Source organism: Engystomops pustulosus, chromosome 9 (genome assembly GCF_040894005.1).
Source record: "Engystomops pustulosus chromosome 9, aEngPut4.maternal, whole genome shotgun sequence".
Taxonomy (NCBI): Eukaryota; Metazoa; Chordata; class Amphibia; order Anura; family Leptodactylidae; genus Engystomops; species Engystomops pustulosus.
Window position 1 is genome coordinate 75,828,256 of NC_092419.1, and position 72,089 is coordinate 75,900,344.

Sequence of the window (72,089 nt, forward strand, 5' to 3'; positions counted from 1 at the left end):
GAACTAACTTGTATCTTTTTGAGGATCATTCATACACACCACACTGGTTTATTTTGATATTATCACACATGCGTGAAAAACGCACCATACAAGTCTATGGAGATGCATCAAAAACGCATTGCACTCTGAGACACTTGCAAGTGCAATGCGTTTTTCACGCATCAATTGCCACAGAAAAGATAGAGCTCAGTCCTGAGTCTATTTCACGCGCATTTTCTATGCGTGAAAAACGCATTGAAATTGCACTGAAATTGCATTGAAAACGCGCGTGAAAAACTGAGACACTGAACAAACTGAGTGAAAACTGATTGCACTCTGATGCAAAATGTGCGTTTTTCACTGACCAAACCCTGATCGCACCCTGATCAGACTCTGATGTGATCTGCAACGCAAGTGTGGAAGGGGCCTTTCCGAAACACCCGCTGCCCTGGAGGAGAGAGAGTAAGAGAAGACTGTCCTTTAGTCAACTAAGAGAAGGGTCTTCCTGTCCCCAAATATGTCAAGCGTCATCCTCCAGGAGGGCAGTCATGGGGGATACAGTGAAGCAGACCGCAATCTTGGGCAGCCTCATAAGCTCTTTTCACAGATGTCACTAATGTGCTTTTAGATTGAGGTAGAGTTAACAAAAACATACTACAATCTAATTTAAAGAGGTTTTATTGAAAACTGTAAATAAATCATTAACATATCAATAAAACATTTCCCAGATATTCTAGTTAAGGCTTGTTGTCAAATGTGCATGCATGAATATAGTTCATTTCCAGAGACTCCTTGAGACTTTTCATCTGACACATAAAAGGGGTTGTTACTGTAAATTACGGTAGTAACTAAACCCTGAACAATTTCATTAAAAGGTTTCCTTTCTAGCAATTTTACGCTTGTGCATCAATGACTACAGAATAAGTATTCAAGTAATACAACATCAGATTAGAAAAGAGCAAGGTTCATCTGGAATATCAAACACCAAGGTATACTGAAAGATTAATCTCTGCTGAGCGTGTAACATTGACAGCTCACCCATATTGTGCACCTTAAATGGATTCTTCAGATGTTGCAGGAAATCTAGAGTGTCAATAGTGTGTAAAAGTAACAGGCACTATGCCTAACCTAGAGGCCATGTACATCTTCTAGGGCAATAATAAAATTAGGATGTAAAATCGGTTTTAATTAAAAATCTAAAATTTTGGATGGTACATTGACACATTCACTGTCGGCTCATTTGTTCTTTTTTGCAGAGAAATTGTTCTGAAAAGCAGTTGGACATTTCAGAGTTTCTTACATTAAATTAATAGTTATAAAGACTTGCTTGAAGATGTGTTCTGATTGGGCCACAAAATTATATTAAATCAGCGTTTAACCAATTATAACACAAGATTTAAAAAAGGAGATATAAGGATGCTTCTCCGATTCTCTGGATGAAGGCACTGGAGCGATCCAACACAAACATTAGCAAACTGCAACTTCCAAAGAACCTTTAGACTAAAAGCCTCTCCAGCAACTTGGGCTTAAGAAAACAAAAATCTACAAATGAACGAAACAATGAAATGCAATAACAATTCTTCAAGGCAGTGTCACAGTACTGTGCATCTCATTAACTTGCTGTACATACATAATTATACACCTTATAGAGGTGGTAAGGGGTCACACACCAGTAAAACAAAGCACCAGGGTAGTAATTCTTTTATTTTCTACTTCCCCAGGTCTTCTTAATAACCCTTTAAGTCCTAACTGGGCATGCACATCAGGCACTCACTTAGGAGATTGTTTCTGGTTCTACATATGTAATATTCAAGTATATTTAAGACAATGACAATAAATCAGCTGACTGTAATGACCACAGCTCACTGTAATAATGACCTATCAGGTACAAAATACTGTGATCTTCTTTATACTGTTACATGGGTGCCGGATGTTATACCCAACTTCAGTGCAGCTGGTCTGATGAAAGACACAGCCCTGTACTGAATACGTAACCATTATCCATCCACAGGACCACATATTAAAAAAACATGTACAATCACATAAAGGATTTTATTTCAGATGACATATTTGGTAGGTACATTGCAACAGGCGACTCATAGTGGTGTCGTATGTAGCCATATATTTCCTCAAGGTGAAAATCAGAGTAACCTCCATACCAAAATACTTTTTCCTTCTGCATCTACACAATTTAAAGGAAATCCATCACTTGGTTGACAGCATTTTAAACCAAATCAATACCGTAAGATTGCTGTAGACATGCTGAAGCAGGATCTTATCTTGTGTAAGCATAAAACGCAGTGATTGAATCAAAAAGAGACTTCAAAAAATCATGCTAATGAGGCTCGGTTACCCAGAATGCATTAGATAAGCCTGTGACGTCACCGAGCTCTTGGGAACACTCACACACTCAGCATCAGTAGTGGCTTTGCTGACACAAAGCAGCCAGCCAGCCGCATGTACGAGGATTCCCAAAAGAGTTCGGTGACATTACAGGTTATCTAATGCATGCTTGAAACGTGCATAATAAGGTTTATAGGAGAGTGGTACCCGACCTGTGAGCTTCATTTGCATAATTGTAAAGGCATATTTTTGACAAAACCACTCTGTTTTATGCCTACACAAAAGGAGATCCGGTCTCAGCAAGTTTACAGCAATCTTAAGGTATGTCTTGCAAGATGTAGAGTGGTTTAAATAATCTGAGCTGCTAGATGGTGCAACCATCTGGTATATGTCATGTTAGGTCAATAGCAAACAAATTACTCTCCCCGGGGTTGGGCGAGGTGTTTGACGCTTGAAATGTGCGATAGAAACTTATGTTTTGTAAGTATATACAATAAAAATTCTTCCTTTACCCTGGAAGCCTGCACTATTTCTCCATACATTTCACAACATAGGACCTGCAGTATACCACAAGCACGGAGGTGACACGAGGACCGCAATTGGATCCAGTGGAAGGGAATGGAGAGAAAAGCAGTAAACCTGGGAGATCTTCCATTTTTAACCTGCGGACAGGTGGTGAGACCACTCATTGAGACTGAATAGCTATTTTTAAGGAGTCGAGCACAGACATATACTGACTGAAATTATTCTCCCCAACTGTACATTTCTTGGCATAATACAGGGCTCGCGTGACTATGTTTTTCAAGCTTTAATCCATGGCTTGTGCTTTTTAAGTTAATCTATTAAAACATGAACTGCTAAAAACAAAACAAAAAAAAAAAACCAAAAAACAAACACACATGTATATATATTTTTAAAAATAGCCCTCCTCTTATCAACCACAAAAGTAAAAGATCAATTTTGAAAAACATCACCAAAAAACAAGCTATCAAAAGTTAGTTTTATTATGATGGCAAAGTTAGGTAATCCCATAGTGTTGGGCTTGTGGGGTGAAGATGATAGGATTTTGTTACATTTTACACTCTCCAGTTGTGAGAGTTTGGGGAATTTTCTGTACTTCGGAGGGGTAGGGATAGTCAAAGTTTCACTGCATATGACTAAGGCACTGCATCAGGTCTTTGGTTTACTTTTACCACCAAAGGGAACAAACAATCTCATTGACATGTTCTTCTGCAGGTTGTGTCTTAGATGTACAATCCATTGTGCAGAATCCTCATCAGCGGGCGTTTCTAGAAGTAGCATGAACGGTTCCTATGTCTCTTACCAATGTCTTCACTCTGATGGAACTTAATCTATGACATCAGAAAGCTAAACAGAAAAAAAAAAGAAGAGATTGTATTAGAAGTGCCCACAACATACAAGTAGCTACAACACAGCCCCTTTCATGTAATAGGGTTCACATATGACAACGATTATCCTGAAGTGATGGCCGTATCAGTCATTTATTGTAATACAAGATAGACCACATAAAACAGAATCCTGCCCCCCTTTGTGTAGTCTGTACAGGATAATGAAAGAATAACACACTATTTCAGGATATGCGGAAAGCATTCTCTACCACCATGATGTGAAGCACTAGATCAAGATTCCAGACCACAGTAAATGTCCGTTTCAGTTGAGCAATGCATTCATGTCAAAAACTCTGCCTCCAGGAAGCCTCAAAGATAGTCACCTGGTGACAGTGGAGGCTTCAATTCTTCATAGGATTTCATAGTGTATGAAAAAAAAAAAAAAAAAAAAAAGTAGTCTCGCCACCTTCTGATGCCAATAACTTTTTCATACTTTGTGTTTATGAAGCTGCGCAAGACGACATTTTTTGTGAGATAAGCTTATGTTTTCATTGCTACCATTTACAGGTTGGTACGATATTTTGATCACTTTTTACATTTTCGAAAATGGCTTAAAAGTGGCTTTTTGGACATTTGGGCACCATTTTCCTTTATGGGGTTCACCGCAGGGAAGAACCATTTTAATATTTTGATCAGGCATTTTAGGACAAGAGCAAGTCAAAAAAAAAAAAAAAAAAAAGTGTGATTGGCACTCACCAGCTCTGTTAAAAATAATTCAGCTTTATTCATTCAAGATGAGACAATACAAAGTGCAAGGATAAGGTGCAAAAACGAATATCAATCTTGCGCGTTTCAGACACTAAGGTCCTTAATCATAGATATCCCTGAATGTTTGAGAGCAATCTAATATGCTGGGCAGACTGTAAGTGGAAATTTCTACACAGGTGCCGGGCAATTAGTGCATCCCAATACTATCGTATTCAGGGTTCCACAAGAGATACAATAGACATACATACAGAAAAACAAAAAAAAAATGTGAAAATACGCGAGTATGTACAAACGGGTTTATATAAAAACGTATCAATAGTTTAAAATCAAATAATTTCTAACATTAAGACCTTCAGGGTAAATTCTGTCTCTCATCCACTATCCTTCTCGGTTTAGCAGCTTTCTTCTTAGATTACATCCCCTTTTGTTAGGCTTAACCCTTTCAATGCTGCTGAAAGAAAAACTAGCAAGGTCTCCATGGTGTTGGATGGAAAAATGTCTGGCGGCATTGGAAGGGTTTCTGGCATCTGGTTTAGCCCCATTAAGATGTTCCCAGATTCTCTCTTTGAGACTGCGACTAGTACAACCTACATAATCCACATTGCATGCATTTACGGTAAATTACATTGCGAGTATGTTTACAACAGTTTATAAAATTCCAACATCACGGGGAGCGATGATAAAAAAAACAAGACTATTTTGACAGCTGACGACGGCGATCAAAAGGTTAACAACTAACGGTGGGCGTTTGCGGCAATATGCAGCAAACACGTGTGTATGTTGGGGCCTCTTCATAGATCCTTAACAGCTTCATGCCGTAATAGTACGGCATGGTGCAATAAAGTTGTAACTGTAGTACAAATAATTTCAGGGGAGGTAGATTACATCTTAGCATGTCCTGCTGGCATGCAACTTAAAATGTTACATTTCTTTGCCAAACCATGTAAAATGGCTTTTTGGTGGAGTGGTAAATTGTCCAGAGAACTGTCTGGTTGCAATAGGAAACAAAGACATTTGCGCTGTAAGAAAGCCTTTATGAATAAGGCCAGATAAGATTTATCCTGTACAAACCACAAAAGGTATATGGGGTCTCTTATATGGTCCACCATGTACATCTTTCTGGAAGAGTGATACAAGGGACGTGACTAGCCACCAATAGGCTCCGATGATCAAAGACAAGATTAACTCACCCCCACCTATTACATACAGCAGAATAGTTACAAGTACCGTGCTGGATATAAAGCAGCCCTGCCACTATCATCTACACAGAAATTGTAAAAAGATTTTTAATTGTGTTCCTCAACCAAACACAGAAAAAAGGTTAAAAATAAATCAAAGGTTAAAATGTAATGTAATTACTTACCTGTATGGGTATCCATGGTATTTGGATCGGAAGACAGAAAGCAGCCAGCTGAAGAACACTACCACCAGTCCCAAGCCTGCCACACACATTACTATCAAAGGAAGAAAAAAAATGTTGTAGCAAATATATTGCATAATACAGTTTACATTACTCACAGCAGCAAATACATAAAATATGACTGGGCATATTATCTAATTATCTAATGTTGTGACAATATGATTTGTTGAACATAATTACTCAGTGACATCCGCCAGTTACTAAAATGCCACCCTAGCTAAAGTGACATCATTGCACTTCCCGTTTAGATTTTTGCCAGCAATAACTTCAACTATGTGTAAAAGTTGTGTCAAGTGAATAGATCCTCACCAAACACTGGGTGCTGCTATAACCTCTGCTTTACTAGTATACGGCTAGTAAAGCACTAGTGTGAGGAGGCAGAATCTTATCCTTTACTTGCACAACAGTAAAAGCCAAGGCAGTCTTTGTATAAAAGTAATTTGTTCAAGAAAAAAAACAAAAAAAACATTCTAATCTCCCAGAATTATAAGCATTATTTATCCCCAGAGAGATGCAGACTGACGCATGCTTCCTTTGCCAACTCAACTATAAAACCATAGTTATAAGTAACTATAATGCAATGCTGAGTATTTGTATTTCCCTTTAATGCCTACTCTACCCTGATCCAACTTGGCAAGGAGGCCCTTCAGTTACCAAGGACAAATGCCAACATCTTGGCTACCAACATATGTCCTATCCAGAGGACCAGACCTAGAAACAAAGTATTAATGCTACTCTAAATCTGAGAATGTCGGCAGGATCTCAATTATGGCAATTTGACAATGTTACACTGTCTACTTTAATAAAATATACAGTTTAGGTGGGATTAGTAGGATTCTTTATGCATTAATTCTGTGTGGATTTGTGAATAAAAACAAACAAATGTTTCCCTTTCTACCAGGCAAGCAAAATGTCATTTCAGAAGGTTTACAAGTGTAACTGTAAAGTTATTTGACAAAAAAATAGTTTTATCACAGCTGCAGAGAGCCTCTGGCTTCTCCCTATCCTGAGATATCTATAAAACACTTTACTTTTCCTGTAGTGGGCTGGACTTCCTGGTTGTGACATCAGCTATGGGCAGTGATGCCAGAGCAGTGAGGGCATTCACATGAGCATGCATAAACCCAGCCAATCAGAGATCTAGCGCAGAGCAAGGGAGGGAAGGCAGAGCATTGCATCTCATCATCCTAGCAAGAAATGATCATACAGTAATCTACTATATCACAAAGATATATTAATACATGTCCGCCTACACTTTAAAACAGGGGTCCCCAAACTACGGGCCGTGGGCCACATGCGGCCTGTGGACCGTTTCTATCCACCCCCCTGTCGATTGGCGCGCTGGCCGCCCGGCCTTCAACAGTCGGGCAGGGGCCTCCGTCCAATCACTGTATTGTGCTCGATGTGGCCAGAAACGTCTGCTCAAGCACTATTACTGGAACAATGTGGCCAGTAGATAAAGCCGACATAATCACGCGGCCGTGCACCCCTTTCTGTCTGGCCGCGATGAAGATAGAAGATGCGCTGCGGGAGAGTGGAGGAGAGTACAAGGTTTTTTTAAAAAAACCGGCAGGAAAAAGAATGCGGCGGCCGGGAGCCCAATATATGACATAATTAATTATGGGGGGGCCTCTGCTCTAAAACATATAAACTTGTTACTGTGCAGAGCAGAGATCGCATTAACCCCTCCGCAAGCATCATAGATGCTTCAAAATACAGTATTACTCTTTGAAAAGCCCCCCATGCGTCTAAACACGCACTGACTTTTCCCTGTGACTGGGGACACTAAGGAGCTGCAGCAGCCGTTCTGCTATGTCCAGCGTCCTGACAGCTCGGCCCCCACACAGATACTATTCTTTACAGTGAAACTGCGAATGGTTCATTAAATCAGTTATGGAGGAGCTGTGGAGTTATTGTGGGGGAGCAGGTGACCTGTTCTGTGTATGAGCCCGAGGCTCCGAGCAGTGCAGCAGCGGCACACAGCCCCTCCCTGACCTGATGCTGTTTCTCTATAGCCGGGTCACAGTGGGCGGAGCTACCGGAAGCCACGCCCACTCTCCAATGCGGTGACTGTGTGATAGTTGTGGCAGATATGAAAGGCTGGAGCTGTACCAGAAGACAAGATGACAACATATCAACCAGGGACCTGGGGTCTGACACTGATGTAATCACATCAGTGTAACACCCGCAGCAGCCTGATGCCCAGGCAGGGTTATAGATGGAGGTGCATATATCATGGATACAATGTGCAAAAACAGCCTTACATTTTAGGTGATAGTGGCTTCCTACTTTCAGTCAGTTTCTGAGACCATATATTTTTGGTGGATATGGCCACTCCTGGCCAATCGCAGTCACAGCTAGTTGAAAGGAGCTTCAATTTGCTGCATTGTTTGGCTGTTTGGGTCCGGGACTCGTGGTAGAACCAGAAAGCGGACATTGTGACCGCTCATTCTAGTGGCCAGCGTTGTCCACAATCAGGTCTGCATGACCAGCATCACCACCTATGCATGGTCTGGAGGGGGGTGCTGTGGCGTCAGCCATAGTCCGGAAAAGGGGGTGGGGGGATTCAGCCATAGTCTGGTCTGTAGGTTGAAATATTTTAAGGAGACAAAAGAAAAGAGCTTATGCCCCATTATTTAATGCATGATGTGAAATTTATATCATTGTCTCAATTGGTTATTTAAGCACACAAAACACTGGCTGCAATCATGTTCATGCATAAATGAATGATTACTGATAAGGTCATACTCCTCCTCGCCTTAAAATACTCCTCAAAAATGGTGAGAGGGGTATTATTACTCCTCCGGAAAAATGTTAGTGCGACCTCTGGTGCAGAGAGATCTGTTCCATTCATTAGAACTGATGGCGAGCCTGAGCTCTGTCATTATGCATTCAAACTTTCATACATACACATTTATACTACTCCTGGTATGTAATTGGATGACCTGAAGCATGTCAATCACATGTCAGCTAATGAGTGTAAATTAGAGAATTGTTTATTTTAGCTTAGTGTAGAGTTTGCTTAGGCAAAAGTTGTACTTTAAGCATTTTAACCTACGCTGTAATGTACCCTAGCAAATGTTCTTCCTGGTAGATAAGCAATGGGACAAATAAAGCCTACTCATTTTTGTACTTACTCTTTCGTTTTCCTACATCCATTTCAGAAGTTGCAGCTTCATGTAGGAGGACCATTCCTAAGGTGACTCCGCCATCTTAAAAGTCAGATGTAAGGGATAGAACAACATACTCATATCTTAACAGTCTTATGCATTGTTTGGGGCTGTTTGGTATGCCTGCTCTAATTCTACTGGCATAGACATTCTGGATGCAGAACAAAAATATAGAAAACAAATGACATCTTAGCCCCCCCCTCTCCCCCCAACTCATATATACATGTAAGGAAATCAGGTTTCCATTATATTAAAGGAAACCTACCATTTAGAATGGCAGGGGTAAGCTGTAAGTACTCAGGGTGAGCTGGTGCCGGTACTTACTTTCGTTAGTGTTATAAACCGCGGTATCGCGGTTTTAACACTTTTTAAACTTTAGAGCAGGAGAGGCTTCGGAGCTGCGTGCGCACGATCGTGCGCGCGCCTACATAGGAAATAGCGGAAGCCCCTTCTGCTCTAAAGTTTAAAAAGTGTTAAAACCGCGATACTGCGGTTTATAACACTAACGAAAGTAAGTACCGGCACCAGCTCACCCTGAGCTGGTGCTCAGTACTTACACCGACCATTCTAAATGGTAGGTTTCCTTTAAGTACTTAAGCTCAGAAGTTTCTGTCTTTGGATAGGAGACCATTTTCCTTTACTGAAGGACAGTGTTGAGAAGAGGTTTGAATGGAACTGGCACTTGAGCACAAGCGCTGCCACTTTTGTTACTGTGCTTGGGTGATAAATCTCAATAATGGTCTAACCCCTTCAAAAATGACAATTTCATAACCAAAACAAAAAAAACCTGTAAAATCCAACAAAAGGATACTAAACAAAAGAACGATATGAGTTTCAGCCACAAATTGAGCTTGGCTGCTTCCATGTATATAGTTCTAAAGGAAAAAGGGAGAGAAAAATGAATCCTGTTATATATGAAGATAGAGGCAGGCATATATAAAGATAAGGAGCAGCAGTTGTCTATTAACAATATATTCAGTTCTGCTCAATAGATTTTTCTCAATATATAAACAGACAAAACACTGCACATGATGGACATAAATCATATATGTTATACAATAGCAATGTATTGTATGGGAAAAATACTTTGCAACTATGGAATGACAACTCTCTTAATGCTGCGGTTCTTGGTGTGAAAATCCACCTTTGCAATGTTATGCTCCATCCACCTTCTGCAGGAAAATTGTGGCATAAATTGCATCAGAAACCAGCCTTTTCTGATGCTCACAGAATATCTGCCATACAGATTTCCTTACGTTTTGAAAAATATCTAACTAAGAGTAGGCAGTGTCAGCGCGACCACAGCATTTAAAATGCCTTCCGCGAGTCTTTTCCCCACGACCGCGCCATCTTTGGGGGGCGCCGATAGTTTCCCTGGCAGCCCTGAGGTCCGATCATGACCCCAGGGCTGCCTCCTGGCAGTGCCTGTAAGATGGCTTCTATGACAGATAGATTTTTCCCAACATTAGGGTTTTATTTGGCAAAATTCGTAAAACGTTAAAAAAAAAAAAAAAAATTACGGTATGCCCATAATCAATAATAAAGACAATAAGATTATTAGGCTAGACGGTGAACACCCAAAAAAAAATAAAAAAATAAAAAATCAAGTACGGAATTGATGCTTTTCTACTCCTGTACTCAAAAAAAAAAAAAAAAAAAAAAAAAAAAAAGTTCATGAATTTTCATTAATAGGGGATACCAACCCTAAAATGGTAACACTGGAAACCGCATCTCAACCCGCAAAAAAATTCTGTCACATGGCTCCAATAACAAATAAGCTAACATTTTATAGCCTACAAAGGGAGCCAATGAAAAAAAACTAAAATCCTGGCAGCAGTAGGACGCTCCTTCCCTTCTGCGCCTCGCTGTGCGCACCCATGAAACAAGTAATGGCCACCTGTGGGGGGTCTCTGTACTCAGGAGAAATTGAATAAGAAATTTTAAGATGGGCTTCTCTTTATATCTTTTGGAATTGTGTAAATTTGAGGGCTAAATGAACATAGAACCAACACAATTTGACCATTCTAAATTTCACCTCCATTTTCATTTAATTACTATGAAGATCTCCAGGGGTTAACATTCTTCTTAAAAGCTGTTTCTAATAGTTTGAAGGATGCAGATTTTAAAATGGGTTGATTATATATATTTTTGTAATGCTAAATAGTTAAAATTTCATTGAAAACAGTATTTATCCCCAAAATAGTCAATTCTGAAAATACGGAAAATCGTGTGACCTAAAAAAAAAAAAAAAAAAAAAATCGCTGAATCGCTTTGATAAGTAACAGTGTTCAAAAGTTATAACCATAAAAAGCAGAACACAAAAAAATGGGGCTGGGCCTTAAGTTACAAAATGGCAGGGTCCTTAAGGAGTTAAAGAGCTGAAAACATACACAATGTCCCACAAACAGGACAAACAAAGATCATACCACTTGACCAGTGTGTGGGTTCTTGTGAGCATATGGTGGTCCACGGATATGATTCCACATCTGTCCAGATGTCATTGCCAATACAAAGCACTGCAACAGGACAGAAGAAAAATGAGACTGTCAGAAGTTGTATATATATTGTAATGCTTAAAGGGATATGTGGTTTAGTAAACCAGTTTTTAAGGTGATATTTGGGTGCAAGGGATTCAACAGTCTAACTGGACAGCATTAACATTCGCACCAAATGTTTGTGTAATAAGCACTCTAAAGCGTAGATGTTTCTAGTCTGCTTTAAGGGGTCCTATCCACAAGATAGGTAAAATAAGATAACATTTCCCAAAGGCTTTGGTTTATTAAAAAATAAATACAATTTTTTTTTTTTACCAAGGCAGCCAGTGACCATCCGGTCTTGTTGCACAGGAAATCAAGATTACTTCTTCTCAAATACACTAATCCTCCAATCACAGCCAAGAGCAAGCCAAGCATTAATGGGCCAGCGTAGTTTGGAGGCCTCATGATACGTATCTGTAAAGACATTGTAATAAACATGATCCACATATGTTTAATAACCCTTGCTTTATAAAGCACCTAATAAACAGTAGTAATTTCTCTAAATCCTTACATTGACATCTGTCCTATCTGCAATCCAACGGGCAAGTTGTTCTGCAGCAAAACCTCGCACTTGTAGCTCATATGTGTCTCCTCTCTTGGGCTTCCCCTTAGCAGGAAAGTGGATGAAGGTCGGTGCTGAATTCATATTAAGCTGGAAGGAAAGGAAATGGTGATAACCTGGTGCATGATGGTTATGTTAAATACATGATAGAACCAACAATGTTTTAATTGCATCCAGGAGCAGTTATGTCTGCAGTTTGGAAGTATAAGCTCATCCATGCACATTTATGGCATATGTTGAAAACACAAGTCTGATCAAAATAACCCCATTAATATATACATGTACACAGAATGATTGGCATTCCTGGGCGCACTACATCTATCAAGAGGAGTAACTTGATGCATACCCCATTATATTTCTCAACTAACCAAAAAAGGGGCAAGTTTAATACTTTACCATTTGGAAGACATCTGATCCTTCATCAAAATCCACCATAGCAAAGAAAATCCTATTGGTAAATGCATTTGAGTAACGCCACGAGTTTGCCAGGATCTGGTACTCCTCATCAGCTTGCCTAGATAGGAAATACAGTGTGACACTTTTACAGCTTTCTGTATATTGTAAAACATAATGTAAAAACTGTATCAGAGTAGAGTTTATATTCATTTTTAACAAGTATAGACGTAACCTGGGGACTGCCTGTATAGGGGTCATAAAGGGTTAATCCAGCCACATGTTTTCCCCTACCCACTGGATAGTGGATATCTTGCTGATCTCAGTGGTGGGATATAATGACAGTGCTAACAATATACTGTGAAGGTTTCCACAAATTTGCACATTACAATTCTGTTACTATTGATTTGATTGTGATCTAAACCTTGACAAACTAGAGCAATGGTGGCGACCCTGTGGCACGGGTGCCACTCGGAGCACTCCTTGTGGGCACCCAGGCCTTCACCCCAGCACAAAGTTTCCAGACAGAACTCAAAACCTCCTCCTGCCGTCCCTGGCCACCCAGGATGTCCTGTGATCAGTGCCGTTTTAAAGCTACATGCTGCCTGGGACTACAGGAGGAGCAAGGATGTACAGACAAGGCTGCATTATTGGAGCTCCTGCTCTGGGCCCCGCAGTTCTTCCTGTTTAGGGGACCCTGGAAGGAAGCTACAATGATGATCTGAATTTCTCCTCTTTCTTTCTATTGTATTGGTGTCCTCAGGACCCAGGTAGGACCCAGGTAGGAACACGTTACATTGCCATGTTGGCACTTTGCATTTAAATAACTGGGTTTGGTTGTAATTTGGACACTCGGTCTCTAAAAGGTTCGCCATCACTTTACTAGAGTCATGAAGAAGTTTCATTCTATGATGACTCAAAAGAGAAAGTATACTGCCCAGGGTAAAGAAGACATTTTCCAATTTTCTTACTTGCAGACAACGCATTGCCTATGTGACTGCAGTGCTGTGAACATGACAATAACAGAATAGTTTCTTGGTGGAGCCTTGATCAGCCGTCGAAACTTATCTCCATTCATGCGGATTACAGGTCTCTTGCTGGCCCAGTCCATTAGCTGACCCACCTTCTCCGATAATAACATCTGCATAGAGAGAACACACAGCAATGTTACTAGATGAGAAGTAGAATATCCAGGCTGGCTGCAAATGAATTAATGTTATAATAGCACTAAGTATTCATTGTAACTGAGGAATCCACACACCCAGTGATACATACGTGGTGAGAAGTGGTACGATAAGTGTCAGGAGGACTGTACATATTGGGGGGAGATTCATCAACCTGTCGACGCCAGGAAATCTCCACCGGAAATGCTGTTTGCCACATTTACTGAGGTTTTAGACCATTTCTGGAGAGTTTTCCAACAAGGGGAGCCACTATTGGGAAAGGGGTTGAGGTCTAAGACAGGCGCCAGAAAATTACTTTTAGACCAGTTATTATTTGGTCTAGTTTAAAGGACACCTACCACCAGATTTAGCGGTGGTAGAGGGTCACCAAAGTAATGCTCGTTACCTAAGGGGTTAAGGGCCAGCGTTTCTCCGATCCTTATGCAGGTCGGCTAAACCGAATAAAGTATCATAGTTTATATGGTTGAAAAAAAGATACATGTTCAACCAAGAAAGGAAAGGGATTGGATGAGGATTGGATTTAGGGGAAACAATTCTATATAGCATAACAATCCATGTTATTTAGGTGTAAAAAGGCATCTAGACCCTTCTTGAAGCTCTCCGCTGTCCCTGCTGTGACCAACGCCTGAGGCAGGCTATTCCACAGATTGATAGTTCTCATAGTAAAAAAGACCTGTCGCCTCTGGTGATTAAACCTTGTTTTCTCCAGATGGAGACAGTGCCCCCTCATCTTTTTGATTTGATTTAATCTGGAACATCTTTACACCATACTTTTTGTATGTACCATTCATATATTTATATAAATTAAATGAATCATGTCTCTGCGTAGTCATCTCTTTTCCAGACTAAATAAATGTACTGTATATATTCGTGTACAAGCCAAGTTTTTCAGCACATTTTTCCGTCCCCTCGGCTTATACAGGAGTCGTCACAACGAGTTAAAAAATACTTTAAAAATAATAAACTTATATACTCACCCTCCGGTGGCCCCGATCTACAGCGCTGTACAGAAGACGGACATGGAAGCCAGAAGAGGACCCGCGTGGACATCGGGGGAGCAGCGCTGCAGATCGGGGCCACCGGAGGGTGAATATATAAGTTTATTATTTTTTTTAATGCTGGGCTGGGCTGTATACTACTGGGGGCAGGCTGGGCAGCGCTGTATACTACTGGGGGCAGGCTGGGCAGCGCTGTATACTACTGGGGGCAGGCTGGGCAGCGCTGTATACTACTGGGGGCAGGCTGGGCAGCGCTGTATACTACTGGGGGTAGGCTGGGCAGCGCTGTATACTACTGGGAGCAGGCTGTATACTATAGGGGGCTGGCTAGCTATATACTGGGGGGCGGGGGTCTGTGACCAATCCATTTCCCACCCTCTGCTTATACTCGAGTCAATAGATTTTCCCAGTTTTTGGTGGTAAAATTAGGGGTCTCGGCTTATACTCGGGTCGGCTTATACTCGAGTATATATGGTAGTTTTAATCTTTCCTTATAACCGAGACCCTCCATACCCTTTATTTTTGTGGCTCTTCGTTGAACGCTCTCCAGCTCCAGGACATCCTTTTTATGGACCAGAGCCCAGAACGGCATATTCCAGGTGAGGCCGAACCAATGCTGTGTACAGTGGTACTATTACATCCCTATCCCGAGAGTCCATACCACTTTTGTTACATGACGAGATCCTACTGGCTTTAGAGGCAGCCGATTGACATTGCATGCGGTTATTTAATTTATGATCTACTAGTACCCCCAGGTCCTTCTCAACAAGGGACTCTCCCAGATTTACTCCCCCAAGGACATATTTTGCCTTTGGATTATTAGCCCCCAGGTGCATAACTTTACATTTATCCACATTGAACCTCATTTGCCAAGTTGATGACCAAACACTCAGTTTGTCCAAGTCACCCTGCAGCCTATGAACATGCTCCATAGAATGTATTACACTACACAGCTTGGTGTTATATGTAAAAATAGACAGTGCTATTAATTCCTACCTCTATATCAGTGGTGGCGAACCTATGGCATGGGTGCCAGAGGTGGCACTCAGAGCCCTTTCTGTGGGCACCCAGGCCTTCACCCCAACACAGAGTTTGCCAGATAGTACTTAAATTGTCATGTTGGCACTTTGCGACATACAAGTGGGTATTTGTTGTAGCTTGGGCACTCTGTCTCCAAAAGGTTTGCCATCACTGCTCTATATCATTTATAAATATATTAAATAATACTGGGCCAAGCACAGAACCCTGGGTTATAAAACTGTTGACCATTCCGCGTAGGAATCATTGACCACATCTCTCTGGATACGATCCTTCAGCCAGTTTTCAATCCAATTTCAAATAAAACCTGCCAAACCACAAGACATTATTTTACCCATCAGGCGTCTATGAGGGACAGTGTCAAATGCCTTTGTAAAATCCAAGAACACAATATCCACAGCAGCTTCTCTAGGTATCTGCTCACCTCTTCATAGAAGCAGATCAGGTTAGCCTGACAACTTCTAGTAAACCCATGCTAGCTGTCACTTATAATACTATTTGATGTCACATACTGCAGTATACAGTATTTTACTAACCCTTCCAATATTTTCCCCACAATGGCAGTTAAGCTTACAGGCCTGGAATTGCCTTTGTAATTGCCTAGCGAAGTTCTAGAGTACTTTATAAAACATGCAAATGAGCCAGAGGTGCTCAGGCCTCTGGTAGCCAAGCGCCTGCTGGCTCCGTCCAATGATAAAATATGCATGCCCCCATCATCATCACTATTATTATTACTGCCAGCTGCAAGTGTTGCAGATAGCCAGTGCATCACCCGGCTGATAGCAAATCTCGTGCGTGAGCACTACACTTTGCGCAGCCGGCCCGAGACCAGTGCAGCTGCGCAAGGTTTAGTGCTCACACGAGATTTGCAGACAACCGGGTCTTTTAGAAAGTTTAATGTATGAATTAACTAGACAAAAGGCTGGGATGGAATCCTTGTGAGATGCTCCAACATTTAGTGGTGACAAAATTAGTTACAGAGACCCAACAATCCTGGAACAAAGCCTTACTGAAGTGGGACCAGACATACCCTTAGAAGGAACCTATCACCAGGGGCTAGTTTTTAGTCTCCCCCCATGCCCCTGGAGCTAATGCTTAGAACATTCCCAAACTGTACACAACCACAAGCAAAGTGGAGTGCATGTGCAGTTTGATGTGGAGATTGGGCCGACGGCTTCACGAGCAGAAAGATGCTGACCACACAGGCGAGGGAATTGCCTGCCGTGGTCGAAGAATGGGAGACAGGGGCAGGCACAAAAGGAGTACTTAGTTGTGCCCTAAAGGGTAGAGAATTGAGGGGGATGAGGGAGATGGTCTAATGATATTTACACAATAAAGAGCATCTTTTACCGCTTACTTTACAATTTTACTCAGTTTTATTTCCATTTTAGCGGGGACTCTCAAAGAAGACATGTCAGGATTTTTCTAGTGCTGTGTGCTGCCAACGTGGTTAGATTATCAGGGTACTAGTATCTGACACAAAGAAAAAGAGACAGATCAGAGATGAGAGAGATGATGAGATCCATGAGATGCATATTACACATGATATTCTCAACTCTACTATTACAGGCATAACATCTCTGCTAGATCTCACCCATAACACATACTGTCAGATCTGCTGTGCCCCCCCCCCCTGGATAAAGATCTTATCTGTATGTAGCTTGTATGTATGTAGTGAGGCACATGAATCATAGTTTGCGCCTGCCACTTTTTCAGGTTACCTGAAGTTGGCCTACTTAAAGGGGTATTCCCATCTGGGCATTTACATTTAATAAAATTCATGTGCCATATGTAAACATTTCTTCAATTGGATGTTATTAAAAAAAATGTTCCTGTGTGAAGATAATTTCTCATAAATGTAGTTATTCTGTCCCTTAGAAACGAGATACTTTCCTCGGATACGACCACGTCATACTCTGGCAGCGGTGGCCAGACTTGCGCTATAGAGTCCTGCCGGACCACCAGGATTCAGCGATCATTACCACAGGACGGCTGTGCGACATGTAGTAACTCCCGGACATTATATATACAATAACCTTTTGTTTCTTTATGCACTCAATCTATCAGACGTGGCCGTATCCGAGGAAGTTATCTTGTTTCTAAGGGACAACATGGTTACATTTATGAGAAATTATCTTCACACAGGAACATTTTTTTTAATAACATCCAATTGAAGAAATGTTTATATATGGCAGATTAATGAAACTGAATGTAAGTGCCAAGATGAGAATACCCCTTTAATCAATGCAATGTATCTTAAGTTTGTCCCCTTTGTGATACATGTGAGGAGTTGCCTGTCTCACTTTTGCAACATTTTGTGGTGTGCGTCTTTTTAGTCCCAAATAGAAGTTTACCAAACAAAAGTCTGGGTCTAGCATACTCTTTTGAGACTTATTAGACGCAAGAACAGGACAATTCCAAGCCCAAAAGTCTCACAAGTTAAACATCTGGGCTACAAAGATAAATCCGACATAATACATTAAATCCTTGAGGCAGCTAAGTTTGGTACACTGCTTGATTCTGCACCTAAAAATTCTGAAACTGCAAAGAGTTGCACAAAAAAAAGAATAAGAAGCAATAGGAGTGATACCTGCTCCATGCATTGGTGAAGTGGACGGCAAGTGGTAATTAGCTGCAACAGCGTAAGCAAACAATGGTAATGAGGACATGGGTATCGCAGCTGGAGACTACTGCTGATCCACCAGGTAAGTAATAAATGCCACTTTTAATCACATTCTGATTTTTTCATTTCAATCAATCAATTTAAGGGGGGGGTCGCCCGATGACAGTGACAAGGATTATGGGCTAGTTGTGTGGTTTGACCAATCATAGCAAGAGAAGATACCAGGCCCTGTCTGAATGGAGTATTGGTGCAAGGCTGCTCCTATTGGTCTTATGGCAGTGCACTATCCCAAAGCGATGGATGGAGCCCCACGATCCCAACTATAGCGATGAATGGAGCCCCATGATAATGGTGAGCAGACAGACCCCTCTGATCTCTCCTGCAGAATGCACTGCTCAGACTAATGGCCGCAGCTTCTTCCAGGACACATTCTGCTGCCCGTACCAGGAGGCCGCTAATATCAAAGTGCCAGCCGGCTCTGTGCCACCCACCTCCTTCTTCTTCTGGCCGTCAGATAGCCCCCCGCACAGCGCCAGCAGCACCAGGCCGGCCAGCATTACTTTCACCGCCGCCGCCATCTCCCCGGCTAAACTTTCCTCCGACCAGGAAGAGCAGAAGGAGGCGTCACTAAGACCACAGACTATGGGGGAGGGATCTTCTAGTGGCGGCTCCTGATTGGAAGGGACCGTGAGGCGCAGCAAATCGCCGATCGGCAAGCTGTTACACTCTTATTTGTCAGCAGGAAAGTGGGAGGGGTCAGGCTGACAGTTTCATTCATGGGCAACGAAGCTCTCCGCATAGTCGCTTAGTCGGTAAAAGATGAGCTAAGAGACGCGGTTTTCATGCGTCTTTAAGAAATCTACAGGGGTTTCTAATTAGATTCTTATGGCTATAGGACTAAACAGCAAATTAAAGGAAGTTCATTAATAAAAATGAACTATAAATAACAGAAAAATAATATTTTCACACACAACATTCTGCAACCTGGGGCTACTCTCCCACCAACGTGTCCTGTTCTTGGGTTGCTTTTGAGGTTCTGTGTCATCTTTGTGTAATCCATTTCTGAGCCGTTTGTTATTCATATGTCAACCACTTTTAATGATCTGCAAAAAAAAAAGCTGGCAAATCATGTCAATAGTGCAATGATGGGCAACCTTTTGAGCTTGGTGTGTCAAAATTCACCAAAAAAACGAGCATAACTCGGGTATTGTGTCACCTTTAGAAAAAAAAACTAATTTTGTAATGACATGTCCAGCAGCGGCCTCCCCTTATTAATAACATGTCCAGCAGAGGCCTCCCCTTATTAATAACATGTCCAGCAGCGGCCTCCCCTTATTAATAACATGTCCAGCAGCGGCCACCCCTTATTAATAACATGTCCAGCAGCGGCCTCCCCTTATTAATAACATGTCCAGCAGCGGCCTCCCCTTATTAATAACATGTCCAGCAGGGGCCTCCCCTTATTAATAACATGTCCAGCAGCGGCCTTCCTTCCCTAATAAAATACCCCAGCGGCCTCCATTTATTATTAAAATGAACCTAGCGGCCTTCATTCCCTAATAAAATGCCCCTAGCGGCCTTCCTTCCCTAATAAAATGCCCCAGCGGCCTCCCTTTACTACTAAAATACCCCTAGCAGCCTCCCTTTACTACTAAAATACCCCTAGCAGCCTCCCTTTACTACTAAAATACCCCTGGCGGCCTCCCTTTACTACTAAAATAGCCCTGGCGGCCTCCCTTTACTACTAAAATACCCCTAGCGCCCTCCTTTTACTACTAAAATACCCCTAGCGGCCTCCCTTTACTACAAAAAATACCCCTAGTGGCCTCCCTTTAAATATAATATTATAATAAACTTACATACTTACCCAGTGATGTCTTCTTCCCTGTAGCTTTACTGCAGGTCTGATGATAATGGCGGCTCGGCTCCTCCAGGTTGCACCGCGAGCCTCGGGTCATGTGACTGAAGTGACCTGACGTCAGGTCGCCTCAGTCACGTGACGAGCAGCGCGCATTGCAGCCTGGAGGAGCCGGAGGAGTTGCAGAAGGTGGGCGGACCAACGCGGCGTCGGACAGTTAAGCAGGGGGCAGGAACACAGGGACGGGGGCGGGACATTAACACAGGGGCAGAAACACAGGGACGGGACATTAACACAGGGGCAGCACATTACACAGGGACAGCATATTACACAGGGACAGCATATTACACAGGGACAGCATATTACACAGGGAGGGGGGGCAGACCGCGGGCGCTGGGCGGCCGCGTGTCACCAAAAATGGCTACGCGTGTCAGTGCTGACACGCGTGTCATAGGTTCGCCATCACTGCACTAGTGGGTCCCCACCCCTAGAAGGATCACATGATGTTTCTGCAGCCTACACACAAAATGAAAAAAAAAACAAAAAAAACAGATAGCGCCACCCATTTTTTTTTTTTACAATGGCATACAGAATCATTTATTTAGATCCAGTAAATAAGACCCAAGCCTTCGAGGGTACCACCCAACATATTTTATACTGAGAAGTACCTTCACCCATGGAATCCTCATACATCTGTTCCTGCTCTCAATACACAAATGTACAAAAGAGCTATTTCAGGACCTCTGAAGGTCCTCCAAAGGTCCTGAAACCGCCAATTTAAAGCAGGCAAAGGGATGCATCCTCCATTTCCACAAGAAGCTTGATTCTAGTACCCTATGTATTAGTGAATTCCAGACATATAGGGCCTATAATATTCATACAGCCCAGTGTCCTGTTTAACTGTACCCATTTAGGTGCAGTAGAGATGTAAAAACCAAGAAAAATGACTGATGTTCACTCTGAATGAAGTCATCAAGAGGGCTGCATGACTAGCAGCTGTCTCCTACGTCTACATTTCCAACTGTACTAGAAGAAGGGCTTCGCAGCCAAAACGCGTTTACTTGTTTGGATAATAAAGCTTCCTTCCTCATCCACTGAGTGATATTTAGCAGCGCCGTACCAGCAAATTTTCTTGGTTTTCACCACATCTCTACTGCATCCATCTGATGCCTACAGCGGCTAGCTGAAGGACCGCTACTACTTTCTCCATGTACACGCTATATTTGTGCTTTGTAAGAGCTTGCTAAAGTGAGCGTGTTTCTTAGGGCAGTATTACACCTCTCGTTTGTCTCCCTGATTTCCTTAGTACTAAATGTACCCATACACATTAAAATGTTTTTTATCGATCTGTGTAGAGTCTGGAGAAGCACTACTCTGACAGAGCACACCATTATGTTTTTGGTGCACCTTTAACGACCCATTACGTAATAGCACGTCACGGGTCGTCTGCGGGAGCATGGAGCCCTCTCCATAGCCGGTAAGTATTTGCTGACAGCGGCTTCAAAAAGATGGCGACGCATGGGCGCCGCCATCTTGTTGGAGATCGTTGCTCCCCATGACGTCATTGGGGAGTGGCGATCAGTTGCCATGACAGCCTCGGGTCTTCCGAAGACGGCTGTCTGGATTTAACCCATTCATTACTATGTGCTAATTGCACATTTCCCAATCTATCAAAATATAATAACGTTTTTGCATTTAACCCTGTAACGGGACAATAGCGCCCGAATTTGAAAATGACACTTTTTTTGCCATTTTGAAAAATATTAAAAATTCTATAAAAAGTGATCAGAAGGTCGTACAGCCCTAAAAATTATATCAATGAAAACATCATCAAAAGTCGCAAAAATTGACACCACCCACAGCTCCGTACACCGAAGTATTGAAAAAGTTATTAGCGCCAGAAGATGGCAAAATCTAAAAAATTATTTTGTACAGGAGGTCTTAATTTTTTTAAAAGTATGAAAACATTATAAAACCTATACAAATTTGGTATCCTCGTGATCGCACCAACTTGAAGAATAAAGTAGGGCGCCCCAAAAGTCATTTGGGGCGCATAATGAAAGCCGTAAAATCCAAGCCAACAATAAAAAGGGGTTTTTTTCACCAATTTCTTTGCATTCAGAATTTTTTTCCAGCTTGCTTCCTAGTACACGGCATAAATACAGTCACTAGGAAGTACAATTTGTTATGCAGAAAACAAGGCGTCACAGAGCTCTTTACGTGTAAAAAAATAAAAAAGTTAAAGATTTTTGATTGTGGGGAGTGAAATGGAAATTAAGGGTTAAAATGGGCCATGCGACAAACTTCTAAAACTGTTGCCCAGAGATGCAAAAAGTCAGTGAAATGCCAAACATCTGAATGTCCCAGTGTTTTTTTTAGGCCAGGCTCACATAGATTTTTGGACCTAGTTTTGAGTTGGACAACCACATTACAGAGAACATGTCATAGCACCTTATGGATTGGTAGTTTAGTGTTTCATACCACCTTGTAACATCTATTAACCCCTTAATGACCAGGCCATTTTTTTTCTTTTGGATTTCCATTTTCCACCTTCAAAAATCTATAAAGAGCTGTGTCATAGTGCCGGTATTTAATATTCCATCCTGCATACTGGGAATCAGGAAAAATTCCAAATGCAGTGAAAATGGTGAAAAAATGCATTTGCAACATTTCCTTATGGGCTTGGATTTTACGGCTTTCACTGTGTGCCCCAAATGACACGTATACTTCATTCTTTTGGTCGGTGCAATTACAGGTTTACCAAATTTGTATAGGTTTAGAATGTTTTCATACATTTGCAAAAATAATTTAAAAAATTACAAAAGGAGCTGCAAAGCTTGATGTGTTCAGAACGTAATAGCATTATGAATGAAGAAAGAAAAAAGCGGGACTCGCCGAAAACTTCTGAAAATGGTCTGAGCTCTCTCCATAAACACCCGCCTGTTCCTGCCACAGTCTGTGCTAGCATCAAACGTAGCAATTAACCTGTTAAGTGCCGTGGTCGAACCACAGCACCTAACATCGCTCCCTTCCTGGATTAAATTTCTTTAAAATCTACTAAAACCTAATAAAAACTATATACATTTGGTATTACCGTGATCGTATTGACCCAAAGAATAAAGAAGATGTGTCATTTGGACACTGAATGAAAGCTGTAAAGACAGAGCTCACAAGAAAATGTTGCAAATGTGTTTTTTTTTTTTAATTTCCATGCACTTTTTTTCCTCAGGTTTCCAGTACATTGTATTGAAAATTTGAATAGTGAAGAAAGCCTGTGTGTTATGCTGAGGTGAAGGTCGTGTGAGGGGTCATGATGGCAGGTTTGTTATGTATATACAACCCATGCACAGAAATGGATATATACTGCTATAAAGTTCTGCAATTCCTCCACACTATTCTGCACGGTATTTTCACAGTAAATATAAACCTTATATCAGAAGTGTAAAACGGGACTACAAGTCCCGGCATGCAATGCACACATGCCGGCCGTCACGTACGGTGCAGCAGACGTCATGATAGAGGCGTGGCTCTGACAGGATATCCTGAACGGCCATTTTGATTTCCTTCATTTGCTTCAAGGGTATAGAGAAAGGAAGAGAGATGTTTCCTTTGGCGAGGTCCGCGCTGTCTCTGGCCGGTAAGTGGCTTTTGTGCCTCATGCACATGGCATCTTCATATCCCTGTGAAGTGTGAGGGGGAATGACGGACGGGTGTGAGGTATGACCCGGGCAGGGAGGTGGCCCCTCTCCGCTGTTCTAAGAGCTCAGTGAGGGCTGTGGTGTGCATGTAATAGCGGTGTAGTATATAATGTCTGTACCCCCAGTCCTGATAACCTGCAGTAGGTGGCTGTGACCTGTGTGTGACCCTGTCACCTTTCTGCCCTTCCCCTAGTGGTGCAGACCTGCGTTACAGGTCTAGTCCGTAACAATCTCTCTGCTGTCTTCAGATTTGATGAGAAAATGTCTCTAATGATACATTGCTGAATACATGAGGCATTATATAATATATATATGAGAGATGGGGCCCCACTGTGGGTATTGACCAGTACATGGATGACAGGTGACTGTAGTAATGATACCTTTGCATCCTCTCGTAGCCCGTGGCGTGCAGAGATCCGTCTCCAGGCAGACCCACCACAAGGCTGTTCCTGATTTTCATGACAAGTATGGAAACCTCATTCTGGCCTCTGGAGCTGTTTTCTGTGTTTCTATCTGGGGATATGTAAGTATGGCTTGTGACCAGGTGGTAAATAGAAGTAGTGTGTAGTCTTCAGGGATAATGCCACAAATACTTCATTCATTTACATTTATTTGTGATTGGACATTTGCAGTAGCGTTGCATAGTTTCAAAAGTGCCCTGTTCCCCCTACTTTTTTAAGGTTTCAGTGGAATGCACTTAACAATGCTGGGTTGAGACAAATAGCCATGCAGTAGTAATGGCTTCATGTGTGAGCATGCCCTTGAAGTGTCCCCTTCTGGTCAGTCCACCTTGAACAACATCACTGTTTAGAAAGTTCTGTACTGCTTTAAGAAAACACATTTGGATGGTAGCAAGTAATAAAACAATCTAGACTAGTTTGAATGGATATTAAAATGTCATGTGAGAAGAGGCAATGATGTAAATCCTGTTGGGCAAAGGTGGCACCCATTCTGTCTCTAAAAGGATCACCATCACTGCTGTTGGGTTTTGATGAAAGTCTAGCGCCATGGAGAGGAGAGGTGTCCCCTCTCCATAGAGTCCCACGGTGCTGTAACATGGGGAAATATAGGACATTTCCTAGCTTTTCCCTGTGTGCTGAGCAGCACCTGTACATCACCATATTGCTCTGTGCTGTACGCTCGCAAGCTTGTGGCTGTACATTCCTCCCCCATACGGTTGTGTCCACAGTCCCATAAATGCTTGAAGGTTCAGGCTGCACATGCAGGCAAAAGCCTTGTTAAATATATACATAAAACAATTGTCTTTATTCCTACCCTTTTTATACTTGCTGGCAGTTTTCCATTCAGGCTTGTAATTGGTGGATGGAGCAAGCAGATCTATAAACCCTTCTGCTTCTTGAGCTAGTTTTCAGCTCTACTGTTAGAAGTAAGCTTCTCAGAAAACATATTTGCGATGTGCTGTGGCAAGTCACAAGTTAAAAAACACCTGTCATCAGGTCTCTGCCACTTGTCCTGTCACTACTACCTGTTGGAGCAGCTCACAATGATCCACCCCAGCATTTATCTAGTAATTTCATACATTAATTATTGTAAAATCATAATTTCTTTATCATGTAAATGAGGCTGGTCACATGGTCAGAGGCAGTGATGTCACCACTGTTCCCCCTCCCCTCTCCTCCCTCATGTCTGTGTGTAATGTATAGTAAAGCATGGCTAGTGTGTTCTGCATCTGCTGACATGCTGCAGCCTCCTAATACACGTGTGAGAGACAGACATCAGCTACACAAGTACCTGACATGTTCTGCTATAACATGGATGCATCCTGGGGCTGTTTTAGCTCTCCTATACACACACAGACTGCAGGGGGTGTGGCCACCAGCAAGCACATGTAGCAGCCATCACAGCGTTACACAGGCTGTCAGTCAAGCACTAGGGGTGTGGCTGTACCTCCCACTCATGAATAAGCTGGACAGCTTGAATATGCTAATGCTTCATTGGACATTTCACAGGTCATTTGCATACAGCTTTAGGACCTCATTGCTTAGGTTTACAGGCATGTAGAGGGACAATGAAGGGATAGAGGCAATGCTCTCTAATGGTAGTTTATGAAAATCTATTAAGATTAGAGGGGTTATTTTGCATGATGGGTTCTCTTGAAGGTAAATGTGAAATTTTGCTTTTTTCACATTAGTGATTTTTCACTGAACCCATTTTGGCTTATGGGTGTGTACAGATTTTTCTTTCTGGCTTCAGTGATGCCTCTTTTCAGTGTGGTTTTTCACACTTCAGCATTAGATCAGTGGAAAAAATGGTTCAGTAAGCCATCAGTGAAAAAAAATTGAAGCCAGGAACATAAAAAAAATGTCTCTAAGCCAAAATGGCTACAGTAAAAAATCATTGTTTTTTTTTTTTTAACATCAATGTGATCCTCCCCTCGGGCTCAGAAATCTGCACTTTTGCAGCTAATCTCTCAGGTGCAGGGCAGCTTCTCTGCAGTAACTGGTATACAGAACTTTTGTCCCCCACTTGATCTGCATAGAAGAATTAATGTGTATTCAGAAATAATCCTTGGAAACTTTGATGTGAAAGCTATTGGAAATCTAATGCATTTTCATCCTCAAGTGGCATCTGTCAGCAGTTCAATTCTTTCAGATCTGCAGAGCTGTGTTGGATATTTGCCCTGCAAAGCTGTGTAACCTTTTACCTATGTTTAAACTGACACTAGAGGATACAATTTTACAATCGAAATGCATTTTGTAAGACATGTCATATTAACTGTGTAATAAAGCATTGGTTTGAGTATATGCCGTCTGTAACCCTGGTATACGCTGCCTTTCATATAACTCTGGTTTACCTATTGACATTGCAACTTCACAGGGGTCATAAAAACACTGCACTTTGTACCTTATGTTGACTGTAATTTTGTGTATGTAGTAACCTGGTACAGACTGTCCCCTACTGGTGGACACCCGACTTACAGAAGACACCTAGTTACAAACAGATCTCTGCCCACTGTGACCTCTGGTGAAGCTCTCTGGATGTTACTATAGTCCCAGGCTGCAATGATCAGCTGTAAGGTGTCTGTAATGAATCGTTATTGATGATCCTTAGTGCCACTACAGCAAGGAATTTAGAAAATCCAAATGTCACTGGGACAACAAAAAAATTGTCTGGAGCTACAATGATAAAATATACAGTTCCAACTGGCATACAAATTCAACTTGGGTACAAACCCAAGGAACTCATGTTGTATCTAGCCTGAGGACTGTCTGTACCTAGAAATGGCTGATAAATATCCAATGACATTATAAAAGTATTAGTTGCCATGGAAAGGATGATATATTTCTTATGTATGTATTTGATTCCTAAGAATAGACCGAGTAAGACTTCAATTACAAAGTGTCGTTAATTTTTATTTTTTCCTCCTCAATCCCATCTGCTCAACTCATTTTACTTTAACTTGGATCTGGTAGATGAGACTGATTGCACAACATGACAGGTTCCTGTATGATGCTATCCCTAATATCTTTAACATGGAGGTACAGATCATTATAATCTCCTTATTGCTTGATGGAAGCTGACTGTGTTCTTATTTTTAGGTCATCACACAAACAGGAATTTGCTGGAATCTATCTCCAATTGGCAAAGTTACTCCAAAGGAATGGAAGAACCAATAGATTGGCCACAATTATTTGACTTGCTCGAGTACTTCTAACAAGCGTTTGCTTTGTATATACCTTGTATGAAACCTCACTGTTCCTTTATGTGCAGTTGAGGTTCCTGCTGTAATAAATGTGGAACATAATTGGTTGTCTTGTGTTTTTATTTACCATTATGGTAAAGTGTGCCTTCATGCAGAGGTTGCAATAATGTGTCTAAAAGCATTATAGATGCTGGCACATGCAGATTTACATGTTGAAAAAAGTCTTAAGACTACTAATACACATGAAACTTCTCTATTCTTAGTTGCCCAACAGACCCACTGATGGGTCATGACAAAGAAAACTGTGCTTAACCCCTTAAGGACACAGCCATTTTATAGCTTAGGGCTCAGACCCATTTTTTTTGGATTCTGACTTGTCGCTTGATTATTTATTTTTTTTAAATTCTAAATCATTGCATTTTCAGGGATAGATTTACCACCTAAATAAGTTGCTGAATAACATTTCCGATATGTCTACTTTACATTTTCATAATCTTGGAAATGTCTGGATAATTTATTTTGAGGTCATAGGGCTTACAAATCCAATATCGATTTTTCTGTATTTTTAGAATTGACTATTCTGGGGATAAATGCGGTTTTAACGAAGATCGTGAACCCCCTTGATCTTCATAGTAATTGACTCACAATGGAGGTGAAATTTAGAATGGTCAAATTTTGTTGGTTATACGTTCATTTAGCCCTAACATTTACACATTTCCTAAAGATAGAGAACCCATCTTGCAATTTGTTATGCATTTGCTTGTTCATAATACTCTGCAGTACTGATATATTGCAGGGTATTAGAATGTCAACATATGCACATGCTGACACTGCTTTTAAGATGACATAATCGACTCCATCATTCAGGCGCTGCCAGCGGGCACCTCTGGGGTCCTATTCGGACCCCAGGGCTGCTATAGCAACAATCGGCGCCTCCCGAAGACAGCGCGAGGGGGCCGTTCGTGGGGGAAAGACCCCCCCCCCCCCAAAAGCAGGTTAACTGCTGTGCTGAGCCCCCTCCATAGCCAGTAAGTGTTTGCTGCATATTGCCTGCTGAATATCTCCCGATGATCGCTGCCAGTAGCAGTGCCATGATGTCATTGGGGAGCGGCGATCCATCGCCATGACAGCCTCGGGTCTTCTGGAGCCTCGAGGCTCTCGTTTTAACCCATTCATTACAATGTGTTAGTTGCACATTGTAATGAATGAGGAAAATCCCCATATACTGCCATATTGTAGTATGGCAGTATATGATAGGATCGATCAGACAACCTAGGGTTAAAGTACCCTAGGGAGTCTGAAAAATAGTTCCCTTAAAACTAATATAAATATTAAACAGCAAAAACCATAAACACATTGGGTAACGCTGCATCCGAAAATGCCCAATCTATGTTTTCCACTGCGTTTAACCCCTTAACGGAAAATGGCTCCCAAAGTCAAAAGGTTGCCCAGCCCTAAAAATGATAGCAATGAAAACGCCATCAAAAGTCGCCAAAAATGAAACCACCCACAACTATGAAAAAGTTATTGCAGCCAGAAGATGTCAAAATCCCCCCAAAAAATTTGGGGCGCACAGTGAAAGCTGTAAAGTCCAAACCCACAAGAAAATGTTGCAAATGCTGTTTTTCACCATTTTCACTGCATTAGGAATGTTTTTTCCTGCTTCCCAGTACACAACATAGAATATTAAATACTGTCACTATGCAGTGCAATTTGTTACGCAGAAAATAAGCTGTCACACAGCTCTTTATGTGGAAAAATAAGTTCTAGATTTTTGAAGGGCCAGGTTGTTAATTGGGTCAATTCATTATTAAATATACTGGGACCTCTCTCCATTAATTATTGGAGATGCTGCCTCCCCCTCATTAACTACTACACTGCCCCTCGTAAGTAATTATTTCCTATGCCCTCCCACAAGTAATTATTTCCTTTGCTGCCCCTCACCATTAATTATTTCCTATGTTGCCCCTCACCATTATTTATTTCCTATGCTGCCCCTCCACCATTATTTCATATGCTGGCCCTCATAATTTATTATTTCCAGCTGCCACAATCTTTTTACTGCCGTTTAAAAAAGAAAAATCCTGTACTCTTGCATATTCTTTCTTCTTGCTGGTGCCGGACAGAAAGCGGTGCACGGCTGCGCATACAGGTTCAAAGAGCGATGTGCGCAGGGGTTGTCTTCCGTCCACATCGCTCCACCTGCAGTGATAGTGCTCGAGCGGGTGTTTCTGGCCTTATCGAGCACTATACTGTGACGGGTGGGGGCCCGTCACTGGCGCTCCAAGAGACGGGAGGCAGATAGAAACAGTCCGCGGGACGTAGTTTGGGGACCCCTGGCTTTAAGTATTTGAAATTTAGAATTCTCTGGTGATCAGTAGGTGGCACCAGAGTTCTCTCAATTTACTGTATCTATCACTGGAAATAAATCTAAATGAACTCAAAAGGAATTATTAATATTATGTTGTTCACACAAATGTAATGTGGAGCTCAAATGCAATTTACTCATGCTTCAGTTGTGGAAAGTATTTCATAAGGCTCAGATATGTTATGTTGAGTGCGAATACTTTTTATCAGTGAGGAAATGACTGAACCTTATCAACATAGTAGAAAGATCCAGTATAGGGTTAATGTTTACTGAAAGGAAGTGAATTATTAAAAAAAGAGAAAAGACAGTTGTCACCCATGGATATAGGAGAGATGGTTGAGAATGATCCTTGCGAGTTCCTTGAGACCCGCTGAGTGTTCTCAGTTCGAAAATCTACATTTTTATGTATTAGGCCCCTTTCACACTTGCGTTTTTCACGCACGTTTTCTGCGCGTGCTTTTGACGCGCAGAACTTGCATTGCACTCTGACCCATTGTAACCAATGGGTCTTTTCAGACTTGCATTTTTTTTCACGCACACACGCACGTTTTAATCTCGACATGCTCTACTTTTGCAAGTCACGCGCTTGAAAAACGCACCATACAAGTCTATGGAGATGCATCAAAAACGCATCACACTCTGAGACACTTGCAAGTGCAATGCGTTTTTCACGCATGAATTGCCATAGAAAAGATAGAGCTCAGTCCTGAGTCCATTTCACGCATTTTCTGCGCGTGAAAAACGCATTGAAATTGCATTGAAAACGCAATTGAAAAATATAGAATAAATAAAGAATTATTATACCACACTGTAAGTGAGACGTACCGTATATACCGGCGTATAAGACGACTTTTGAAGACAGAAAAATCTTCTGTCTTCTCTGGGGTCGTCTTATACGCTGGTAATAGTCTTATACGGCGGGTCCCGGTGCATGGAGAGGGCTCACGGGCTCAGCCCTCTCCATAGCCGGTAAATCTTTGCTGCATATTGCAGCAAAGGCTTACCGGTAACACCCGCGATCGGTGCTAGCACCGATCGCGGGTGTTTGCACAGCGATGGCTGCCGGCAGCCTCAAAAAGCTGCCGGCAGCCTCAAAAAGACATCGGGGCGCATACTCACCCTCCGTTGGCCCCGATGTCCGTGCGGATCGTCTTCTGCGCAGTCTTCTTTCTTCTGCTGGGCGCCGCCATGCTTTTCCCCGGGGCGGCGCCTAGTATGACGTCAGCAGCGGCGCGTCATACTAGGCGCCGTCCAGGGGAGAACAATGGAGGTGCCCGGCACGAAGTTAGTGAAGACAGAAGACGGGCGCTGAAGCCAGAAGAGGACCCACGCGGACATCGGGGGAGCAGCGCTGCAGGTTGGGGCCACCGGAGGGTGAGTATATAAGTTTATTATTTTCTATTAATGCTGGGCTGGCTGTATACTACTGGGGGCTGTGCTATATACTACTGGGGGCTGTGCTGTATACTACTGGGGGCTGTGCTGTATACTACTGGGGGCTGTGCTGTAATGGTAATGTTGTTGTTGTATGCCTTATGTTTATGAGCGACAGTTTTCCTGCTATATACCTGCATGTCATAAGAATTTACATTAAAAAAAAGGACCATGTTAATTTCAAATCTGTTTTTTTAAAAAAAATTTTACCGGTGTTTTGTATGCGTTGAAAAAGGGGTAGTCTTATACGGCGAATATATCTTAAACTCTATATTTTAAACAGGAAAGTAGGGGGTCGTCTTATACACCAGGTCGTCTTATACGCCGGAATATACGGTAATAAAATATAGAGTATTTTCTGATGTTTTTCCGCTCCGTACGCCCCATAGTTGTCTATGGAAACGTATAAAATACGGGTTCCATATGTGCTGCATACAGTTGTGCTACATATGCACAACATATTCAGCCTGACATAATTTGTCAGCCTACAGTATTTTATACGGATACGGTGCCATGTGTGCTCATATGGGTGAAAAATGTCCTACGTTTACAGCCAAAAAGCTGTATATACTAAACAGGAAAAAAATATACAGTCATGTGCATGTGGCCTCATGTTGGTTTAACGTCAGTGTAGGATTTGGGTCGTTCTGCCTATATATGGTGCATTGCATCGACACGCGATAAGATAAATTACCTAATCAAAATCATCCCATTTTGGCCAGGCACAGGCCTGAAAACCAGAAGTGGAGGAAAAGGGACCAGGAGCAGGGTCCCATCCTAACCCCAGCTCCCTGTGGGTTTTCCAGGAATATTGGTTGGTTCAGTAGTCTCAGTTTTGAAAAGTGATAAGCAAGACAACCAGTAGGTGTCAGCATACTTCACCAATTTATTTTTAGCTGTTTTTACCTGGTTTGAAGAGTTTGTTTTCTGATCAATGTACAGTATGTTGTAATACATCTATATGTTAGTGATCCATACTTACCTAGAGGCCAGCAATACATGCCTGCTGGTAAAATATGCTATGTGAAACATACACTGAAAGACATAAACAGAAAAGACTAGTGTCCTGAGAGCAATGTATCAGCAACCATTAAAAATATATAACAAAACAGCTTCATTGGATAAAGGAGGTGATCTCAAGTTAAAATAGAAAAGTAATGCTGGTGTGATGCTTACTTGATAAGTGAATTGAAAAGAATACTGTAATATTATGAGATATTAAAAGCACCCTTATAGTACCAACAACTTTAGGCTGAATTAAGACCTCGTTTATACCCTATATTGTAAGGACAACAACGTGGCAGGATACAACACAGGGCACAGATGTATCCTACTTCATCCTTATACAGTGCCTGGTGCCTCCTCCTTCCCACTAAAAGTGAAGTGGAGCAGTGTGACTTCTGCCGATGTTTAGAGCTTCTCTGTAGGATGGCACTGTCCTTATATAACCTCCCGCCAGTTTCTTCTTGTCTCCACATGGATGGGATGTAAGAGGTCTTTTCTCCTTTCCCTTCGAGGGGGTGGGGTGTCCATCAGGTGGGGTTTCACCTCAATTTGCATTGCCCTTCCTGGGACTTTCCAATCTGGTGATTGATTCTTCCTGAGACGGGATGCGCATCTTTTTCGGTCTGTGGAGCCCCGATTTGTCTGAGGCATGGAGCATAAGTATAAAACATGGATGCTTCTGTCCAAGGGCGCATCACCCATGAGGTGACTTGAGAAAGTCACCTAGTGTGGCAGCGCCTGCTGGTTGACGGAGGGGGCAAACATTATGACGTCACGCACTTCTCTGGATATTTCATTAATACGGGAGGGAGTGACGGGGGATTAAGCTTTGCAGTGGCCTTTTCTTTAAAGGGGGGGCTCTGCAGTGTCCATTTAATTAACCCCTTACCAACGTATCTTTATATCACAAATGGCTTCCGTTGTATGGAGAGGGCTCACCCCATTTCCCTAGAACTGATATTAATCTAAATAAACAGTAAACATCATACACATGTAAGGTGTTGCCATGCCCCAAAATGTCCAATCTAACAAAATATAATAAATGTTTGTTCCCAGCGGTTTTTGGCATTTTGAAAAATATAAAAAATTCAATAAAAAGTGATTGCAAGGCAAAAAATGACACCCCCCGCAGCTCCATACACTGAAGTATGAGAAGATGGCAAAATGAAGAATTTTCTTTTGTAAAGGAGTTTTTAATTTTTGTAAATGTATGAAAACATAACAAAATACCTTTATAAATTTGGCATCCCTGTGATCGCACCGCCCCAATGAATGAAGGAGACGTGTAATTTGGGCCGCACAGTGAAAGCCATAAAATCCGAGCCCACAAGAAAATGGCACAAATGTATTTTTTTTTACCATTTTCACTGCATTTGGAATTTCTTTCCCGCTTGGTGTCAGGCTTTTGGGGTAGTGGATCCGCGGACGAAGATGTAAGCCGACACCTGGGACCTTAATCTAAGTGACACCCGGTTTCCACCAGAGCCCGCCACAGAGCGGGTTGGACTTGCTGCGGTACCAGCAGGTACATGTGCAACCTTGTCCACGGTGGCAGCCAAGGCAAGGTACAAAGACGTTAAGCAGAATCATAGTCAAGGCATTAGGCCAAGGCAGGCCGCGGAGGAGGGTAATCAGGAACGGAACTGGGGTTACAAAGGAAAATCACAATAACAGCACAGAGCATGGAACACAGCTTTCTCTGGGGCACAGGGCACGAAGATCCAGCAGGGACAGGCAGGTTTATATAGAATTCTGGGAAATTAATGGTGCGCCGGCCCTTTCTGAAGCCAGCACGCAGGCGCCCTAGGAGACGCATGCCCCTAGGATGGGGATCAGGAGTGGGGAGAGGTAAGCAGCTCGAGCGCTGGCATATACAGAAGGGCACGGGTGAGCCCCTAACCCGAGATATGGGTTGTGGGAGCATCTGTGACAGTACAACCTTCTTTTACCCAACTTCTTTTACTTCATATACATCAGGCATCAGCCTCAGGAGCAGGAGGAAGTACCTGTTAGGAGAAGCAGTTCAAGATGACTGGCTTCAGGAGGGAGACATGGAAGGAGTTTGTGATAGGCATGGTGGGAGGAAGGTGCAGCTTGTATGCCACAGGATTACTTCTTGGGTACTTCAAATGGACCCAAGAATCGAGCACCAAGTTTATAGCTGGGAATCTTCAAACAGACCTACCTAGAAGACAGACATACTTTGTCACCTCGGGAGAAGACTGGAGGAAACATGCGCTTTTTGTCTGTCTGGATTTTAGTGCGGGTGGATTCCTGGATGACTCCCAGATGACTTTGAGATCTTGTACCATTTCCTCTATGGCAGGAACATCAGAGCTCTCGACAAGAGCGAGAGGTGGACAAGGATATTGTCCATATTCAATAAAAAATGGAGCGGAGCTGGCAGATTCAGAGTCCAGAGAATAGTAGGAGAAGCCCACCCATGGTAGCAGGGTGGACCAGTCGTCCTGGCAGAGATAGCAGCCTGGGATCTGATTAACCTTCTCAACTTGTCTGTTGGACTAAGGATGGTATGCAGATGAGAAATCCAGCTTCACTTGTAGTTGACCTCAAGGGATCGCCAAAAACAGGAAACAAACTGGACCCCACGGTCCAAGACAATGTGCTAGGGAAGTCCATGAAGCTGGAAGATGTACAGGAAGAACAAGCTGGCAAGGCATGGAGCCAACTGCAGTCCTGGCAGAGGAACAAAGTGGGATATCTTGGAGAAGCAGTCGGTAACCACCCAGAAGATAGAAGATTTGTGATAAAGTGATTGCCAAGTGAGTCCACGGGCAGCTGGGTATCGGTAACGGTAGAAGAAGACCAGCAGGTTTAAGGCGAGATGGCTTGTTTCGGGCACAGGAAGTCCAGGAGCCCGTACATCCTTGACCATATCTGGTCACTAGTAGAATCGGGAAATGAGGGCGACGTGAATGACTACTGCCTCTTAGCACGTGTAGTGTCAGTCACAGAGGGTCAGCATTTAAATTTTTTCCTAAGGCAGCAAAGTATCAGGAAGGTTTAGAAGTGTAATTGGATTCAGAAATAGAGATCCAAAAGGCAATGCTGGAGGAGACTGTGAAACCACGGACCAAGGGTCTACCATTAGCATTAGCCAATAGCCATTTCAATAAAGATGTAGGACGGTAAAAAGACACGGTTGAGTCCCAATGAGATTTAATAGATAGTATATACAGGCAGGCGCCCCTCATAGATAGTATATACAGGCAGGCGCCCCTCATAGATAGTATATACAGGCAGGCGCCCCTCATAGATAGTATATACAGGCAGGCGCCCCTCATAGATAGTATATACAGGCAGGATCACCACCACATATAGTATATACGGGCAAGATCCCCCATAGATAGTATATACAGGCAAGATCCCCATAGATAGAATAAACAGGCAGGATCACCACCACATATAGTATATACAGGCAAGATCCCCATAGATAGAATAAACAGGCAGGCGTCCCTCACAGATAGTGTATATACAGACAAGACCCCCATAGATAGTATGCATAGGCAGGATCCCCACCATAGACAGTATTTACATGCAGGACACACCCTATATACAAACATACAGTATATACACACATTTTATATAGTACATGTACATTATAAACACATTATATACATAGACATACATTATATACACACACCATATATACAAACATACATACAGTATATATACACCTTATATACAAACATACATTCTGTATATACACACATTCTATATAGTACATGTACATTAGAAACACAATATATACATAGACATACAGTATATACACACCCTATATACAAACATATATACCTACAGTATAAACACACCATGTAAACACTGCATATACATACAAATAGAATATACACACATACATTATATACTTGCACATACAGAACATACTCATATATACAGTATATAGACATCATACACAATTATATATAGTATACACACGTACAGCATATACACAGTATAAACACACGTACATATATACAGTATATATACTTACCAGACTTGGTAGTCTTCGTCCGCACCACGCTCCACTCGTCATCATAGATGTTGCCCGGCGGGTCGGGTCATGTGACCAGACAGCGGCCAAACTAGGTGGGCAGAGGTCCGGGCGGGAACGGATGAGGGGGAACATCACTGGGGGCCTGGGCAGGGACAGACTATGCTCCCTCCACCTCTCTGCAAGGGGGGGAGGGGTTGTGTGTGCGTGGGAGTGCCCGGGCGCCCAGCAGCCTATGTGGAATAAACCTCCGCCTCTCCGACAGCGGATGCCAGGGGCGGGACCGGCGGCATGGGCGGCGGTGGTGGAGGGGTTTGATGCTCTGCCGGGCTGCATATCATTCTGCACAGGGGCAGGAACATGAGGACGGATGGGCCTTGTGGGTGGAGACTGCTGTTCTCTGCTGACAGCTAGCCGCGGCCGCCGGCGACACGGTCCGGGACCGAGCGTCTGTGATACTGATGATGTGATCATGACCATTAGGTGAGCGGCGATTGGTCTATGTGCCGCCTCTTAAAGGGCTCAGCAATCTGCCGCCTGAGGCGGGATTTTCATCCGGCCTCATGGCAGATGCGGCCCTGCTTGTGAGGAAGAGATGTGACCCTGGATTTGATGCCTTCCAGACCTCAGTAAAGCTGGAAGGAAGACCTAATTGGACTCACTCAGGTCAAGGTTAATTGCTTTAATGCCCAATTAAAGATTTGATAGTGACTAATACATTTTATAGGGAAACAAAGCCTATTTCTGGCATGTATTAATTTAGTTCGAAGTGACTTTATAAGGCCTATATAAAGATAGAACCCCCCCCCCCCCAAAAAAAAAAGTGCCCAATTTCAGAAACTGCACCACTCAAAAAATTCAAAACAGCCTTTGGGAAGCTTGTTAACCCTTTGAGCGTTTAATGAGGGTAAAAAAATAAATAAAACTATTAATTGAACAATAAAATTTGCATCTTCACAATGGGTTAATTTTTTTTTTTTTAATAAACATTTATTATAATAAAAAAAGCATTACAGGTAGTTACAAGACATATTACCTTTCCATCAGTATATCGCTCTATCATAAATACAAAACCATATTAAAGCAAAAAAGACAACATACTGTGGTTTATCATGGTCTTTTTATCCATTCCTCTCAGACTTTTTCTGGTTTATTACCTTTCTCCAGTGCCTCCTGTCGCTCTACATAACATAAAAGATCCAACCTTACTTCCCATTCCTTTACCTTGGGTGGTTCCCTGTTCTTCCATAAGTATAAAATTAACTTCCTTGCTAAGAAAAGACCTTTTAATACATAATTGGTATGACTTAGTGGTCCCAAAATACCCATTCTTGAGCCCAATACACACACCTGAATATTCCATGGAATGTCACACTTAAATATTGACTGCAGTCTATCTACTACTCCTAACCAGTAACGATAAAGCTTTGGACAATGCCAAAGCATGTGTACGAGATCTGCATCGAACAGGTCACACCTGGGACATTTTTCTTCCTTCTTATTCCCAAATTGGTTCAATCTTTTTGGTGTGTAATGTACTCTATGTATTATATACAATTGTAAAACAGTGTAGGAGAAATTTTTTGTAATTTTATTAATTGTTCCCAGTAGATCCACCCACTCTGCCACTGTTAAGTCCGGTACATCCTTCTTCCATTTCTCATAACATTTCTTTACAGGAGGGATATTCTCATCTGTTACAAGTACCTTGTATACCTTGGACATTAAACCTTTTTTCCTAAGATGCCGAGAACACAATGCTTCTATTGGATGTGGCACCTCCCCCATGTAGTCTCCCCTTTGCTTCACACTGAAGGCTTTCCTCAGTTGGGCATAAAAAACCAATCCTTTGACTCCAGACCGAAATCTGCAGCTAGATCATCATAAAACTTCAAGGTCCCCTGTATCATAACCTGGTGCATAAATAGTAACCCCCTCTCTATTAGAACCCTCGTTTGGCCTGTTGGGACTACCATACACTTTTTGAATCCCCACAACGGTGAAAACCTTAAATAACCTTTACACCCTATTTTTGATTTGGTCCTTTCCCATACCCACTGCATTAAAGCACAGCTAGGAAATCGGGCTTTAAATTCTACCAAGTGAAAGACCCCCGTTTCCAATATTCCCCATATGTCATAGATTTTAGCAAAATCATATCTACTCCCTATTATATAACTTACTATTCCCCTATCCCAGTCATTACTATTTACCCATTGTGCTGCCAAAAAGTAGCTCAGAAGGTCAGGGATTGCTAGTCCCCCCTTTTCTATCCGTGTATACAGTTTCTCTTGCTTTATACGTGCCCCTTTCCCATTCCATATAAAATCACGCAAAAGAGAATTCAACGTCCCGAAATTTTTTTTGTGAAGAACCACTGGGCAGTTCTGAAAGAAAAACAACATTTGTGGCAATATCATCATTTTAAAAACTACTGTCCTCGCAGCCAACGAGAGATTCATTTTTTTCCAAGTTGATATCCTTTTCCTTATTTTTGAGATTAGTGGTTTAACGTTAAGCTCCACATAGTCTTTGGGATCTTTACTAACCATAATTCCCAAATACCGCATCTTTCCTACCACAGGAAGATTCTCTACAGTGTTTACCGATGGTATAGTCTCAAGTGGTAAATATGAGGACTTCCCCCAATTTATTTTGATTCCTGAGAGTCTTCCAAATGTTTCTATTAGCTCTATTACTACTTTTAAGCCTTTTTCCGCATTATCCAAGAATAGGAGCAAATCATCAGCATACAATAGGAGCCTTACTTCCTTTTGTCCCCAAACAAATCCCTTTAGCCCTTTGGAGGCCCTGATGCAACATGCTAATGGTTCTAATGCCACTGCAAATAGTAGGGGTGACAAAGGGCACCCCTGCCTAGTTCCCCTGTATAGCTGCCATGCTGCTGATGCTTTACCATCTATGCTGACTCTAGCAGAGGCCCTGTTATAAAGCAGTTTTATCCATGCAACAAACTGCTTCCCAAATCGCATCTTTACCAGGACTTCCCAAATGTAGTCCCACTCGACGCGGTCAAAGGCTTTAACCGCGTCGAGTGAGATCACCGCTCTCGCCAGAGGTCTCGGGAAAGGTCTCGGGAAAGGGGCCAGTCAGGAGAGTGAACAGGGTATTAAAACTAAGGGATCAAGATACACTCCATTGGATTTAGAGGAAGAGGAAGCCGGAGGGGGTAGAGAAAAAAATGAGGATGTGTTAAATGAGATCTTATCATCAGTTAAGATGTGTAACCAGTCAATAGAAGGGTGTCAAAACACCATAGGTGATCTGTCTAAGCAAATAGGGGCAGTCAGAAGTGATATATCATTATTGAGAGAGGATGTTTCTAAGGATAAAGAATTGCAAAGAATCTCAGATGGAAGAATCCAAAAAGTTGAGAAAGACTTTCTCTCCCTGAAAAAGACATACGATAGAATCAAGTCTGAGAACAAAGAGTTGAGAGAGAAAATTGCAGATTTAGAGAATCGATCTAGAAGGAATAACCTACGGTTAATAGGGATTCCAGAAAAGGCAGAAGGGGATAATATGAACAAATTCCTCCACGACGGGGGAGAGGGTGGGGCAAGGTGTTTGTGGGTTTTTTTTTTTTTTTCTTCTCTTTTTGTTAAAACTGCATGGGGATTAACTTGGTATCTTGGAATGTAAGAGGACTAAACAATCGGAATAAAAGATGTATTATTTTTGACTTAATTAAGAGACGGTTGCCAGCGATCGTGGTTCTCCTGGAAACACATCTGACAAAGGAGACCGTGAGTTGCTTAAGAAAGAAGTGGTGTATACAAGAATTTCATTCTGTATTTTCAAACTATTCCAGAGGGGTATCAGTTCTTATACATAATGCTACTGACTTTAAAGTCTTGGACAAAATGATTGACAAAGAGGGAAGATTTGTTTTTTTACATGGGGTTCTAATGGGTATCAGATGCTCCCTTGGGTTTGTATATGTCCCACCTCCATTTAAATTAGATATTTAAAAAAAATACTTTAATTTCTTGGACAAATATGAGAGCGGTCCGGCATTAATTATGGGGGATTTTAACTCAGTTATGATACCTAGTAGGGATAAATGGAATCCTAGTGGTGAACCGGGGAACTTAGGACATACAACCCAGTTGTATAAGTTTTGTGGTGAGATGGGTCTGTTGGATGTTTGGAGGGAGCTGGGAGGTAGGACTCTCGCATTTTCATGTTATAGTGCCTCACATAAAACAAGGTTTTTTCAGTATATTGTAAAAATGAAATATGGGAATAGAGCGGTATCAGACCACTCTCCAATCTCTCTTCAATTTTGCCTAGGGCAAAGAAGAGAGCGAACTAATCATTGGAAACTGAATCCGCATTGGTTAACCCTGTTAGACCCCTTGGAAGCAACAAGAAGGGAGATTGAATTTTTTATAGAGGTTAACCTAGATTCAGCACCGATTAATATAGTCTGGGAGGCCCTCAAATTACATTTAAAAAATTTTTTATGCAAAGAAATTGCTGCATTAAAAAAAAAATTGTATGGGAGAGAGGAGGCCTTTAGAGATAAACTGAAAATTCTTGAGGGGGAGGTCATAAAACATAAAACAGTAGAAGCATCTCAGGAATTAGAAAAATGCCAGAAGGATTATAATTCCTACTTAAAGGAGAAGACACAAAATAAAATGCTCTTTCTGGGACATAGATCTTTCCTGGAGGGGGGTAGACCGGGGAGTGGATTGGCCAGAAGGATTAAAAATAATCAGGAGAGCCAGTTGTTGACAGTGATAAAAAAGAAGAGCTCAGGCGAATTAGTACATTCATAAAATGAAATAATTTCAGAATTTAAAGCTTTTTACACCGATATATACACATCAGACTTAAGGGCATCAGGCCCTGAGATTCAGGCATATTTAGACCAACTGGAATTTCCCACGGTTACGGAAGAGGCCAGGATTATACTGGACGCCCCTTAATCTATCCAAGAACTACAGGAAGCCCTTAAATCATGTAGAGGGAATTCATCCCCAGGTCTCGATGGACTTCCCTTTGAGATATATAGGAAATTGGGTGATATTTTACTCCCAGTCCTATTAAAGGTATGGGAGGCTAGTATTCGGAGCGGGAAATTACCGGAGTCATTCTATGAGGCATGTATAACATTAATATGTAAGAAAAATAAAAATCCAATGGAAGTGGAGTCTTATCGACCCATCTCGCTCTTAAACACAGACGGGAAGATAATAGCAAAGCTACTGGCTAGCCGTTTAAAGAAGGTTATGAGGAGTATTATTGAGGAAGATCAAAATGGCTTTATTCCGGGTTGTAATACAAAGAATAATATCGGACGCCTTTACGCAGCCATACAGATGGGCCGGGGGGAGGCCCGCTCCATCCTGTCTCTAGACGCCACTAAGGCGTTTGACAGGGTGGAGTGGGTCTTCCTCTGGAAAACAATGAAGAAATTCGGCATTGGGGATAGGTATATAGACTTTGTAAGGCTGTTTTATTCAGAGCCAAGGGCTAGAGTTAAAATAAATGGAGGGCTCTCAGAAGGGTTTAATTTGAGCAGGGGAACAAGGCAAGGGTGCTTGCTCCATGTCACCATTGCTATTTGCCATATTTGTGGAACCACTAGCGATAAAAATTAGAGGTACAAGGGAGATTGAGGGGTGTGGATGTGGTGGTATAGATGATAAAATACTCCTCTATGCTGATGATCTTTTGCTACACCTAAGAAACTCAGGAAAATCAGTTCCACGAGCAATGGAAATTCTTGAGGAATATAAGTTTGTCTCAGGATTGGAGATCAATTGGCAAAAAACAACTTTGTGTAAACTTGACAAGTTTAGTCTGGGTCAGGTAGGAGAACTAGTTACTCTAAATCCAGGGGAGACATTTGAATATCTGGGACTAAAGATTAGCCCCAAGGTTTTGGACTACGTTGAACTCAACCTTGTACCGCTGGTGGAAAAAATTAGAAACAAAATTAAAGTCTGGAATAAATTACCACTTTCTAGAGCAGATAGGATTGCATTAGCTAAAATGATTTTGCTCCCTCAAATTCTGTATATTTTGACAAATAGCCCTTGTTGGATTGAAGATAGATGGTTTAAGCTGTTACGCAGGATATTTAATGATTTAATTTGGGGAAGAACTAGGGTGCGTTTAAAACAAGAATTTCTATGTAAGAATAAAGAAAGGGGAGGAGTTTCTTTTCCATCCCCATTTCACTATTTTCTTTCTGCACAATTACAATATATAGGGGAAAATAGAAACTCATCGACTTTTAGGGAACTAATGGGTAGATTTAATAATAAAGAAGATAATATATTTGCACTATTGGAAGCTGGTGAATTAAAAAAAGGGAAGGGGGAAAATTTACCAATTATGAGCTTACTTTATAATGTATGGAAACGGTTTAGGGCCCTTTTGAGAATTCAGTGCTCTACTGTCTTTTCACCTTTGTGGCATAATGAGCACATAGTAGAATTAAGTAAAAGTGTAGATACACAATTTTGGAAGAATAGAGGAGTAAGATTTATATGTGATTTGTTTTATGAGGGTACACTTATGTCCTTTGACAAGCTGAAACAGAAATATCAACTCAAAGATATCGATCTCTTTAGATATATGCGAGTGAGGCATGCAGTAAGAATGGAAGTAAATAAGGAATATTTTAGAGTTGAGAACTCTGGTTTAATGTCACTTGTAGTTACACTGGTTAATGCACCAAAAAACCTCTCATGAATATATAAAGGGGTAATGAAAGAGGTAGAGAGGACGTTGAAACATCCCAGTAAAAAAAAATGGGAGAAGGTATGTAGAGTACTGTACGAAGATGATTGGAATTCCATTTATAGAAATGTAAAGTTCTCCTCGAAGAACTGGAATCATAGATTGATCCAACTAAATATACTATACAGAATGTACTTCTCACCAGAAATGTTGTATAAAGCCAAATTGAGAGACAATTCAAGGTGTAATAGGTGTCAGGAGGAGGGAGCGGATATCGCACATGTGCTATGGAACTGCGTGAAGGCTAGACAATTTTGGGGCGAGGTCTATGGGTGTGTTGCTGAGAGGTTGGGGATCAATTTGGCCTTCAACGCCTCAGTGGCTATTCTTGGACTTATTCCAGCTTTGGGGACATCAAGAGGAAAAAGTGCGTTAGTGCACAAGTTACTTTTTAACGGGAGGTTGTTACTGGAAGGAAAAAAGTGTACCGAATATAAAAGATTGGCAAGTATTAGTGGAAAGAATGATGTACTATGAAGTAAGCCCTTTGGGTCGTAGGGATAGTAAAGAAGGAATGGTTACTATTGGGGAAGAACCCGATTGCTGGTCGGATTGGAGGATATAATAGCTATGAATGTCCGTCTATTAATAAAAGGAAGGAAGGAATAGTTTTTAGGTCACAAACTAGTAATATGTGTATGATCCAATCTTAAGAGTATTTCTTTATAGTTTTTGTGTGTTTTTTTTTTTTTTTTTGCCTCACCGGTACAAGGGAGGGGGGGGGGATATAATTTAAATTGTAAAATGAGGTATGAAGATAAATGTATAACAAAAAGGTGGAAAATTTATATGGAAATTTATTTTTTTTTCCTGTGTGGGATTTACGATTTAAAGAGAATGTGTCAAATGTGAATATTTATACACTTTTGTTATGCTCAAAGATTTAAAAAGAAAAAAAAGAAAAAAAAAAAAAAGAATAGGAGCAAATCATCAGCATACAATAGGAGCCTTACTTCCTTTTGTCCCCAAACAAATCCCTTTAGCCCTTTGGAGGCCCTGATGCAACATGCTAATGGTTCCAATGCCACTGCAAATAGTAGGGGCGACAAAGGGCACCCCTGCCTAGTTCCCCTGTATAGCTGCCATGCTGCTGATGCTTTACCATCTATGCTGACTCTAGCAGAGGCCCTGTTATAAAGCAGTTTTATCCATGCAACAAACTGCTTCCCAAATCGCATCTTTTCCAGGACTTCCCAAATGTAGTCCCACTCGACGCGGTCAAAGGCTTTAACCGCGTCGAGTGAGATCACCGCTCTCGCCCCCGATTTCTCACAAGGGACCTGTAGGTACCACCACATACGTGAAATGTTATCTCTGACCGATCTCCCCGGCATGAAACCCGATTGATCGTACCACCTTTTGTAATCTAGTTGCAAGTATTTTGGCTAACATTTTGTAATCAGAGTTCAGCAGGGAGATCTGTCTATATGAGTTACATTCCTGCAGGCATTTCCCCTCTTTCAAGATTAAAACAATAATTGCCTCTCTCATAGAATGTGGCAGCAGTTCTTCCGACAGTGAGTGATTATAAACCTTTAGTAATAACGGGAGCAGTATTTCCCCATATTGAGTGTATACCTTTGGTGGGATCCCATCTGAGCCCACAGCTTTCACTCTAGCCAAATTTCTCAGGGCATCACCCAGTTCTTCTAGAGTCAAGGGGTTCTCCAGCATCTCTCTTTCTTCGGGAGACAAGCGGGGAACAGGGACCGAGTGTAATACCTCATCCAGTCTCCCCTCTCCTGCTCCCCTCTCCGAGGAATATAATTTTTCAAAAAACAACCTAAATTCCTCCCTGATTCCTTCCTGTGTTACCACTAATGCTCCGTTACCACTAACCACGCCCGTCTATTTTCCTCTGTGGGGTTCTTAATGAATTCCCCTTCCAGATCTTATCTTTTAATAATTGTAGGGTCCTATTTTTTTCCATTTTAAACAAACTAATCTGATCATGAATCAGCCCTCTAAAAAACGCCTTCAGTGTGTCCCATACCACTCGGATGTCCACATCCCCCAAGTTTCTACTAAGGAAAAATTGGATTTCCCCATGTAAATCGATTTTATCCTTCACGAAACTAAACCAGAAGGGCTTTACTTTATAAAATATGATCCCCGTTGGTCTAACCCTCTTTAATGTAAGGCAGACAGGGGAGTGGTACGATAGACCCCTTGCACCAAAGGTTATGCCGTCCACCATGTCAATACCTGTTTCATTAACCAAAACCAGATCTATTCTTGCAAGAGACTCATGTGTTTTGGAATAGCAAGTAAAAGCTCGCCTCTCCGTGTTTCTTTCTCTCCATATATCCCTATATCCCAGCTCATTAATTAATCTACCGAATAATGTATCAGAGCATGGTACTCTAGGTGTGCAGGTGTTCCTACCTCTCAATCTGTCTAGACCAGTGATTTTCAACCTGTGTGCCGTGGCACACTAGTGTGCCGCGACACATGGTCGGGTGTGCCGCGGGGAAATTTCCCCAAACTATGGTGCCCCCTGTGTTTTGTTTCCCGGCAATGCGGAGCGATGCGCAGTCACGGCTTCTTACAATGTAGGAGACGTGTACAATAACACATTCGCAAGCTTTGAACCTCGTGCGACAAAGTGTCGTCACCGAGGCTGGCGCATCATCCTGAGAGCGGAGAGACTCTCGCATTTGCCCACCGGCCAAGGTAATGCCCACCAATAATGCTGACTATTTGAGCTTTTGCCTGAGTATATGAACTGTTGGCAGAATACTCAGCATATGAGCTGGTACTTTTAGTACTCCAGCAGTATACTGCATATAACAATGAGAAATGTAAAATGAGAAATACTATGGTCATGAGGCTGGAGTACTACAAGTACCAGCTCATATGGTGAGTATATGAGCTGGCACCTGTACTCTGGCCTCATGGCCATAGTACTTCTCATTGTACCCCTTTATTTTGCAGTATATGAGCCACAAAATAATCAGCACCATATACTAAAAACAGGGAGAAACTGAGAACTGTTGAGGAAGAGCTTCATGTGTGTCTTTCCACCATTCCTGCCAGGATATCCCTTTTGTGTTTATCGAAACAGTGAGTAAAATAAATTTAGAATCTAGATTATTAACTATATGTATAATATGACTGTTTAAGTGTCATTTTGGTTGGTGGTGTGCCCCAGGATTTTCTAAGTATAAAAAGTGTGCCGCGGCTCAAAAAAGGTTGAAAATCACTGGTCTAGACCCTCGTTAACCACAAAATTGAAATCCCCTATTAGAAAAATGGGTAATTTTTCATATTTTCTCAATTTATTTACAATGCTCACTAGTGTGTCTACTGAATCCATGGGAGGAAGGTATATTCCCACCAACACCATTTCTATTCCATTTAGGGAACCATGTACAATCACATATCTGACATTTCTATCAATTTTAACCTCTTTTTCCTGAAAGTCTACTTTATTGCATATCATTATGCTCACCCCACGGGCAAAGGAGGAGAAAGTTGCATGATAGTAATGGCTCAGCCAAGGTTTTAACAATTTCCTGCAGGTTTCTTCTAGCAGGTGCGTTTCCTGGAAACAGATCACATCCGGCTGATAGGAGTAACTTAAATCAAACACTGCTTTCCTTTTTAACCTGTCATTTAAACCACGCACGTTCCATGATAATATTTTAATCATTCTACTTTAGACAAGAGAGGAGCAGAAATAAAATTACCAATACATAATAAATTAATCCCTTTGTCAACCGCCAAAACCGACCCTTTTTCTCTCAACCTTTTTTTAACAGAAACATAGCTAGCACATTTTTTCTGCACTTCCTGCGGATAGTCCGGGAAAATCATAATGGATGAGTTATTATATTTCAAATCACCCATGGACCTAGCTGTTTTTAGGATATTGTCCCTGTCTCTCGGTGACAGAAGCCGGACCAGGATATTCCTGGAATAGGAACCGGCCCCAGTGTTATTAGCTACTAGCTCCGACTTATGAGCACCATCTGTGCCAGATGACTGTGGCAGGGTATCTGGTCTTAGTCCTGCTGGACTCTGGCAGTCATGAGACCCTGATAAATGGGACAAAGTCGCACCTGTGGAACAACCTGGTGGTACCATGCTGCATCAAGTCCAACCTGCTTTGCGGCCGGCTCTTGTGAAAACCGGGTACCACTTAGACCTGGTCCCAGGTGTCGGCTTATGTCATCGTACGTGGTGGTCTAGTAGGTCCACTACTCCTGGAGCCTGATAGTAAGATCCGGCCTTGGATCCCGCCAAAGTTCAGCTATCAGAACTGGCTGATCTTACCACCCTTGTGGTTCAGCAGTCCCAGCAGGAGAACAGCTTGGGCAAGTCACCGCCATGTTGCATAGCAGCGTCTACTTCCTCCGGCTTCTCCCGCTACTTCGGTTGGCCTACCTTCCGCTGAAACTTGGCTGACTCTCCATGCCGTCCAAGTATGATGGGAACCCTAAGTTGTGCAGGGGCTTTATCACTCAGTGCTCCTTGCACATTGAACTTATGCCGACACAGTTTGTTACCGGACGGTCTAAGGTGGCCTTCATCATCAGCCTCCTCTCCGGGAAGGCCTGTACTCGGTTCCATACTCTGGCCGTGGAGCTAGCCTGGAACAAAGCAGCCCAGATTGCAACTTTTAAAAAGGGACTTCCTGGACAAGGTAATCAGTTTCAAGCCTCTGCTTTCTTGGATTCCAGTTCGGCAGGAAAGTTTGTGGATGCTGAGCTGGTCTCTCAGTACCGTCTTCTGCTAGTTATCTCCTCAGTCAGTGGGCAGATTCTCGTAGACCCAATCGGGTACCGCACTGAGCCCTTATACCTATAAGTGGGTGTTTTGCAAAGGAAGAGACTTTCCTTTTACATGCTAACCCGATGCACGTCTTCAATTCTTCTGGGTCTTCCATGGTTGCAGCGCCACGCAACAGTGCTCTACTGGCAGACTGGTGAAGTTCTCCACTGAGGACCGGAGTGCCAGGCACGTTGTATGGAACTACCTTTTCCCATCTCCACCGTCTCGCTTCTGAAGCCCTCCAAGCCTCTGGTGGGTCTCCTCGTTCCATATGTTGACTTTGCTGAGGTTTTTTCAGAGAAGCAAGCAGAGACTTTGCCAGTGAACCGCCCCTATGATTGCCCTATTGTCCTGCTGCTGGGTGCATCACCTCCACAAGGGTCATGCGTAACCACTGCCTGTGCCCGAAACCGCTGCACTGTTGGCCTACCTGAAAGAGAATCTACAGATGGGGCTCATACATAAGTCCTCTTCTCCTGCCGGTGCAGGATTCTTCTTTGTAGCCAAAAAGGATAGGTCACTCCGTCTATCCATAGACTATCGTGGCCTAAACAATATCGTTGTGAAGAACCGCTATCCATTGCCATTGATCACGGAACTCTTTGAGCACTTACGTGGAGCCTTCATCCGGACCCGTGAAGGCGATGAATGGAAAACCGCCATCAATACTCGTGATGGGCACTTTGATTGCCAGGTCGTGCCGTTTGGACTCTGGAATGCACCAGCTGTTTATCAGGAGTTCGTCAACGACATTTCCAGAGACTTGCTACATACCTGTGTCATGGACGTTTTTCTGGTGTTCTCTAAGGACCTTGAGTTCCACCAGTCCCACGTGCGGCAAGTCCTCAGTCGTTTAAGAGCCAATCGCCTTTACACCAAACTCAAGAAGTGCCAATTCCACCAGAAGTTTATTCCGCACTTTCTTGTGTCTCACATTGTGGCGCTTGTCCAAGAAGAACGCCAATCCTAGACTTTGGCCGCTGGTGGCTGAAAAAGGTTCCTTTAGACTGAATTCAGTCTTTGCCTCGGCCCCAGTTCTCACCCAGCCTGATACGCAGAAGCCATTCCGGCTGGAACTTGACATCTTCTCAGTCGGACCTGGAGCAGTCCTCACCCAAAAAGGTCCCAAGGGCCAAACTCTCACTTTGTGGGTTCTCCTCTAGGACTTTCTCCTCCGCAGAGAGGAATTACTCCATAGGGAACCGAGAACTATTGGCCATAAAACCTGCTTTAGAAGAGTGGCGCTATCTTCTGGAAGGAGCTAGTCATCCGGTCTATATCTACACCGACCAAGAATCTCCTACATCTCTAGACTGCTCAGCGTCTCAATCCTCGTCAAGCTCGCTGGTCCCTGTTCTTTTCTAGGTTAAACTTCTTGATTCACTTCTGTCCATCTGAGAAGAACGGCAAAGCTGATGCCCTCTCTCGTGCCTCTGATGTTGTTGGGGAAATACTGGCTTCTTGTCATATCATTCCCCTGGAACTACTAGTTCTTGCTGCTCCTGTGGACCTATGGCATCTTCCTCTGGAAAGACCCATGTCCGACGAGCACTACGGTAAAGAGGATACAGGGCCGGCGCTATGGGTAGGCAAAGGTGGCAATTGCCCATGGCCCCTGGGAGAAAGGGGAGAATCTCTTCTTTCAAATGAATCTTGAATTTTGTTTCTAGGTGCTATGGATCCAGAGATATTCAGGTTTAAAGTGAGAATATCAGGTGCCATTTTTATATATAAAAATCACTCCCGTGGCAGTTTAACAGTTATTATCTCTGACTCCGTTTTCCTACATTTTAGAAACACAAGATTCATAAAAAAGAGGAGACTCTCTTCTTTCATAGGAAAAAGAAGTGAGGTTCTATGTGTCACAGAGCCAGAGATACAGCCCCCTGAAATTAACCCCCCCACCCCCAATCCAGATTCTTAGCCATCAGGTTGCAGGGAGCATTTGCTGCACACAGGAGCTGCTGCTCCTCACAGATAATGGAAATATTCTCTTTATATGTTACTACATTTTGAGAAGGGATAATATTTTTAACCCTTCTCTATGCAGAACTATCTAAGAACACACTTTGGGCCACATGTATCAATCGTTTTTTTCTGTTTTTGCGCCTTTTCATTCAGGCGCAGCGTTTTTGTGCCATTTTTGCGACTAAACACCAAACTAGCTGCGCAGCAAAAATAACCAGCTTTCCCTCATTTATCCTAGCAATCCAGATGTTTTGCTGTGCCTAATGATATTCATCACTTGGGACTTTTCATTTAGGAACAAAAACGGGTGCAAAAACACTCCAGTCCGAAGGTGGCGTTAACTGAGAAGACAGCTCTGAACCCCTTTGCAGAACAGCTCATTTCTAGCAGCAAAGCTCACCCAGACACTAGAACAGATAATAGACACATTACATACACTGCAGACACTAGAACATACACTCACCGGCCACTTTATTAGGTACACCATGCTAGTAACTGGTTGGAACCTCTTTTTGCCTTAAGAACTGCCTCAATTCTTCGTGGCATAGATTCAACAAGGTGCTGGAAGCATTCCTCAGAGATTTTGGTCCATATTGACACGATGACATCACACAGTTGCCGCAGATTTGTCGGCTGCATATGCATGATGCGAATCTCCCGTTCCACCACATCCCAAAGATGCTCTATTGGATTGAGATCTGGTGACTGTGGAGGCCATTTGAGTACAGTGAACTCATTGTCATGTTCAAGAAACCAGTCTGAGATGATTCCAGCTTTATGACATGGCGCATTATCCTGCTGAAAGTAGCCATCAGATGTTGGGTACATTGTGGTCATAAAGGGATGGACATGGTCAGCAACAATACTCAGGTAGGCTGTGGCGTTGCAACGATGCTCAATTGGTACCAAGGGGCCCAAAGAGTGCCAGGAAAATATTCCCCACACCATGACACCACCACCACCAGCCTGATCCATTGATACAAGGCAGGATGGATCCATGCTTTCATGTTGTTGACGCCAAATTCTGACCCTACCATCCGAATGTCGCAGCAGAAATCGAGACTCATCAGACCAGGCAACGTTTTTCCAATCTTCTACTGTCCAATTTCGATGAGCTTGTGCAAATTGTAGCCTCAGTTTCCTGTTCTTAGCTGAAAGGAGTGGCACCCGGTGTGGTCTTCTGCTGCTGTAGCCCATCTGCCTCAAAGTTCGACATACTGTGCGTGTGGCGATTTGAGTCACTGTTGCCTTTCTATCAGCTCGAACCAGTCTGCCTATTCTCCTCTGACCTGTGGCATCAACAAGGCATTTCCGCCCACAGAACTGCCGCTCACTGGATGTTTTTTCTTTTTCGGACCATTCTCTGTAAACCCTAGAGATGGTTGTGCGTGATAAACCCAGTAGATCAGCAGTTTCTGAAATACTCAGACCAGCCCTTCTGGCACCAACAACCATGCCACGTTCAAAGGCACTCAAATCACCTTTCTTCCCCATATTGATGCTCGGTTTGAACTGCAGGAGATTGTCTTGACCATGTCTACATGCCTAAATGCACTAAATGCAAATTTTGAATGTTAATTGCCAAATGCATCGTCTGGTTGTCTGCTTTCAAAATTATATAGGTTTTATGGCGCCTTTACTTTTTATTCTGTTTTATTGATATATTTTGCAGGTTGTGACTGTCTAAAAAGGTCTAGCTGAAAAGCAGATATCTAGTTATTGCAGTTTTAGTGATATTATGTGGATTTATTTATGTGAACATATCAATAGGGCACATTTGTGAACTCTACAAATGTCCATGTATTACATTTAGGAGATGTGAAGGTAAACATTTTCTGTTTGGATCAAATTTTTCTGTCATCAAAGTCAAATTTTAACTATTTTTAATAAAATATTTAAATTTGAATCAAAATTGCATGAAGGCGCCTATGTCTATAAAATCTTTGATGCAATTTTGAAAATGGGGCAAGTCTCTGCTTTCAGAAAATATCGGTCCCTCTCCCCAATGGGCCTCACAGTCTAATCAACCTACCAGTAATTTTTTGGAGTGTGGGAGGAAACCGGGACGAAACCCACGCAGACAGAAAGAACATACAAAATCTTTGCAGATGTTCTCCCTATCATTTATCTATCTCCTATAAAATTCTCCCATATTACAGTTTGTTTTACCATACTAAAGGAGCCTCTTGCTGACTGTGACTGGTCATAAAATACTTTTATTTTGGGGCCCCACTTTTAGTTTTGCCCAGGGCCCCACTTTGTCTAGAACCGGCCCTGAGAGGATATTGACTTGGGGACATTGCTCTCGTGTGGCTGAGCACCCTTGGGGGCAGAGATCTATTGCTCTCATATCTTGTTTATCTGGTGGCCAGATCTGGTCAAGGAGGTTGCGTTTCCAGTGCCCATAACAAGTCGTCACGTCTCAAGCCAGCAGGTCTGCTCCTACCCTTGCCGATACCCAGTTGCCCGTGGACTCACATAGCCATGGGCTTTATTACGGATCTCTTATCTTTTTCCGATAATACAGTCATCTGGATTCTAACGGTGTCAGGTCTGCCATCAGCTGCATGCTTTGCCAGCCTGTTCTTCATGCACATCTTCTGGCTTAATGCACTTCTCCTGCACATTGGGGGTCATTTACTAATGGCCCGATTCGCGGTTTTCCGGCCGGTTACGCAAATTTTTCCATTTTGCGCCAATTTTCCCTGAATTGCCCCGGGATCTTGGCGCACGCGATCAGATTGTGTCGCATCGACACCGGCGTGCATGTGACGGAATTGGGAGGGCGTGGCAGTAAAAAAAACCTGACGGATTCGGAAAACCCGCAGCATTTAAAAAAAAGTGTCGCTGGACACGCGCTTACTTTCACTCGGCCCGGCTTGGTAAACTCCAGTGCATTCAGCGCAGCAGCGACACCTGGTGGACGTCGTAGGAACTGCCTTAGTGAATCGCCGGAATCCTCCACACAGAACGCGCCGCTGGATCGCGAATGGACTGGGTAAGTTAATCTGCCCCATTGTCTCGGACCGTGGGGTCCAGTTTGTTACCCGTTTGTGCGGTCAACTTCAAGTCAAGCTGGACTTCTCATCTGCATACCATCCGCAATCCAATCGACAAGTTATTATCTCCACCATTTTGTCTCTGCCCAACATGACGACTGGGCCACAGTGCTGCTTTGGGATAAATTCTCCTACAACTCTATGGAGTCTGAGTCTACCGGTGGCACTCCTTTTTTTTTGTTTTTGCTCCTCTTCCTCTCTCCGTGTCCACTGATGTTCCTGCCATGGAAGAGTTGGTAGAAGACCTTAAAGGGAACCTACCACCATGATTCAAAAAGATAGCGGGGACGTGAGGATTAGCTCTAAAAAGGGCTATCCTCACGTCCCATACATGCACCTACCACCCGTTCTACCTTTATAGGTAGAATTGTGGTGGTAGGTTCCCTTTAAGTCAATCTGGGAACAGACTCGTCAATCTCTACTTCAGGCGTCTGTCCACACCAAAACTCAGGCTAAGATAGGCAGACCTTCCCCAGTTTTTTCTCCACGTGATAAAGAGTGGCTCTCCTCCAGATATGTCTGCATGAAGATTCCCAGCTATAAACTTGGGCCATGTTTCCTGGGTCCCTTTGAGGTGCTGAAGCCCATCAATCCTGTGGCATACAAGCTACACCTTCCTCCCACCATCCGCATCCCAAACTCCTCCCATGTCTCCCTCCTGAAGCCAGTCATTATGAACCGCTTCTCCCGACTGGTACCTCCTCCTGCTCCTGAGGCTGATGCAACCAATGTCTATGAGGTAAAGGAGGTCCTGGATATGAAGTTGGTCAGAGGAAAGCAGTTCTTTCTCATCAACTAGAAGGGGTTCGGTCCAGAGGAGAGGTCCTGGGAGCCTGAGGACTACATCCTGGACCATGCTCTTCTGCAGAGGTTTCTTCAGACCAAAAAGAGGGGGATTAAAGCAAACAAAAAGGAACAGCATGGAGAAAGAGGGGGATGAAGAGAGTAAGGGGGGGGGGAGAAAAAGAACGGGGATGGATGCCTTACGTGTGTAGGTACCCACCCCCCCCCACCTAAACGCCTAGTGGAACCCCTTTTGGAACTCTACGCATGGGGGTCAATCCTCACTTAAATACTGTGAGACCACTGGTGCTGGCCGGCTGCCAATTCTGTTAAATAGCCAGCCTCCTCCTGTGTCCCCTGATGGATCTACGTGCCTTGTGTCCTAGAGAAAGCTTTGTTTCTATGCCCTGTGCTGTTTTTGTGATTGTTATTGTCTTGTTGTGACCCCAGCTCCGTTATTGACTTCAATCCCGTGCTGCCTTTCCTGACCTTCTGCTACGCCCCCGACTCCGATCCCGTGCTGCCTATCCTGATCTCCTGCCTGTCCCCGACTACGATTCTGCTCAACCTCTCTGTACCTCACCTTGGGCGCCACCATGGACAAAGTCGCACTTGTGGAACAACCTGGTGGTACCATGCCACAGCAAGTCCAACCCTCTTTGCGGCGTGCTCTGGTGAAAACCGGGTACCACTTAGACTCTGGTCCCAGGTGTTGGCTTACATCATCGTCTGCGGTGGTCCGGTGGGTCCACCACCCATGGAGCCTAACAGCAGATTGGCAGGGTGGTGGCCTTCATGACCATAGTCAAGGAGCATATGGAGCAGGTACAAAGAACTCAAAGCTGGGTTTATAAAGGTCAGCAAAAGTAAGGACCGTTAAACCTGGTGATCAGAGAGTAAATTTCTCGCCAAATGTCAGGAACTGCATGAGGTTCTAGAGAAAACGGGAAATATACTATAGACAGTGATGGCTAACCTATGGCACTGGTGCCAGAGGTGGCACTCGGAGCCCTTTCTGTGGGCACTCAGGCCATCACTTGAGAGGACTCCAGGTACCTTCCTGCAGTCCCAGAGCCCAGGACTTGCTGTGCACAGAGCTATTTTAAAGTGACAGCTGTACCTGGGACTATTTTCTGCTTTATTGGTGTCCTCAGGGTGCTGGTATCAATGAAAACTGACAGAGAAGGGAGTTTGAATCACAAATTGAATTTCTGTGTTGGCACTTTGCGATAAATAAGTGGGTCTTTGTTGTAGTTTGGGCACTCGGTCTCTAAAAGGTTTGCCATCACTGCTATAGGATATGTCAGCCTGGCCGGAGAAAACCAGAGTAGACATTTAGCTCATTTACTAAGGGTTGCAGATCGCACTTTCATCGGATGTTCCATCTTTTTGGGGATTGCACGGCTGTGAAAGGTATTTAAAAGGTGTCTGCGCTGGGATTGTGGTTCACACAATTGTTTTTGGTGCAGCTTCGCTGGCTTCCATGTGACACATGGGGGGCGTGCCGTTGGACGATCCAGCTGATTCGGATTTAACTTTCAAATTGTGTCGCAATCCAATGCACTTAGATGCATCACTTAACCCCTTAATGACCGCCGTATCGGCTTTCTACGGCAGTCATTAAGGGTACTTCTTCTGATGCGACGCCTTTCTACGGCGGCACGTCAGAAGAAGATTTCGGGACACCGGGTCTCGCTGGTGCCGGTGTCGGGCTGTGATATCACAGCCCAGACCCGGCACTAACACCCGGGATCGGAAAAACTCTGATCCCGGGTGTTTAACCCCTTACACGCCGCGGTCAAGCATGACCGCGGCATGCAAGTGTGTCCCCCGTGGATTGGACCCCACGGTGTGCTTACCGGGGGATCCAATCCTTCCTGCCTCAGCCCCGGGTTCCGACGAGTGACCCGGGGCTGTCGGCTCCTCTCAGTGCTGAGTTCCGCCTCCTGGCAGGACCCGGCTGTAAGTAACTGAGCATGCGCGGCATGCTCAGTTACTTACACTATACACTGCTATACAAGTGTATTGCAGTGTAAAGGCTTGAATAAGCGATCGGATGATCGCTTATTCAAGCCAAGAAGTAGAAAATGTAAAAAAGTAAAAAAAAATTATTTTTATAATATAATTAAATAAATAAAATAAAAGTCCCATTATCTCCCCAGTGACACATAAAATACAAATAAAGTAAATAAAACACAAAAACACGTACATATTTGGTATCACCGCGTCCGTATTAATCTATACAATAAATCTAAATCAATATTGAACCCGCTCGGTGAACTACGTAAAAAAAAAAAAACTCCAAAAACTTCTCATAATATACAATTTTTCATCAAACACCATCACAAAAAATGTTCTAAAAAGTGATCAAAAAAAGTTACGTTCCCTAATATGATACGACTGAAAAGAACAACTGTTTTTGCAAAAAATAAGCCCTCAACCAGATCTGCCAACAGAAAAATACAGAAGTTATGGCCCTGAAAAGTTGTCAATAGTAAAAACAATGCGATTTTCTCCAATATTGGTTTTGCTCAGGAAAATTAAGCAAAAATAAGAAAAACTATATAAATGAGGTATCACCGCAATCGTAGTGAACCAGATAATAAAGATAAAATATTATTTTTACATTACGGTGAGCGGGGGAAAAAAAATGCTAACAATCCAAAATAAAAATTGATGATTTTGTTTGTGTCCCCCTTGAAATAGTTAATAAAATCTCAAGAATAAGCTTTAGACTCCCAAAATAAATTATCTATACATTGTATCTCATCCCATAAAAAATAAGCCCTCATATGTTCGCATTACCAAAAAAAATAAAAATGTATAGGTCGTACAATGTGACAATACAAATCTGCTGTGAATGGCGCCTCCATTTATTCTATACTCGGCCGTGCGCCCGTACAGCAGTCACCACCACATATGGGGTATCAGTACTCAGGAGGAATTGGGCATCAAGCGTTGCAGTGAGTTTCATCATTTCATTTATTCTGAAAATGTCAGTTTTGGCCTAAATGAATGTATTTACCAAAAAAATTCTATAGTTTCTAAATCGCAGGTCCATATTTTTTAACCCATGTGAAACACTTAAAGGGTTAATAGACTTAATAGAAGTTGTTTTACATACGTTGAGGGGTGAACTTTCTATAGTGGGGTAATTTATGGGGTTTTACTATTATTTAGGCCTCTCAAAGTCACTTGAAAGCTGAGTTGTCCCTCAAAATGTGAGTTTTGGCAATTTTCATGAAAATAAGAAAAATCGCACCTAAAGTTCTGCGCCTCATAACATCCTAGAAAAATGACCGGAAGCATAAAATATCATCCCAACATAAAGCAGATACAGGCGGTCCCCTACTTAAGAACATTCGACTTACATACGACCCCTAGTTACAAACGGACCTCTGGATATTGGTAATTTATTGTGCTTTAGTCCTAGGCTACAATAATCAGCTGTAACCGTTATCACAGGTGTCTGTAATGAAGCTTTAGTGTTAATATTGATTCTTATGACAATCCAATCCGTTTTGACATTGTTAAAAACGCATGCGTTAAAAAACCCAATTAACTGTTGCATTCCTAGGCAGTACCTACAGCTGTAATTACATAATACTCAGATTCCAGAACCTTCCTAGAGAGGTGATCAATCTCCCTAACAGCTCCTGACCTGAGAAGGACGCTATCCGCAACTTCCCACTTGCTTATGCATTGGCAGGGGTGTTGCAGTAAGATCAAGGCCGTACTGAGTCCCTCAGGCATGTAGACAAGCCATTTCAGAGGAGGTACAGAAGATGCTGAAACTATAGGTTATTGAGGAATCCAAAAGTGAATGGGCCAGTCCGATTGTTCTAATTCCCAAGCCTGATGGGACGTTGCTATCTTGCAACGATTTCAGAAAATTGAACGAGGTGTCTAAATTTGACGCCTGTCCCATGCCATTGGTTCACAAGCTTATTGAGGGCTTCAGGGGGGTATAACCAGAGCTTCTCCCTCCACCTTCTCTGTGCCAGAAATATCACAGCAGCAGGGAGTGTTATGCCATGATATTAAAGAAGGCAGAAGGAGGGGGAGAAATCTTAAGGAAATCTACCATCAAGTATGATAAAGCAGGGGCACAATGACTGTATTTATTTTCTTATATTTGTTATCCATGGCCTCTTTCCTTTTTAAATCAACTATTAAAATTATGGTATTGAAGAAGAAGTGTTATGGGAGGCATTACACCACCACTTCCATGTTCTTCACAGGCTGTTACACTGTGTAGGAGCATGTTTGTAAAGCTATAGAATGGAGAAGCTCTGGTAATTCCCCCAAGAGCCTTTATGGCTCATTAGCATAATTTTAAAGTTGGTTTTAGAAAGAAGAAGGCTATGGATAACAAATACAAGAAGGTTACCGCAGTCTTGGTGTCTGGGTCTATGAGTAAGTGGTTTATCAGGCTTGATTTTATATGGTAGATTTCCTTTAAGCATCCTGCTGCTCCATTCAATAGTATGGGTGTGTAAAATATTGCCAAGCATAGCATATAGCAGTGATGGCGAACCTTTTAGGGACTGGGTGCCCAAACTGCAACCCCAAACCTCCTCATTTATCGCGAGGTGCCAACCAAAAATAAAGCAGTAACTTATTGCTCCCTGTTCTTCAACCCAACATTCAATCATACTGGCCTCCTGAGGACACCAACATACTAAAAAATAGATTAAAAATTTGCATCATTGTAGCGTCTTTCCAGTGTCCCTCTGTACACAGAGAATCATGGGGCCAGCAGGAATATTATTCAGAGATAATTAGGCTCTGTCTACGCATTCCCCTCTTCCTACTGTCCCTAGGAGCCAAGTACATATCACATTAAAATATCACTGAAAGCAGCATCTTTTAAGTTGTTTGGAACTGCTGGAAAATTCTTTGAGTCCTGTGTGGTGGGCTTGGGTGATGGCCTGGGTGCCCACAGAAAGGGCTTGGAGTGCCACCTCTGGCACCAGTGCCATAGGTTCGCCACCACTGGCATATGGCATACCATGAGCAGGAATAGGACCTGCTCTATATTTTACTCTGTCTTCAACAGTCCTCACCTGCACGGGGCTGTGAAAATAATAGCCATATGCATGAACCGATATAAGCAAATGAGCAAGTGCTAGCTGTAGAAAATACATCTTCTGTTTTCTCAGTCTGCCTGTCATCAATGGGTCAGCTCCACTCATGTGCCAGTGGCAGTTGAAAAAAGCTGCAAACAAGGACTGTAATAGGTCCTACTCCATAATTTGTGTCTCTGGCAGGCAGCTTGCACAGAGGGCTGTAGAAACCATGGCCATGTGTGAGCGCTTACAAAAATACGGGACTAATGCTAGCTAGTGAAAAGTCCAAAAAGCATGTTTGTGTGCATATGGCCTAACTGACTGTCGGCGATAGCCCATTGCTGTCCTCAGCAATTTCTGACACTCCCATACTAATGAATGGCATGGTAAAACACTTGCTTGTACCTAATGCTTCAGATTAAAGGGGTTATCCGGGTTTAAAAAAATTTTTATGGCCGGGCTGGGGAGGGCTATTTAAACATAATAAACATGTACTTACCTCCTCCGGTGCTGCCGATGTCCCGCGCCGCGGCCCGTCTTCTCCGTGCGCCGGTTTCATTACACCGGCGCACAGGGAGCTTCCGGCCGGCCGGATGCTCCCATGCGCACCATCTCCCAGCGCTTACAACGCTGAGAGATAGGGACGGATGGGAGGAGCCGTCCACAACGCGGACCGGAAGCTCCCTGTGCGCAGCTCCCTGTGTGCGGATCGAAGTGACCGCGGCGCGGGACATCAGCGGCGCCGGAGGAGGTAAGTCCATGTTTATTATGTTTAACTAGCCCTCCCCAGCCCGGCCATAAAAAGATTTTTAAACCCGGATAACCCCTTTAAGTAAGAGAAAAGTAAAAAGCAACATAAGGTCATTGGTATCTCGGCAGCTCTAAGGTGTGACTATCAAATGCAAACATCTTCCTCAAACAACTGATTAGTGTGAGTACATGATATCAGCACTATGTAGGCAAGACTGACACTGAGTGAGAAAATATTATATGTGTTTTCACCTTGTAGGTAATAAAAGCTGTAAATAATGACCTGAGGAGCATGCGATACTACTACTTACCACCATTTAAATAAAACAGATTATCATTTATGTATGACAGTTACTTTAAATGGTTGTGAAGATGTAGCTCCAAGAAATACGTATTTTGTAGCAATGCCTTCTTTCAGATAGTGGGTTAACGTGGCAGAGACTGATTGCAGAAGGAGTTTTCTCCATTAGCTATCTGTCGTGAATCACCGGTTTGTTCATTTGCAGGTTCATTCCAGAGCAAATTTAGAAAAAGAAATTGTTTAATATATTCACACCACATATCTTTTAGTTATAAGTCACCTTTTCCGCAAAGTATAATGCTCTCTTTAACCCCTTGCCGCAAATCGACTTTTTCCATTTTTAAGTTTCTGTGTAACAAATTGTACTTCCTAGTATTTTAGATTCCATGCGATGTACTGTGAAACTGGATAAACATTCCAAATGGGGTAAAAGTGACAAAAAAACACATTTGCGTTTTTACACTTTTCATCGAGTACTCCATATGAAATTTCTACTTTATTCTTTGGGCCGGTATTATCATGAATATACCAAATTTATTTAGATTTTATAGACTTCTTGGTTCAACAGTTTTATTTAGTGTTGCACAGAAGTAAAGCATTATACAAGGCTTTGTATGGTTTGTAGGTTGATGAATTGTAGGTGCATACAAATGTTGTAATGACATGTGCATTCAAATTACACCAACAAGAAGAACAAAAAAAGAAATGGAAATGTTTATATAAGGAAGAAATGGCCTAGCCTTATCCACATTACACAAGACAAAAAAGGAAACAAAGGGAAAGGGGGGCATGGGAAGAAGAAGGGTGTTACGCCAGGCCCTTACTGTAAACCTAAAAGCCTTTCCGAGATGGTTTGCTACCAGGGGTGAAACTAGCCTCTCTGTTGCCTGAGACGAACTATAGAAAAACGCCCCCTCCCGTGGCCAGTCAAATAGTTAGTTACTATGCAAACTGCAAATTGGAACCATCACAGAGCACAGGAAAGAGGGTCCTTGTATTGCAAATTGAAATAGCAGCTGTTCCCTGTTGCTTTTCTCATCTCTATGGCACTGGTGGAGATAACCAAGCGCCATACTCTGCCATCTCCATCAGCACCATAGACAGGCGTGTCACGGCGAGGACGCCGCCGCCTCCTCAAACATGCATTCACCTTTCACTCAAGACACAAATCGAGCAAAAATCACACCTCCTACAGCTCCAGCACTCCAGACCCGCTGCCACCACTTATTGCATTTATACTGGGACCAATAAGTATTCCCCTCTACATCCACTCTGGCTTCTCAAGCAGTCACCTTGTTACATCACTAGACATGCACACTCAGCACTCTAGCAGTCACACAGATTAGCACATTTTACAAGGCTATGAGTTCGCAGAGCATACAGGGACCAAAATTAAAGTGAAAAGCTTTAATTACAAAAAGTTGATCAGTGCATAAATAGATATTAAAAACAAAAGAATTACAAAGGACACACAACACGGCAAAACAGTTATAAAATAAAAAGGGAGAAAAATAACAGAAAGATTCCCTGGTGGGTGGAAAATATGGAACAAAGCAGTTTGTCAGGCAGCCCCCAAAGAGTGAACACTATTCCCTGTATCTCATATTATTTTATATCTTCTCAGTTTGGTTCATGTTTCAAAACCTCCCATTCATTAATTAGTCCACAGGGTCATTCAGGATTGTGCAAAGTGTTAATGAGGGGGAGAGTCCAGGAATATTTAAACAGTTTCTTTGTTTCCAAATCCCTAGATGGAGGGATGGGGATAGGTGCAGAGGAGAGGTGACCAAATGGCTTTTGAAATCACCACAGAACATTTGCAGGTCAGAGTTTATCAGGGTGTAAGGATCTCCTGGATGTTGTAAACGCTTCCTGGACTCTTCAATAGATGCCAATAGTCATATAGTTCAACAAAGTTAGTAATTGTCCAACAGTTAAAAAAAATCTTACACATTCAAGAATAATGTACAATATTATACATGTAGAGGTGGTCAGGCAGCCAGTAAGAGAAATTGTCACAGATTTATCAAGCTGTCTAAAAGTAAGAATGTTCTTAGTTGCCCATGGCAACCAATTAAAGCTCAGCTTTCATTTTACCAGTTAAGCCTCAGCCGTTTTTTAAAATCTGACCAGTGTCTTTTGTGTCGTACTAACTTAACTGTAACTGATTTTGAGATTGTTTTCTCCTGACACATTGTAGTTTATATTAGTAGTAAAATTTTGCTGATAAATCGGGTTTTTTGGGCTAAAAATTAAACAATTTAGGAAAAAAAAATTTTACATTTTCTAGCTTTCAAATGTTCTATTTTTAAGACAAAAAGTCATACCACAAGTTTTTTTTGTATAAAACTTTTGCCATTTGTCTTCTTTCAAGTTGCATAATTTTATTTACGTTTGCTTATTTTTTATGAATTTTAGAAGGTTTATAGTTTTTGTAGCAAGTTCTCAAATAATATGCACCACTACCTACTCCGAACATGTGTGTACTACTACATCCTCCATATACCACATGCACTACGCTTACTTCACAACTCACTTATAAGTGCGGTTAGGGGGGTAGGGAAAACGTACAATGGGGGCATAATGCAAGGAAAAACAGGCGGGGCTGGGATTAACAAATAAAAAAATGGACGATGGTGGGGGGTGTAATAGTGATTGTGCAACACTACCTACAGGACAGATCACATTTATCTCTCCAACACTATCAAAAGCAGAATGGTGGCGCTGGAGAGCGGCAGATCTGTCCTGACTTACATATGTCACGACACGATCCATCATGACATGATCTGCCATGACACGATTTGTCATGACTATGATGAGTATCACTGGCCAGTCTGTATTGACTGGCCAGTTTAAGCGATCGACATCGCAGAACCAATGTAAGGATAATAATACGATTGCTCACCTGTATGTGGAATCGCCAAGGTCTGGAAGCAGGTGGGAGTCCAGTGGCTGACAATCCAGCAGATAGAGTAGCTGAAGCAAGCGTGGACAAGCAGTCCAGGTTCGGTACACAGATAAGCAGAGCAGATTGAAGGATAAGGCAGAAGCGTAGTCAATAGCAGTCCAGGTTTGGTACACAGATAAGCAGAGCAGTTTAAAGGATAAGGCAGAAGCGTAGTCAATAGCAGTCCAGGTTCGGTACACAGATAAACATAGCAGTTGCAGGAGGCTCAGGAGAGTTGCTGGACTATGGCTGGATGCACAATAATCTGGCAAAGAGGGAGTGTCAAGGCTTCACTAAATAGGCAGTTCAAGGCTGTGGTCAATTAGGTAATCAAGGCATGGATCAAGGAACAAAACTGTGGAACTGATTCAGAACTGGAGCTGTCCAGAAGGCCAGTAGCTCAGTGGGAAGAGCTACTGCCTGGGATACAAGAGGTTCTGGGTTCGGATCCTGACAGTACTCCCCTTCTTCCAGGATGACCTCTGGGCATCCTTGGGTCTGGTTTGTCAGGGTGTCTTTGATGAAATTCTCTGGCAAGTCTAGGAGCATGAACATTTTGCACTGGTTCCCAAGAATTTTCCTCAGGGCCATATCCCTTCCACTTGATTAGGTACTGAAGCTTATTTCGATGAATTCTCGAGTCCAAGATCTTTTCAACAACATATTCTTCTTCACCCTGCACAGTTACTGGTGGTGGAGGAGGCAAAACGCGACCTGGAAAGGTATTTTCATTATAAACTTTAAAGAGTGAACAATGGAAGACAGGATGGACCTTCATAGATTCAGGTAGTTTTAATCGAAAGGTGACGTCATTAATTTGAGCGGATATTTGAAATGGCCCAATATATTTCTGGCCAAGTTTTGGAGAAGGAACTTGCAGCTTTAAATTTTTTGTAGAGAGCCACACTTTATCCCCCACATGAAAAATAGGGGTAGTTTTTCGATGTTTGTCAGCAGCCTGTTTAAATTGTTTTTGTGCATCATGCAAGTTCTCAACAATCTTTTCTTGAACCTTCTGTAATAGAGTTAGACGTTCGGTTACAGCTGGAAGTGTGGTTGAAATTGGTAAATCTGGAATGAAAACTGGATGAAGCCCTGTATTGGCATAAAAAGGACTTTGTAATGTTGAACTGTGCTCAGAATTGTTGTATGCAAATTCAGCTGTGGGTAGATAATCAGTCCAGTCATCCTGAAGATACGTTATGAAGCAACGAAGGTATTGCTCAAGACTTTGATTGGTTCTTTCTGTTTGTCCATTTGATTGAGGATGAAAGGCAGAGGACAAGTTTACTCCTATGCCTAGAGCAGAGCAAAAACTTTTCCAAAATTTAGAGGTAAATTGCACACCTCGATCAGAAACCACATTGTCAGGGATTCCATGCAGTCTGAATATTTCCCGAATCATAAGATCAGCAGTTTGTTCCGCAGTAGGTATTCCCTTAGCTGGTATGAAATGGGCCATCTTTGTAAGACGGTCGACAACAACAAGGATGGTGGTCATTCCCTTGGAAGGAGGTAGATCAACCACAAAATCCATAGAGATTGATTCCCAGGGACGAGAGGGTACAGGAAGTGGTTGCAGCAACCCTAACGGAGAAGAACGGGGAGTTTTATTTTGAGCACAAATTAAACATGATGAAACATACTTCCTGACATCTTTCCTAAAGGTTGGCCACCAAAAGGAACGAGATAGAAGTTCCCGAGTTTTCTTGATGCCTAAATGTCCAGCCAGCTTAGAATCATGAACTAATCTTAAAACAGCAAGTCGTGCACTCTCTGGTATGTATAACTGGTGGTCTTTTCTCCAGAATCCATTTGTGAAGCAGAGGTTAATATTCCTTGGAGGGTGACTTAGCACTGCGTCATTTGCATATCCATCCTTAAGTAAATTCAGGAACTCCTTAGAATGTGTAACCCCAACAAAGTTCTTCTCAGGTAAGATGGTGCTTTCACATTTATCTCCTTGTGTGGGCTCTGCGAACATCCTGGATAAAGCATCAGCTTTACCATTTTTTGATCCAGGTCTGTAAGTAATAATGAAGTTAAATCTAGAAAAGAATAAACTCCATCTAGCTTGTCTTGAGGACAGTCTTTTGGACCCACGGATAAACTCCAGATTTCTATGATCAGTAAATACAGTTACAGGATTAGGAGATCCCTCCAATAGATGTCTCCACTCAGAAAATGCACATTTGATTGCTAGAAGTTCTTTATTTCCAATGTCATAATTTCTTTCTGCTGAAGACATTTGACGAGAAAAATAAGCACAGGGGTGAAGCAACATCTTATCTCCAGATCTCTGAGACAGGATAGCTCCTACTGCTGAATCAGACGCATCAACTTCAACAGTAAATGGTAAGTCTGGATTTGGATGAATTAATATTGGTGCCGATATAAAGAGAGTCTTTAATTGTGTGAAAGCATCATCGGCTTTTTGAGTCCAAGAAAAGGGGACTGTTTTCTTTGTGAGTTCAGTAATTGGTGCAATGATCTTGGAAAAATTTCTGATGAATTTTCTGTAAAAGTTAGCAAAACCAATGAATCTCTGAACTTCTTTTTCATTCCTTGGAATTGGCCAATCAACAACAGCCTTGACTTTGCCAGGATCCATACTCAGACCTTCTGGTGAGATGATGTACCCCAGAAATTGAATGGTTGTCTGCTCAAATTCACATTTCTCAAGTTTGATATATAAGCAGTGTTCACGAAGTCGTTGAAGTACAGCGCGGACATGTTTACGATGTTGCTCCAGATTTTCAGAGAATATTAAGATATCATCCAAGTAAGCAATAACAAATTGATCAAGTAGGTCTCTAAAAACATCGTTGATAAAGTGTTGGAAGGTGGCTGGGGCATTACAAAGTCCAAAGGACATTACAAGATATTCGAAGTGTCCATAACGTGTCCTGAAAGCAGTTTTCCATTCATCTCCTGGACGGATTCGAACAAGGTTATATGCCCCTCTTAGATCGAGCTTGGTAAATATTTTAGCTGCACGAAGCCTTTCAAGTAATTCTGGGATTAAAGGCAGAGGATATCGGTTTTTAACTGTGACATTGTTAAGTTCCCTATAATCAATGCAGGGTCTTAAGGTGGAATCTTTCTTCTCCACAAAGAACAATGGTGCCCCAGCTGGAGACGTGGATGGCCGAATAAATCCTTTTTCCAAATTTTCATCCAGGTATTCCTTTAATGCCTTCAGTTCTGGTTCAGAAAGGGAGTAGATACGACCAAAAGGTATTTTAGCACCAGGTAACAGTTCTATTGGGCAGTCGTATGGACGATGTGGAGGTAGCTTATCTGCATTTTTCTTATCACAAACATCTTGAAATTCTTTATATGATGGGGGTAGCAAATCTTTAGTGGAAAGTTCAGATATTGAGGAGTTTTCAGGCAATGAATAATTAGGTTTAGGCAAACAATTTAGTTGACAAAATTCTGAGTGGAACTGTATAGTGTGTGTTTTCCAATCTATGGTTGGATTATGAATAGAAAGCCAAGGGATACCCAAAATCACTGGAAACTTTGGAGAAGCAATTAGTGAAAATTGAATGCTTTCATGATGATCAGGTTTGAAGAAAACTTGAAGTTGCACAGTCTCATGAGTAACAGGTCCAGACGACAGTGGTGATCCATCAACCGTTTCCATGTCTACAGGTGCTGACTTTGTTAACAGTGAAATATTATTATCTTGAGCAAAGGTTACGTCCATAAAGTTTCCACCAGCCCCAGAGTCTATCAAAGCAGAACAAGAAATCTCTTGAGTTTCCGTACAGATATGAATTGGCACAATAAAATGAGACTGTGGTATTAATATTTTGTCCTCATTCAGTGCTAAAGGAGAAATAGAATTTATTCCTGAGTCTGATTGATTAGAGATTTCTGACTTGATTTGTTCTTGGATGTCAGTGACAGCAATCGTTCTGTTGAATTTGTTTGGACATTTCAATGCATAATGCCCTGATCCTCCACAATAAAGGCAAAGATTTTCTGAAAATCGTCTCTCCTTTTCCGCCATAGAAAGTGGTTTTCGAATAACATCAATTTGCATTGGTTCAGGTATTGATTCTGTATTTCGCTGGGTAGTTTGACTGAAGGAATAGGCAGGTCTATTCTCCAATGCCCACAATTTTTCCCTTCTTCTGTCAGTAAGTCTCTGATCAATATTGATACACAGCTGAATAAATTTCTCCAAATCTACTGGATTTTCCACTCTGGCAAGTTCATCTTTCACTTGTTCAGCAAGCCCTCGCCGAAACTGACTTTTCTGGGCTGCTGGATTCCATGTAGTATCAGCTACCCAGCGACGAAATTCTGCCGTATATTCAGCAACTGAACGTTTTCCCTGCTTCAAATTATGCAGTTTGGCTTCAGCTGTGAAACATCGATTGGGGTCATCAAAAACTTGACTCATAGCAGTAATAAAGTCATCAAAATTGCTTAAAATATCACTTTCCTTTTCTACATATGGAGAGGCCCATGCAAGAGCTTCATCTGTCAGCAGATTGATAATAAACAGCACTTTTTTCTTCTCAGTAGTAAATGGGGTAGGTTGCATTTCAAAATATATGTTGCACTGATTAAGAAAACCTCGGAAATGACGACGATCACCACCAAACTTTGATGGCAATGACATACGAGGGTCTCCAGCTGAGTTGCGCACCTCCAACACTTGTCGTTTTAATTCAATAATCTCTCTTTGTTGGCTATGTACCACAGTTTGTAACTGAGAAAATTTTTCTTGATAGGTGGCACCAAAGTCCTGCAGTTCAGAAACCTGTTGCCTCAAAGTATTGACAGCGGACTCCATATTTTGGCCAGATTATTCTGTAAGGATAATAATACGATTGCTCACCTGTATGTGGAATCGCCAAGGTCTGGAAGCAGGTGGGAGTCCAGTGGCTGACAATCCAGCAGATAGAGTAGCTGAAGCAAGCGTGGACAAGCAGTCCAGGTTCGGTACACAGATAAGCAGAGCAGATTGAAGGATAAGGCAGAAGCGTAGTCAATAGCAGTCCAGGTTTGGTACACAGATAAGCAGAGCAGTTTAAAGGATAAGGCAGAAGCGTAGTCAATAGCAGTCCAGGTTCGGTACACAGATAAACATAGCAGTTGCAGGAGGCTCAGGAGAGTTGCTGGACTATGGCTGGATGCACAATAATCTGGCAAAGAGGGAGTGTCAAGGCTTCACTAAATAGGCAGTTCAAGGCTGTGGTCAATTAGGTAATCAAGGCATGGATCAAGGAACAAAACTGTGGAACTGATTCAGAACTGGAGCTGTCCAGAAGGCCAGTAGCTCAGTGGGAAGAGCTACTGCCTGGGATACAAGAGGTTCTGGGTTCGGATCCTGACAACCAATCAAATTGGAACCAACCCTCACCTGCCCCATACACTCATAACCCTGGAAGCGCTAGCGTCCGATATATCCGATGCGGAGCATGAAGGAGTTTGCAACATCCCCCACCTCACGGTGCCTGGTATGGGGGCTGGAGGGCTGTCCTACAGCACAAGCAGTATCTACTGCTGCTAATTACCTTACATAGACTGTATTACCCTAAAAGTGAGTTGATCGGACTCCTCTAGAGGGATCCTACAGATAGAGGGGCTAAGGGTGATGCCACACATGGCGTTTTGAAACCGTTTTTGGTCCATTTTTAAGCAATCCATTGAAAAACGCATGCATTAAAAGACGCATACGTTTTTTGAAAATGCACCAGTTTTTGACAGGTTTTCCGAATTTGCGCAATATAAAACGGACAAAAACGGATGCATTTTTTTAATGGAGTGCTTAAAAACGGACCAAAAACAGTTTCAAAACGCCATGTGTGGCATCACCCTTATACGCAAGCACTCCATTGCCTATACGTCAGCAGGGGTGTTGCAAGTTAATACAGGGTTTGAAATTGTGCCAAATTGCGGATTTTGTTGAAGTAAGACCTGGAGAGTGATATGGTTTGGAATATATATAGGAGACGTGGGAGCACATCCATTTAAAACATTGGCCCTCCAAACCATGATAAAGGCAGCTGTGATCACTTCTCCAAGTCCCCCTCAACAAGCATGGGAGTGTAATTAGGCTGGTGCCACACATAACGCTTTGTCTGCATTTGCAAATGCAAACGCAGACAAAGCCGCACCCACCGCATAGCCGCGACCCCATCACATAGATGTTTCTATGGAAACACCTGCGATCGGGAATGAGCCGCCGGTGTTTTGCATTAAATTAACGCAAAACACCGGCGGCTCGTTCCCGATCGCAGGCGTTTCCATAGAAACGCGAACAAATGTGAGTTTTGTATCTTGCGCTCCTCCAATATGAAATGATAGTTTTTACCTTTTGCTGCGGTATTCTATTCCCGTCCAACAACCTGGAGAGGGAGTGAGGGGTAGATGCACTGTTTTCTTCTGCCACGGATCCGGAGCAGCCCCGGCCGGTGACCGCGTTCGGATGTGCGTGGACGCTGTTAGAAGTTCTCCGGTGTCTGCTTCGGTGACGTCACCACTGGAGCTACGGGAACAAACGTGGAACAAATTTCCTACGCTTTTTCGGAGACAGGAACGGTATCCTTCATCAGGGATCGTTACACTCGTTCAGAGGTATCCTTATATAGCTACTTGGCCTCACCTTTGAACTTCTCATAGATGCTACTGAATGCCCCATCGGAGATAAGTCTCTAAAAAGCAAATATTTCGCTGTTTAGTCCCACCGGAGCAAGGGTGTTTAGGCTATAGATCCATCTACTTTCAGCTCTCGACATTTTGTTAATGAAGTTTCCCCCCCTTTGATCAGGGGGGATGATTTCAATACCTGAGATGGAAATTCCGGGTATTTGTCCTGAGTGTTTCCATGTTTTTCCATGAAGTGTCGGGACAGCGTGTGCCCTTTGTTCTTTTTCCTTATATTCCGTATGTGTTCATTTATTCTCTTATAAAGGGGGCGTATTGTTCTTCCTACGTATATTTTTTCACACTTACATTTTAGTCCATATATCACCCCTTTGGTATGGCAATTTATTTTATTTTTATTTGGAAAGGAGACATGGGACCCGCACATTTTTACCTCATGAACTGGATCTTTTAATTTCAAGGTTTTACACATAGAACACCTTTTGCACGGAAAGAATACATTTGGCATTTGCATCTCAAAGATGGTTTTGTTTGTATTTTATAGTAACACCTTTCTTGATGGTGGGGGCTATTAGATTTCCTAAGTTTTTTCTTTTTTAAAAGTAAAGGAGGGGTTTTCAGGAATTAGCTCACCTATAACCTTATCCTCCTTAAGGATATCCCAGTGTCTTTTGATGATCTTCTTAAATAAGCCACCATGTACCGTATGATAAATTAAAAAAGGGATCTTAATTTCTGAGGATTCGGTCTGTGCTTTTGGTGTTTTTTCTTTCAGTAGATGTTCTCTTGTAATGTCTGCTATTTTATACTTAGTTTTTTCTAGTTCTTTTGCATTATACCCTTTCTCCTCAAACTTTTTTGATAGAACCTCATCCTCCTTCCAATAGTCCTAAATATCTGTGCAATTCCGACGTATTCTTGTAAATTGGCCTTGGGGGATGTTTTGTAGCCAAACAGGGTAATGACAGCTGTCAAGTGGTATGTAACTGTTGCTGTCAGTTGGTTTTCTGTATTATTTTGTGAGGATTTTTCCATCCTTGATGAATATTGTGAGATCCAGAAAGTTGACTGATTCTTTACTGTATGTTGGGGTTAAATGTAGATAAAACTTGTTTTTATTAATATCATAAAAAATTGTAGTAAAGACTGTTCGCCTCTTTTCCATATAAAAACAATATCGTCTATAAAACGATGCCATAGGGCCAAGTTCGTCCGTGCTAACATATCGGCATACATGGCAGTTTCCTCCCATTGGCCTACATACATATTAGCATAGCACAGAGCGAACTTGGTCCCCATGGCCGTGCCCCATGTTTGTAAGTAAAATTTATTATCATATAAAAAATAATTATGGGATAGAATAAAAGAGATACATTCTCCTATAAAATCAATTTGCTCCATGGATATTCTTTGTTCCTTATTTAAAAAATATGTTGCGGCTTCTCTTCCTTTTTCGTTTTCAATGACCGTATATAGTGAGGTGACGTCTAAAGTCCCGATTATATAATCATCCTCCCATGCGGTTTTCTCTAGTATCTGTAAAATGTGCTTAGTGTCTTTCAAATAAGCTGGAAGTTGTTGGGTGGCTGATTGTAACATATTATCAACGTATTCTGACACATTAGCCGTTAAGCAATCGATACCAGATATAATGGGTCGTCCTGGGGGGGCAGTTGTGGATTTGTGGATTTTTGGTATGTGATAGAAGTCGGCTATACGAGGGGTTTGGTTATTTAGATAAAGGGCTTCTTGCTTTGTCAGAATGCCCTGAGGCCAAGTAGCTATATAAGGATACCTCTGAACGAGTGTAACGATCCCTGACGAAGGAGACCGTTCCTGTCTCCGAAATGCGTAGGAAATTTGTTCCTCGTTTGTTCCTGTAGCTCCATTGGTGACGTCACCGGAGAACTTCTAACAGCGTCCACGCACATCCGAACGCAGTCACCGGCCGGGGCTGCTCCGGATCCATGGCAGAAGAAAACAGTGCATCTACCCCTCATTCCCCCTCCAGGTTGTTGGACGGGAATAGAATACCGCAGCAAAAGGTAAAAACTATCATTTCATATTGGAGGAGCGCGATATACAAAACCCACATTTGTTTGCATTTCTTTGTTAATACCATGATAGGAAGTATTTAGTATATTGCAGCACCAGTTAGACCAGTTGCGCCAGTAAGCACTTGTTTGTATAAGTTTCCATAGAAACGCCAATGCGATCGGGCCACGGCCCGCCCCGATGGGTGCGGCTTTGTCTGCGCTTGCATCGCATTAACACATTCGTTTGTTAACGCAATGTTGATGCATGCGTCGCAACTGCTAACATTGCGTTATCGCAAGCGTTAACATCGCATTAACGCATGCATTTGTTAACACTGTTTAATTAGGCAAATCATCTCTTCAGCTTGTGCAATGCGTTTATAAACGCACCCTGATGGGAAATGCTGATTTGGAGCCATGTTTCCTCACTTGAGGGAAGTATAACATTGAGGATGTGTTCACATGTTGCAGTTAAAACTGCATCACAATTAGTTTTGAGGTGGTTTTAGGTGCAGTTTTGTCAATTTCACAGGTGAAAGACATGAACTGAATGGGTGAATCTGATTTTGAAGGAGAAAGCTGCTCCACAAATTTCA

At 42.5% G+C, this 72,089-nt stretch overlaps 2 protein-coding genes across 2 annotated transcripts; one reads left to right on the forward strand and one right to left on the reverse strand.

Moving 5' to 3' along the window:
* Positions 1-641: 641 nt before the first annotated feature.
* Positions 642-18,988, reverse strand: MAGT1 (magnesium transporter 1). Its single transcript, XM_072124737.1, has 10 exons — positions 18,856-18,988; positions 13,493-13,662; positions 12,525-12,642; positions 12,078-12,218; positions 11,840-11,980; positions 11,456-11,545; positions 9,841-9,904; positions 8,997-9,071; positions 5,803-5,893; positions 642-3,690 (listed from the first exon to the last, which is right to left on the reverse strand). The coding sequence occupies exons 1-10, from the start codon at positions 18,940-18,942 to the stop codon at positions 3,675-3,677; spliced, it is 993 nt and encodes a 330-aa protein (XP_071980838.1). The 5' UTR covers positions 18,943-18,988; the 3' UTR covers positions 642-3,674.
* A 4,724-nt stretch (positions 18,989-23,712) lies between these two features.
* COX7B (cytochrome c oxidase subunit 7B) lies at positions 23,713-27,686 on the forward strand. Its single transcript, XM_072124738.1, has 3 exons — positions 23,713-23,859; positions 24,319-24,443; positions 27,481-27,686. The coding sequence occupies exons 1-3, from the start codon at positions 23,823-23,825 to the stop codon at positions 27,556-27,558; spliced, it is 240 nt and encodes a 79-aa protein (XP_071980839.1). The 5' UTR covers positions 23,713-23,822; the 3' UTR covers positions 27,559-27,686.
* Positions 27,687-72,089: the final 44,403 nt, after the last annotated feature.

Excerpts from the sequence above, each read along its gene's own strand:
- COX7B (XM_072124738.1), top strand. The coding sequence starts at position 23,823 with ATGTTTCCTTTGGCGAGGTCCGCGCTGTCTCTGGCCG. Across the intron at positions 23,860-24,318 it reads GTCCGCGCTGTCTCTGGCCG|CCCGTGGCGTGCAGAGATCC; the intron begins GTAAGTGGCTTT and ends ATCCTCTCGTAG. Across the intron at positions 24,444-27,480 it reads GTGTTTCTATCTGGGGATAT|GTCATCACACAAACAGGAAT; the intron begins GTAAGTATGGCT and ends TCTTATTTTTAG.
- MAGT1 (XM_072124737.1), bottom strand. The coding sequence starts at position 18,942 with ATGGCGGCGGCGGTGAAAGTAATGCTGGCCGGCCTGGTGCTGCTGGCG. Across the intron at positions 9,905-11,455 it reads ACCCACACACTGGTCAAGTG|AACTATATACATGGAAGCAG; the intron begins GTATGATCTTTG and ends TTTTTCCTTTAG. Across the intron at positions 9,072-9,840 it reads TCATATCGTTCTTTTGTTTA|ATGGCGGAGTCACCTTAGGA; the intron begins GTATCCTTTTGT and ends CTGACTTTTAAG.